A 72,089-nucleotide genomic window follows, 5' to 3' on the forward strand; every position below is an offset into this window, starting at 1 on the left:
TTTATCTTCACAATACACTTAGAAATGACCAGGACAAAAATTTACAGAGTTTAAATGTAAAAGAACAAATCGAATATTTTCCTAGTAGTCTTAAAGCTTTTATTTGTGAATTGATTCCTATAACGAAAGATGTCAAGCGTAATGAGTTAACAGCAATTCCTATTTGAATATTTATAACCTTGTAAACAAAAATTATAATACCTAAAAGCAAATAAATGATGTGTATGACAATTTATAAACTTGTTTACCTTTTAATTAATAAAACCATAAACAGCTTGGAATATGTAAAATGAAATATCTACAAAAAAACTGAACTCTGAGGGAAATTCAAAACGGAAAGTCCCTAATCAAATGTCACAATCAAAAGATAAAACACATAAAACGAATGGATTCCTGATTCGGTACAGGCATATTCTTACGTAGATAATGGTTGCTTAAACCTGGGTGTTTTTTATATCTAGCTTAACCTCTCAACAGTCGTATCAGATTCCTCGTGTAAGTTAACATTTTGACCATTACCTTGAGTATCTATGCAATGTTGTAAAAGTTGTTCATTAACAAAAGTAATAAAATATTAATATAATTTCTTTCATTAAAATCTGATGTCGAACTTATTTATGTCGGACCAGTGGGGTTTAAAAGTCTAATGCAGTTCTATTCACATAGATGCATTCTTTATTCACATGCAGGTTAATATCATTCGTATAACTAGAGTACATAAATATTGTCTACTGAACTTTTACTGAAATATAATAGAGGCACATTTAAACTCATAGATCGAAAACAAACTGACAACGTCATAGCTATAAAAAAAGAACTAATAGACAAGTAATAGTACACAAAACAAAAACATATAAAACTAAAAGCTAGGCGACACAAAACCCGCCAAAAACTTGTGGTGATCTTATGTGCATCGGAAGGGTAAACATATCCCGCTCCAAATTTGACACCCGTCCTGTTGCTAACGCTATTAGAAACCCGGTAAATAGTCTTATTCGGTAGGTCATATTTGTTAAAAGGGAACGCCTTATAGTTTTGATATAGGGAACATATTCAATATCTTCTATGAAATTTAAATTCCGTAACGGTCAACCAACTCGTGATGGCGTCCGTAAAATTTACGAAGGGATGATTTTTACTTCACATTTTGGAATTCTTTGTTTAATAACTTCCTTGTAAGCAGTAACCCTTTATCAAGGAAATAATTATAGGAAATACAGCTCCGAAACATAGTATTAAAATTTGGAGATATATACTCCATATGCAGGCGCTGCTGAAATGTTGCTACAAAGAAACTGAAATTGCACAAGTTTCAAGCTGAAATCATCTTTTTTAGTTCAGTTTTTAAATGACACTTATTGTCAATTTCTAGATGTAAGTAAAGGTATGAAGCAGACTTAACTGTATCTGTTGTATCATTGATTTCTAGTTTGATTGCATAGATGCGTTCAACAGTAACCAGACTTTAAATTATTTAGTGAGAGAACATCATGTATATAGCTGAAAGTAAAGTCTTCCTAAGAAGTTCCTGTATGAAGTCAATCTCATAAAAAAATGGAAAACAATATGTTTAATGATTCATAAGAATAAAAGAACAAGTCGACAAGAATAAGGGCACAAATAATTCCCATGGGAATGCCGATAGTTTGTTGAAAAACACATCCTCCAAACGTAACAAATATGTCGTTAATCAAGAAATCAAGCATCTTGATAATGTAAAAAAGAGTTTTTTGTTTGAATCAAAAAGTAGGATGTATCCCTTCCTAAGACAAGATACGTGTATCTACGTTGGCCATTCTTTTTTTTTAAATAACATACTATGGCAGTCGAAACAAGAAACACAAATGTAAAGGCACAGTTGATCTAAAATGCCACTTCTGCCAGTTTTATAGCCATAGGTTGTGTATTTTTTATTGTTTTTTTAACATCGTTAAATCGACGATGATGACAATGCAAAAACATGTTAGTGACCTATTTTACGACATATTCTCAATTGGTTATAATAAAATTTAAATATAATTCAAAAGAATGTTGTTGGAAAATTATAAACAAGATCTTTATCGTGGCATTTAAAACACGTGACAATACTACTTTTGTCAAAAATAAGACCTATCTTTACTAAAAAATCGGTCATGGCGGATTTCAGTAGTACATTTAGCTTCGAAAATGCAATTGTTTCTCAATTTATTTTTTATGCAACAATTGTTCTTCTAAAGATGATGCTTATGAGTGTATGGACAAGTAAAAATAGGATATCGAAAGAGGTAGGGATTAAATGTTATAGGTACAAAAAGTCGACACTATTATTCAATAGGTTCATTTCTTTTACATTTATACATTTTAATTCGTATCAATAAGTATATTAAGTTCAAATGCAGGGTTACCTTTTGCTTATCAATAGGGATCTTAGGGGCGTAAGCCTCCAATTGATGGTCAAAACAAATGTGCATATCTTGTTTTTTACGATTCATTAAAGTTTAATATCACAAAATCGTTCAAAATTTTATTATAATTACGCTCGGTTTTATGTAATACCATCCTCTTTGAAACACCCTTCATTGATACGAGTCCGTTTAAGGAAGCATTGGTGGTTGATTTTATAATTTTATAATTAACATTAATAGGATATAACATTTTGATAAATAACATATAAACAGAATTACAAATATGTGTGTAAGTCCTACTATTTATACTTGTTTATATACCGGTAGAATCACATAGGATAAAAGTTTAAACAAACAAAATCAAAAAGCAAGATTTGCTACAGTTATGTTAATGAGGAAATGTATTGACCGGTAGTATAACATAGGATAAACGTTTACACAAATTATAAGTCAATAGGAAGATTTTCTAAATAAGAGGATTTTTTTACAAATCGATAACAGCATATCAAATGTTTTAACGAGATGAAACTTTTGTAAAATATTTTTTTGTTTAACAAAAACAAAATTATATTTGTAAACTGATAATCTTTTGAATTTATAAAAGCACTATATCATGTGTTTGTCTTTCTGTACAATGAATGGTAACAGATGACTGGCCATGTGTAAGATGTGTCAGCAGGATGTATCATATTTGGTGTATGATTTAAAAATCCAACCATTTATGTATTTTTTTTTAACTTTATTAACTACTTTTATTATGAAAATTATTTATTTAAACTGATAGAGATTTATTTAAAAAGTCTTAGTTTACAAATACAGGAAATATTCCTCATTCAACTTGATCTTTATAATTTTCACATTCTAAAAATAAACATATTCCTCTTAATAAGTCTGATACGTAAATATTCTTTAAATACATGGGTTGAAATTAGTTTTAGCATGCAACAGAATAAGGTTCAATGATAAATGTCATTACGCACTTGTAATTCAAAATTATAGAAAACTATTTCGAAATTAAAAAAAAAAGTTTATTATCATATATAATGTATGATCTACTTAAATATGTGGCTAGCCATCGATACTTTGGGAATCTCTATTTTAGGTTGTGTTTACAATTATGGACACAGCTTTTGTTGAATATATCTTCCGCAATTAACATTACATTATTAACTATTGTGGACAGAAGAACATATAATACCAATTTAACTTACAGCTGACAGATAGACTACAGTAACAATGCAAACAAGGACAAAAAACAAACAATCTTATATAGTCGATACAACAACCATCCAAGTAACAATTTATAATAGAAGACCATTATAAGTCAAAGTACGGCCTTCAACACGGAGCAACATTGCCTATATATCATTTTTGTTCTTCAAAGGTGTATGCAAATGTAGAAGACCTGAAGCTAAGCCCAAATGACAAACTAAAAATTAACACGACTGACACAGATGTGGAAAGAATAAGAAGGTAGGTATAAAGTAGCTAACATTACAGTTCAGACACGATTGAAACTATTTGGTATTATCAAATAGTTCAATAGGAGACAACTCTTGATATTTTATGTATTTGACGAGGAATAAATGCTGGTGTATACATCTATGCTTCAGCTTAGTTCAAAATTGAAATCGTATTGTGAATTAAAACGATAAATTTCAAAACAATTTAAACATGTATGGCTGTATGTTTATTTGTAATATAAACTCTTGTTATGTTTAATTTTTTTCTTAAAATTATTATCTCATCGAATCTTATGAGGGTAATTCATAATCAATCGTAAAATCAGTTAAAGTATCTTGCGTTTTTTATATACTTTTTGTATATATGTTGATCATGAAGGTTTCAAAATTAGGTTGTTAACTAAAGGAGAACTAAACTAGCAAAACAGTTCATATTGCAAACGTTATTATTTTCACGCGCAAATGCAATAGTAGTGCACGCAAATATAATGCATATGGCACAAGTTCTGTAAAAGAGGGACGAAAGATAACAGAGGGACAGTCAAACTCATATATCAAAAATAAACTGACAACACCATAGCTAATAATGAAAAGGACAAACAGACAAACAATAGTACTCATGACACAACATAGCAAACAAGAAAATAAACAACACGAACCCCACCAACAAATAGGGGTAATCTCAGGTGATCCAGAAGAGTTAGCAAATCCTGCTCCTCATGTGGCACCCGTCGTGTTGCTAATGAGATAAAACATCCGGTAAATAGTTTAATTCGGTAGGTAACATTTATGAAAGGGAAAGGGATTGTAGTTACGACATAAGGAACAAATCCGATATCATTTGTGAAACGGCTATTCCATAACGGTCAACCAACTCGTGATGGCGTCCGTAAAATTTACGGAGAGATGATTTCAACTTCACCATTTGGAACTCTTGATTTAAAAGCTTCCTTGTGAGCAACCAACTCTCAAGAAAATCATGATAGAAAATGCAAGCACGGGAATATCGTATCAATTTGGAGATATATACACCAAATGCAGGTGCTGCTAAAATTTTGCTACTTAGAAATGGACAATTCACAATTGGAAACCTGAAATTTACATGAGTTGGTATCGTAGTCGTTATTGTAGTCGCCACATATTATTTCATACTTTCGTTTTGATTATGCACGTATACTGGAGATAGACAAACTGTATACATGTAATAAAGTTTATCTTAAATATAACTAATATGTCGATACTTAGGTAAATAAAATGAATCGAACATTTGTTGTATTGTAGATGCCATCAGAATGACATTGAGAACATCATTCCGTTTGTCCTAATTGGATGTTTTTATTGTATGACTGGACCATCTCCGTTCATTGCTGGTTTGCACTTCAGACTGTTTGCTGCTTGCAGAATCTTCCATACCATTGCATACCGTTTTGTCATACCACAACCGGCAAGATTTATTGCATTTCTTGGCGGATGGGGAATTACTGCTTCAATGGCTGTTGCTGTTCTTGGTTCGGCTACAATGTAAATGTGATAACGTTTCTGAGCTGTATTTGTAAAAATTAAACATATTTATCATATATTATGAACACACAAATACATTACACGTCACATCAATTTGTGAAACGTTTTAATTGAAAATTAATTAAAACTAAAATATAACAGTACATTTATAATTGAGTGTAAAATGTAATTGTTTGTCTGTAAATATTATCTCATTAAAACTCCAAATACTCATTAGGATTTGAAATAATAAAATTATTGAAATATAATTTGGATTTTTCATTTAATGATTTACATCAGTAGTAAACAAAAACTTATGTCGGAACAGAACAAACGTTAAAATACGATAAAACAATTCCCAATGAGATAATTTGTATCGCTGATATTATATTCAGCTTTGTATATATGTAGAGTGATAATAAAAAAAGCCAATGAAAACGAAATGGCAAGGAAGGTCTTTGCTTAACTTTTACCACATGCCAATAAAAACCAATATTTTGGCTGTGCAGGATGTTCAAATATAATAATCAGTGATATTCTGTCAAAATTTAATCGCATTTCAGAATTAAGAAAGTTTTGTATATTGGTACCTTGGTATATTTTGCCTGTTGCATTACTATTTCTCCTTCGCAGTGCTTTTCGACATATTAACTCTGGTTTGAAGTAGAAGTTCAATTTTTCGACCATTCACCTCGGTCAATTTCATACTAAAGGACAAGGTACGATAAGGCCCGTTTTTGCCTCCCCCCCCTTTTCCCCCTATTTTCTCATTTACAAATTCTGTTTTCGAAAGCTACTTATCATGTTGAGTTTGTTTGGCTGAACTTCAAAACCATTGATTTCAGACAATGGATGAGGTAAGCGGGTTTAACGGGCTCTTAAACGCAATAAATAGGGAAAATCACGATTTTTGGTCATTATTACTTACAATTTAATAGGGTGCGCCTACATGACCAAGAGAAAACTTCATCGATTTAGACAAAAAAAAAGTGCTAATGACATTCGAATAAAAAAAGTCTGAGTCACGTTGTCACAGGCACTTAAAAACCAAAACGTTCCCTCCCCCTAATTCTAGTTCCTAAAAAAGTGGTTTTGAAGTTTAACCTAGCAAACTTCAAGCATTATGGAATATTTTAACATAGGTGTCTAATAATGAATATGCATGAACGTTTTGCAACTGAACGCCTGCCACATAGAAGTAAATAAGGATCAATCAAGAACCGAGATTAAATGACAACTTAATTAAAGAATACGATTTATTTCCATTATTCTTTCTCTATCAAGATCTAGATGTTAACAAAAACATCATGGTGTAGGAAAATACCATGGCAGGCATATACCATACGGGCTGTAAATAAAGGCAACAGTAATAAAATTAACGGTACCAATTTTCTTGCACCAGATGCGCATTTTGACAATACATGTCTCTTTAGTGATGCTCGTGGCCAAAATATTTGAAATCCAAAGCTTATATAAAAGATAAAGAGCGATAATCCAAAAAGTTCAAAAAGTATAGCCAAATACGTATATACCTCTGCTCGAAATTCATAAACCGATAGAGAAAAAATGAATCTGGGTTACAAACTAAACTGAGTGAATCTGGAAGGATATTTCTGATGACAAAAACAAATATATGAAAAGACAAAACTTAAAGCATGAAATTATAGGTACCAGATGAAAACGGAATAACAGCTAAACACAACAACCTGAAGTATTGGATGAGTTAACACCCTTTATAGTTTAGGTTCTGAGTATAGCTTTTAGATATCTGAATGTCCTAATCCATCTTAATAAAGGCAACAGTAGTAAACCGATGTTCAAAACTCATAAATCGATAGACAAAAACAAATCCGGGTCACAAACCAAAACCGAGGGAAACGCATTAAATACAAGAAAATGACGACACAACATTAAAATGTAACACACAAAGAAACGAACAAAGCATTAGACAAAGTCCGATGCGAGTAACAAATATAACATCAAAACTAAATACCTGAATTTAGGATAGAAAAGTACCGTGACACGTCTTAAAATAATGTGAATTCACACTCAAATATAAGAGGAAACAAACGACACAAAAGAAACACAACGATAAAACTGGTATTCAAGCAACAATCCTCAAAACGGAAAAATATAAGACAAACCATGCTTGCTACAGCTAAAAAACTGTCACAAACACATTGGCCCCAATACTACAGAATACTCAAAACTAGAGTTAATACCATAATTATTTTTAAAAAAGTCCGCTAAAATGTAAAATCCCAAAACCACTAAACTCCGATGAAAAATTCAAAACGGAAAGTCCGCAGTCAAATGGCAAAATAAAATGATAAAACTCATCAAATGAACGGACAACAACTACGAGGATTTACGGAGGAAATATTTCCCTTATGTGCAACATTTCTAACATGAGATGCAAATTAAGAAAGAAAGAAACTGAATATACTGATTATGTTAATTACTATCCACGTAGAAAAAAGACTTTCAAAAAATGAACAATACAGTCCTATCCAATACTGTGTACATTAATTGAATAAAAGGGAAATTAAACTGTAAATGCATTGAACTTCGACGAAACATAAATCTAGACATGAGTATTTTAAAAATGAAATTGAAAGGACAATATACAGAAGTAGTTAGTATACTACTGGGGATACAAGGAGAAAAAAATGTCAACTACTCCTGACAAATGTTATAACAGTAATACTGGATATTAATGTAAAACATAGAATAGAAGCAAGTACTGGTGATTAAAAAGTCCCGGCACCTACATGTGCAGATGATAGCGCTATACTAGGAAATATTATTGATGACGCACAAAAAAAATCTGGATAAAGTACACAACCAAATGTAGCCTTATAAACTATTATGATTAAGAAAAAAATTATTGTTTTGTTATTATGTAATTATTTGTCGTTCAATTTTTTCACGAACGTATTAAAGGTTTTCTATATAAATAATTCAAATCAGTTTAATATTTCTACACAGACACATGAATCGTCTAACTTATAATTGAAATTTTAGTTTGATCAAACGGTAACTTTAGATAATGTTACAATATATATTTAAATTAACCGTTGTTCATCAAACCCCTCTAAATGCTTGTTGAACACTTTTTCACATTGAAATGAATCGTAATTAAATATTATTTAATAATACTACACATGGGATTTACAATGATGTACATGATGATAAATCGGTAAAAAGAACGATTTAAACAATAAAAAATAGCACAATAATCCTTGTTACATGTTTGTTTCTGATATCCATTGTATGTAGTACCATATGTTATTTATACATTAGAGGTCTAATTCATTGCTGTTTTGACCGATTTAGTGGAAGCATTCATTCTTTAACGCATACATTATATAATTTTTACTAACATCAAATATGTATATTATTTATTCGATTGAGCTTTCAGGTATTTTAAGAGCGTTTTACATTTTGAGTGGAGTCTATATGGTTTATTCCACTTTCAATACTGACATAGGGAGGTATGTATATTTAGATTTTTATCTTAGAACTACATGTATCTTCCATTACTTACCTTAAGTTGTCACTACAAGCATAAAGGCATATTTCATAGTCTGATTAAAGTTCATAATATTCCATTGCTTTCATACTACCAATTAAACTATTTACCCATTATGCCTATGAGATAAAAAAAAAAACAACAACAAAAAAACAAAAAAACAAACAAAAACAAAAACCTAGTGTATCCAGTTACTGGTGGTGGTCGTGTTGCTAAGTCTTTAGTTGTTTATGGTATGTGTTGTGATCTATTATTTGTCTGTTTGTCTTTTTCTTGTTTAGCCAAGGCGTTGTTAGTTTATTTATTTATCTTTGAGTTTGACTGTCCCTCCGGTATATTTCGACCCTGTTTTTGAATATTGTTATAATGTTATTTGAAGGACTGTTCACAATTTTTAAGAGAGCAGTCACATTTTTGTATTCTTTAACCTTTTAAATATTCCTCGGTTGGCATAAGATATATACTTGCCAAACAATAAAAATATATATTTTCAACTTCTGATTTGTAACATAAGTAGGTACATTTATTTAGTTTTTTCCTGATAGCTGTCTTTATTCCTTTCAATGGTTATACCAAAACTTATAGTCAGTTCAAAACAATTGACCCGCATCTTCAAGTAAAGTTTGCTAATTTGAAGTGTTAACTTCTTTTCCAAGATGTATTACAATCGATAACAAAAAGTTGTAATAGATATAGGAAGATGCGATGTGAGTGCCAATGAGACAACTCTCCATCCCAATAACAATTTAAAAAAAGGTAAACCATTATAGGTCAATGTACGGCCTTCAACACGGAGCCTTGGTGTGTAATTTAAAAGACTGACTTTTTTTAATATCTTTTCACGATTATTTTTTAACATTAAATGTCGCTTTACCAATTAAAAATTAGCTTCATTTCTAGAATTTCTTAGAAAAAAAAACATGAGTCCTCTTTTATACTGTTCTGTCTTGAATTTTCCTCTTCAGTGCTATAATTGTCTCATTGGCACTCACACCACATCTTCCTATATCTACTTGAGTGTTTTTATTTTCGTCAAACAATCCTTTTTAATGATCGATGTTTATTATTAAAAACTCAAAGTCTACTAGTGGTTGAAAGATGTTGGTGCTGACAGTGATGTTATAAAATGGATTTGTTATTTGACGAAAAAATAACTTTGTGACCATTACTGCTTATATTTAAGAGCTATTTCAAGACAATTAGCAGATTATTAGTTGACAAATTTCCATAAAGAGCTGCCACCGCAAAGAGATTTGAAACAAATCGAGTAATCTGGATTTTTAACAAAGAGTGAAATATCAAGTTGTGTATATCTTAATAACACTTCATCAAATATGATTCTAAAGAGTTTGAAAAAAAATTACTTTTCTAATCGAATTTATAAATATAATTTTATAGTACTATTTAAGTTCATTAGTATGTATATATATATAGGCTTGTGTGTTTAAGCCAAGGGAGATAAAATATACTACAACGACGAATGCCGTGGGACTTTGTTGTGAAAATAGAGACAATTGCTATATTGAAGTCTAATAATCAGTTTTGGTCAAATAATCTGACTTAAAATAACCGACATACTATCTGATTTCGTTGGATTCTTGAAACTTTATGCTCCCCGGAGTTCGTGTATCGATAAACCTTTGATATACATCATCTCTTTGGTATATTGCTGCAATCCATTAATAGTTGATGCAATGTGTTGGCTCTCTTTTGACACTTTGTTCATCTGGTAAAGACACAGACTTAATTTCCAGATGTTGCCATCAACTTCATATTCTCTGGACACTGGTTTCACAGAAACATGATTGCCCCTTTGTAATGATAGTAGACTCATTATGTATAAAAATTGCAAAGGTTTCAGCTAAGTGGTTTAAATGATTAAATAAGATGGATTCTTTTTTCAACTGACGTATTATTGATTGATTGCTCAGACTTTGACGCTTATGACTTGGTATTTTGAATAACATGCTTTTCACTTTTAACTGCATTGTCAGTCATTGTAAGTCTACGGTACTACACCATCACAAAATCATGTTGCGCTTATATATCACCATTCAGCAGATTAGCCGTCAACTTGATATCTCCTCGTATTGATAAGTAACCATTTCGACGTTTTGCCTAAATATATCAGCACATTTGACTGTTCTATCTTAACGGCCGTCAATAGGTTAACCACGAAATTGATCAGGTAATCTACCGGAGTATGCGGCTATATTGGCGGGCTTGATAAAGTTGTATATTTCAAGAAAAATTGGCCATAAAATATCGCCTCACCAAAAAAGAATGAGCTTCATTTTAACAATCACTTATAAAAAAATAATGAGTTCTCTTTTATATTGTTCCGTATTGAAGTTAACCTTCAGTGCTATAATCTTACCTGCATTAAGTGTTATTATTTCTTCGAACAATCTTTTTTAATGATTTTGATCAAAAACTAAAAGTCTAGTGAATGAGCGATTTTAGTGCTGATAGTGTTATTGTAAAATGTTTATGTAATTTGACGACAAAGTAACTTTGTGACCATAACTGCTTTTATTTAGGACCGATTTCAAGACAATTGCTAGATTATTGGATGACATTTTTCATATGAAACTGCCATATTTGAAAAAGAGATTATGAACCAGAACACAAATCTTGATTTAAACAAAGAGTAAAATCTCAAGAGGCTTATATCTTATTACACTTCAATATATATGATTCTAAAGAGTTTGAAAAAAGATTTACTTTTCTAATTGAATTTATAAACATAATTTTATAGTAAGCTTTAAGTTGGTTGGTTTATATATAGGCTTGTGTGTTTTAGCCAAGAGAATTGACATCTTGAAGGAAATGGTTATGTAAGAAAATGTGATGTGATAGGAATGCCAATGAGAACACTGCCCACAAGAGACCAAAATGACACAAAAAATAACAACTATTGGTCACTGTACGGCCTTCAACAATGAGCAAATGTCTTTTTTAACTGCATTGTCCGATATTCGCTTGACCACGGAACCTACACCATCACAAGGACCTTGCTTTTAACTTTTTGAAGTAGCAGGAATGTTGAACAGTGGTACATGTTAGGTTTCTACATTAAATATATATCTGTTTCGGTATTGGGTTGCAGGGCTGTCAGACATACAGTGTACAAATGACATATTTGGTACAAGATCATGTTACAGTGTAGTTTAGGAAACAATTATTGTATAATTGCTAACACTGTTGCTGCTGTATGTGATAGCTCATCTGACCATTGAAATTATAGCACATAATGTGTGCTCTAACAAGTCTTTTTTGCCGTTTTCAATATTTCGAAAGTAGGCAACAATAGGATTTAAAGTGACCATGGTTTAATTTCTGTATGCTGATTGTATTTAAGCGTGTTTTCTTCAAAATTAAATTGCACTAATGTATGGCCATTTCACAGATTTATCTTCAATTTGCGTATCTCATCGTATTCATTAGTAACCATTTCTATGTGCTAAAAGATATCAGCAGTCTCATCTGTTTTATATTGGACTCTTTTGATTTAAGCTCCTCTATCTATTTTCGTCCGTCACCAATATCAATTCCCAGGCAATTTCTAACGCTCTTTTCTCAACTCCCATATCATCAATTATCCTTACAAGATCTGCATTTTAATTTCTGTACACTTGTCTAGTGGTCTGTCACTTGTACTAAGACTTTCATTCAGTCCTTTGCTTTTAATCAATGACATATGATGATGTTTTATACATAAACACAATTTTTTTGTAGTGAACGAATTTAGCATAAATTTAGCTCTGTTCAAGCACTTATACTTCCTGGTTTGAATTTGCTGTCCTTTTCCGATTGCTGGTAATTTTCTTTCTCTTAGACATACTTAGATCTTTTGATGGAACATATTCCTTTCTTTCTCTTTCCCTCTGCGTATATTCATTTTCATGTTTGGCCTTTTTTCTTTCTCTGAACAACAGTTTTTGTCTTTAAGCATTGGTAAGTGCCATTGTAAAGTATAAATGAATAAGAAGATGGGATATGAGTGAACGTGAGACAAAGACACATTTTCGTGATAGTGAAAAACTTTCGGTTATACACCCGGCATATTTTTCTCTAAATGCTATCGTTTTCGGTGGTGGAAACTGCTGTCATTCAACCAACCCCGCGTGTAAAACATGTTTAAGCACGTGACACATTTTAACCTGTGTATAGTTGAAAATGTACCCTGTAGAAGAATGTCCCGTTACGGCAGAATTGTTATGGGTGAATTTCCAGGCAGTTTGTAGTTTTTTACAAGAATGCTGGTAAATTAAAATCATATTGAAAATTGGATATAACTGAATTTTATTTTGAGCTTGCCTTTGCTAAAACACAGATATAACTGTCGCAAAATTGACTTATCGACATAAAGACCAAGCTTTAAATACAATACAGTTATCTCCATTATAATGCTACATATCAACATGAATATCATCCATTTAATGAAATTCATTATAGTTTAATCTGTATTAAAAGCTGAATATACATAGCATGACATATATTTTCGACAGATGAGGATCATCGAAAAGTATACATTTTTAACAGTAGATCCATTAAAACTCATACACCATGTTTGCACGACTTATATATGAGGTGGGGCACTGATCAGCTTAATTGTTTATACTTTTATCAGACTTAACGTTTAGTAATTTTCAAAGATGTAGTATCAGTGGCTTTATTGAATATACAATGCAAAACAAATTTTAAAAAAACATGTCGAATAAATGATAAGCCAATGATGAATTTAAAAATCTTATGAACGACTTACTTCTAATAAATAGCAAACAATAATTATACGATAACCGACTTTCATCATTGGATAATTTTATTTGTCCAAATACAGAATTATACAAATCAATATTTTTCTTTTTGTGGGTAAACCGTTTTGAATTGATAAAAAACAAATATCATAAACTATATCTGCATAAACTATAACCTTTGACCACTGTTCGTACTTTTTTTTTGTTTTTTCTTGATGTTCAATGTATATGTTCAAGACCATATGAGTATTTGGACCGTACGCGTACGGTCCGGACCGTATACGTATACTCGTACGGTCCAGCTGATCATACATGTTTTGGATTCATATGGGTTAAATTCAAACAAACATTTATCAAAATCTTTATCTTTAGCTATGCAAATTGTTATTAATACAAAATAGATGGAAAAAGTGAATAAGCGATCAATTGACATTAAATATTTGTTTAATTGTATATCCGTGAATTCCATTGTGTTACTGTGGCCGAAGGTGACACTTGCTTCTAATAAGAAAGTCGTACTTTTTTTTTTAACATTTACATGTTTTGTTAGTGCATGTTCCTTTGCGTATGCATGTTATTTTTGTAAAGTTCATAAATATCCTAAAACAAATGTCCTCCCACATTATGTTTACTTCCGATAACTTCAATTTCAATGAGCAAACTGAGCTGCAATTAATGAATTACTGGCCTACAAAATACAGGAGATTAAGAGATTAAATAAGCGTGATCTTTTTAAATAGTTAGAATATTAAGTTTTTATGTCAAATGCTGTTGAACTTTTTATATCAATTGGAGATATAAGTTATGTTGATCTGTTATATACATTTGTATCTAATAAACTTGACCAACTTTTTAATATCAGTCAGACCGTACGCGTACGGTCCAAATACTCATACGGTCTGGAACATATATACTCTAAATAAAAACAAAAATAAAATGTTATAAAGATGCCGATATTCAGTGTACTGAGTAATATAGTTCTATTTCACAGAAATGTAACTGTAACTTAAATTGTTTAACCATTTTCAATATCGATCATCAGAGACAAAGTAAAAGTATTTGCAGTTGGCTTTCAGTTATTTCGATGCCTTTGAGTAGATATGTACCCAGTCTAGACCATCTGTAAATGAATTCAACGTTAACCACCAACGATCCTCCCACATTTTATCAAATCTTCGTGTTAGGGAAAAGCACACGAATGAAATATTGACGACTTAGATGGGCGTGTACGCCCTCTGCTCCCTCTTGCATATATCATGTGGTAGGTTCATGGCTATGTGGAAACATTTAAATACAAAATCTAAATTTTGTACAGTTTTAATTATTCTTATTTACTCTATTGATTAATTCATGCAATAACTCTATTGTTGTGTATATATGTACAATAATACCACGCTTTTATCACGCGATTGGTTTCATGTCGTAATTTTCTAGGAAATTTTGATATTTGAGTAACAATATAAATTATTAATATCTTTTAAAAAGTTTGTATGTTAAAGTTAATGCACATATTAGGTCATATGGGAGAAGATCTGTTCTACGAGTTCAAAGAAAGTGTATTGTTTATCAAGTATGATTATGTAAGAGTTGTAGGAGTAACACTTTGAGTTGTTTGATCATTTTCAATGTTTAGTCAAGGAGTATTGACGACGATGTTTCTTGCATTTGATGTTCAAAGTTTAAAAAAAAAAACACATTAAAAAATCTTAGCTAAATTATATTTCGTTAAAATACAAAATAAAATGTCAGACAACTTTTAAAAAAATGGTTGTTTCACATTATTAACTAAAAATATATATAAAAAAATGAAAAAAATCAAATGCGTTTAAATTTAATTAATGCGATTCATTTAGATAAAACAATTAGACATATTCATGGGAAATTGGAGCTAATATTGCCAGACAGACATGACAAACATGAATCATTTGATCATAAATCCAGAATTGTCATTTTAGGTTCTTAATGCTTTCAAAATGAGTATCTTTTCAAAACGGAAGTATGCCTCTCTTAATCTTGTCAATACCAGCCGTATGTCCTTTTACCTTTTTGATTTTTAACATCTAACACAAAGTGGCATGGATTAAGTTTATGTTCCCTATTTCAAAACTACAATCCTCTTTCCTTTTCACTACGAATGTGACCTACCAGTTTAGACTATTGACCGGGTAAGTAATAACATGATCAACACAACGAGTACCACATGTGGAGCAGGATCTGCTTATCCTTCCGAAGCACCTGAGACCATCCCCAGTTTTGTTGTTGGGTTCGTGTTCCTAAGTCTTTAGTTTTCTATGTTCTGCATTGTGTACTATTATTTGTCTGTTTGGCTAGAGATTTTTTTCAGCCATGTCGTTGTCAGATAATTTCCGATCTATGAGTTTGACTGTCCCTCTGGGATCATTTGCCCCTCTCTTTTAACTCATGTGTTGAAAACGTTTTCTATACGTTATTTATAACTTTCACCACTAACACTGTCTTGGCTTCTCGAGGGTAGATGCATATTTTAAAACAATTGTCCGTTATATTAAAACCTATACTATCGAAAACAATAGTGTTCGTGTAGATATATTGAATATACGTTGTAAATATACGATTTATCTCTTTCAAAATTTATTTTTAACGTTTCTATTCGAGAGTCACTAACAAATCTTTTATAGACACAGCGCGTCTGGTATACATTCGTTTATTCTGGTATTTATGATGAGTTTATTAACAAACTTATGTTTTCTGGCAATATTTTTTTTTTATCGCTACTCAGGTACACAAGAGTCACATAAAAGGATACGTAAGGTATACCACATTAATGAAACATTAACTTTGCAAGACAAAAATATTTGTAAAGGTAAACAAAGGGTCTTCAACAAGATACAACGGTCCAAACCAAAGGCCAAGCGTCAATAGCATGGAGCCCTGAAAGCAGCGAGTATATAAGACATTAAAGGTCAAAGATCTGCCATCACTACCGAATTTCCTAAATTAACAATAGCAAAAATCGGTAACGTATAAACAAAACAACAGCAAAAAACAACCATAGACTGACAGTGACATGCTTATTGAAAAGCTGCAAGAGTTATATGTCATCTTATTGAATAGAATATACCGTTTAATTATAAGGTTTTTCGAGTTTTCTGTGTAAACTTATTATTCTGATTATCATTTTTTTCTGGCGCAAAATTATGTTTGACAATATGTCGCTTTGATAGTTGTTATATCACCCCGTATAACCCCGATACAAATGAATCCGGACGTTGACGCGTTCGAAGCGATAACCAGGACAACATTTGGGATGACAACAATTTCGAATGCCTCTATGGAACTTATTTGAGTATATATAAATGTATCAATGTGCATGTTAGTTTATTTATTCAATTATACAGTTGTTGTAAGTTTTAGATATAGTATAAAACTTTTGATAAAACTGCTAGATGCAAAACGCACAGACAGGGTGCAATTTCTTACGGGTTATGATATAAACAATGCTGAATATCTTTTTGTGCATACACCTTTGCGTATTAATACCTTAAGCAATACCAAATAATTATACATTGAATTACTACGTACCTTCATATGTGCCCTAGAACTTAGAATAAACGCAATATCATACAAAATATTTTTTCTCTTACTGTATTGTTCGTTCCACCAAATGTGTCGCGTTCGTTGTGCGTTTTTAAATAGTCACTGTACAGTTCGTTGACAAAAACCGTCACAAATCACTTTCTTGTCAAGGTTTTCGAGATGGTGTCGACGACCCTTTTTCTGTATTTTATTGTAAATGTGTATCTGTTAACTTAGTCAAAGTAGTTGAACTTAAAATATCTGTCATACAAAGCCAAAATTAAAATATTTAACCAGCGTACATCTGCTTGAAATGTTTCTATTGAAAATTGAGACTTTCAATGTTATTCCAGATGAAATAAACAGATTAATATATTCCAGAGGAAGTTTCAAAAAGTATAGTACAGTCATTAAAACTTTAATGACTTCTTTTTCACAATTTGAGGTTCTTCCAAATGCCGATGTTGGTCCTAATTCGCCTAGACGAAAGCAGACATACATGTGGGAGCCGTTGAACTTAATTTGCCGAATGTCATAGATGGCAATCCAACTGCTCTAAAAAAATTTAATTATTTTTGTTTTTACATATAAAGCTTTGACCCCTCAGCTTTGTAGATTGATGTGATGGCCAGTGAGACAACTTTTCACCAAAGTTTAAATGAAGTGGGTGTATAAAGCAATTATTATAGTCCAATGTACAATATTTAACAATGAGGAAAACCTATACATTCAGTCGGCTAAAAAAGGCCCCGATATAAAAAAAATTATGAAAAATGAAAACGATAAAACTAACGGTTATTTATTTATAACTTATGAATTGTGTATTAAAGAAGGGAAACAAATGACAGATCTATATAACCAATGTACTGCAGGATCCTGACGTTTGACCGACAAAAAAATAAGTGCGTCGGGATTAAACATGTGAGCCCCCAATCTTCTCCTTAACATAGAACACTGGTGTAACAGCACAACATGATAAAAAAAGTTCAGTTGTAAATGGCTAAACTCAAAATGTCGGTACAATGCACAAAAATCATATAGCTATACATAATTGTAGTAACTGATAGTTATTTCAAAGCGAATTACAACTAAGAAGTAAATCATGTATCTAAATTGTTTATCAGTATATCCTACGCTTTTAGGAAAAGACGTAATAAAACGCATGAACTTGTACAATGCCAAATATAAACAGTATCGAGAGGATGTACGGTATTATGAGTTCTCATAAGTGTGCATATATTGTAATAATGTTAAGTGATGTTTTGATTTAACTGGAAAAGCAAAACGTTCTATATTGTGTCCATTTTTTTTTATTTATAAAAGAATTTGGTGAAGGGTGACTGGGAAATATACTATTAGAAATGATCACTTTGGTCTTTTTCTGACCGGCAGTAAAAACTGACCGAAGTTGTCCACCCGTTTAGTTGTGTAAGATGTAAAAGTACACAGTCACGTCCAGTCCGAATGGGAATATAAAATCCAATGTCTCGTGAAAAGAGAGTACCACGCTAACTACACTGTACGAACCCCTGCAAAAACTCTAAGAGAGGTCGATAAATAGCCTGTTGAAAGGCAACATTTGTGTCCTTATTCAATGTACATCATTTTATTCAGTGGCAGTTCAAACATCCCTGACGTAATTCCGGAAGGCCTCCTTCCAGGACTTACATGTAGTATGTGTTGCTACTTTGTGCTTATCCTGAACATGCATGACATATTTGCAAGTGAACGTTAAGCAACCAACAATCAGGGTCCATAAATTGCTCAGTACCAACATGAAAGAAGAAACACAGCAAATGTTTTAGGGTAGGTTGATGATTGATGCTTTTCTCAACTCATAATTTACCGATGACGCCAAGGGTAACTGGGGAATATAAATATGGTCCCTGTGGTCTTCTGTGTAATAAATCAAAATTTAAATGAAATGATTATGGGTGGGTATAGACTTTAAGGTGCTTATAATAACCAATCATTTAGATTTTTGCACCACAGTATAAAGACTGTAATGTTCGAGGAATTTAAGCATAATCTGTATACCTTAAAAATTAAACAAACACAAAAACATAATTGAAGAAAGCAAACCAGTTAATATTAAGAATTGTCTCTTCGTCTTTATATCTTCACATTAAAGTAACTGTATTACTATTAATGGCTATCAGTAATATGTTCATTGTATACACATATTCTTTGGCCTTAATGTAGCTTTATTGTAATTTATGACCCGCTAGGACCAGCATCTGAGATTCAGGCCAAAAAGACTTAACCTATAATCCATTGATTGTTTTTGATTGCTTTCTATATCAAAAAGAAGATGTGGTATTGAAACAGCTCTTCGCAAGAGAACAAACGAAACAAAAATGAACAACTATAGGTCACCGTACGGCCTTCAACAATGAACAAAGCCCACACCGCTATAAAACACACCGAAATGAGAAATGTAGTACAATTCATACGAAAAAAATAACGGCCCAAATTATGCACAAAATAGTGAACAAAAAAATATATATAACTACTCAATTACACGCTCCTGGCTTTGGACAGTAACATACATTATATGGCGGGATTAAACATGCTAGCGAGCACCCAACCCACCACCTAACCGTTCATTGACTGTCATATCGCAAACACTTTTAAAAGTGCTATCAAATTAGAAATCGGACGTGTGTATCTGTATGCTTAGCCATAGCTGAACCTGTCGAGTTATTGTATTTTCCTACCAATTCACACTTTCGTATACATGAGGACTTTTTTTTACATGTAAAAAATTCTTCCAAGAGTTTTTCGACACTACAACGGACATTATGGGTTGCTGTCTGCATGTAATGGTGGTAAATTATTATTTTTAAACATGCATATTGGTTATAATCATATCAAAGGATAATTTAATACATGCGAAAATCATTGACAAACGCAATATTGTGTCAACAAAGCGTACAGTATAAAAAGGTGTAATGACAACGAAGCGTACACACCATGAAAATAAAGACATTTCAAAACGTGTATTTTTTTTGTTTCTAGATACAACATAAACAAACGATCTTTATAAGTTTGTTAATTTATACTATGAAGTTTTCAAAAATGTATGTTTTAAAAACTATGAGGTACTAGAAACATTAAGTTGTGAATGTTTAAAAATACCAAGCACGTTTTATCATTGAAATCGTCGTGCGTTTTTTGATGTTTGTATATAAAAATGTCACATTTTTGAAAAACCTTTTAGAAACTGAAGAGAATTATGGCAAAGAATATAAATTGGAGCAAAATATCCGACGAATAGATATTTGATTGTCTTTAAAAGTATGAATTCCTCACTGTCTGATCTCAGTGTTACACGGTGTGTTCGATTCGAACGCGTCAACGTCCGGTTTCATCTGTATCGGGGTTATACGGGGTGTATATTAAGATATCGAATAGTTTATAGGCTTTTGAAACTGACTCTGTTTAACCAAACACTTATTTTGTAAGAATTATCTCCGAAACATTATTTTCTTGCGTACGCTGCTCCTTTTTAATCGTTGAAGAAAATGACATTTTGATTTTGATTGACGTTATCCGGAAACTCAATATAAAGTAATTTTTTTTTACCTATAAATTTGATATAAGTGATATGCATTTATAAGTGGGAAGTCATACGTATAGAGACATATGGTCAAGGTTAAAGTCCATGGTCATACATTTTGGCTCATTATCACATCTTTAAAACAAAACTTCAGAAATCGACAAATCGTTTTACTAATTTCTAAGTTGCTACCCGACTTTTCACATACATTTTACTTAAAAGGGTTAGGTGACATTAAATTGTTTTTTTTCCCTCTTTTAAAATTATGCATATGGATATTAATCATAAACCTTATATACTAAAAATCAAGGATCTTCTGACGTGTAATTTTTGGTTTATGACTTTGGCAAGGTCTTAATAGATATATCAAAAAGATAGATGTGGTTTAAGTTTCAATTAGACAAGTCTCGATCCAAGTCACAATTTGTAAATCATTAAAGTTCAAAGTACGGCCGTCAACACGGAGAAATGTACGTTAAAGAAAGAAAAACAGACTTGTTCTCTGAATAATTAGTTTATTATTTCTAGTTGTATTCTTGAAGTAAAATTATTGTGGGTATTTCGCAGTGTTGTGTTGCAGCTGAATTCATGATGCTCATGCATTCATATGTACAACAACTGTTTTTGCGTGAAAGCTGTAGAAGGAATGATAAATATAACAAAACAGAAAATATGTTAGATTAGTTTTTCAGTAATTTCGGACGTATTTCAGAATATTTATCCAATATAGATGATATGCTAATCAATAGAACAGCTGATCTACCGAGTAAGACTATTTATCGGATTTGTTGTTACATAAGCAAATCGACGGATGCCACATATGAAGCAGGATCTGCTTACCCTTCCTGAGCCCCGGAGATCACCCCTAGTTTTTGATGGGTTCGTGTTGTTTATATTTTAGTTTTCTATGTTTTGTCATGTGTGCTATTGTTTGTCTGTTTGTCTTTTTCCATTTTTAGCCATGGTATTTCGATTTATGAGTTTGACTGTCCCTCTGGTATATTTCGTCCCTCTTTCACATGGGATTGAATTGAAACCAATGCAAGGACCTTTAACCCACGGAAACAAAACCCAACTAGAGGTACTGTAAGTACATTCCCCATAATGAAATTATAAACCTTCCAAATGTTTGCTTTTGGTAATAGAAACCCAAAAAATCACATGTATTCCAACTCAGTCAGATATGTTATTTACCCAATATTTAAGTCTTCAATATGTTAGACAAAAATGTATTATAAAATACGTGGATATGGTATGGTTGCAAATGAGACAACTTATTAACAGAGTCACAATAATGCGGAGTCAAGCAACTATAATTTAGCTATATAGTTACGTGACAAAATGAGCGAAATATGATGTATAACAAAATGATACACGAACAAAAAATATGACACTCAATAACCAAAAACAACCACCACCGATAACAAGATTGAGACCTGTAACAAACACAATGTGGTTAAGCATGTTTGTGATAGGTCAACAACCTGGGATGTTGGTGTAACATAAACAAAATACGGATAAACTTATAAAATCAGTTGGATGATGGTAAACAAGTATACTTTTATGTAAATAAAATGTGTTTAACCAAAAATGTTATAATCTGCTTAATTTTATGCACGATGAAGCATTGTATTTTAAATTATCTGTTCGAATACACTGACAGTCAATAGTGCAACTGATATATTTCAACAGATATCGATATTGTCATTTGGAGATATAAGTGTCGAATCATTTGGATGTACGAATATTTCCTCTAGTTACTCATCTGATAAAGGTACGTTTAATTGATATTAATTTTATTATATATTAACTACTAACAATGTTCTAGTTATTTTAGAATTCGTAAAGCTTATACGTTATATCTTTGTTAAAGCTTTGTTTTGTACGAACATATCAAATGTACTTGTACGAGCTGACGAACCAGAAAGAAAAGCGATGCTTTTATCATAAAATTTAATTTTAACGTTTAGCATTTGAACAAACCGCTGACCGGACAGCGACAAGAACAACGAATTGAAATAATTTAAATGTATCCGTTCACTTCCAATAATAACATGATACAAGAGACTATATGCATAGACTATTTAACTATATAAACATAAGTATACCGCCGCGTGTTATCTGGACTCATGTATTAGTATAGTAAAACGTTTACTAATTCTTTGAATACTCTGTTGATCAAAATATTGTTTTCAACTCTTTTATGGAAATTGTATACTTTTCTATAAATAAAATCATGTAATCTAAAGTGTAACCATTTTAAATATTAACAACTATTAATGGATTCTGGTTTTGAATCTAATAATGATGATTTGTGTGATTTTAATACGTGTATAATAATTAATATATCGTCGTTCTAAGACATTCATTTATTTCTTCTTCCCATAAAATCAATAAAATGTAATTCACAAAGCGGATTTATAGATGTATGCTGTAGAGGTATGCAAAATTTAAGCAAAAAAATAAACACCAAACAAATTGCCTTTTATTTATTTACCATATTCGGTATTCAAAGCTTGAAGCTGTTTCTTAAAATTTGTTTACCGTCACCAGTGTCTGAGTATAAAGTTGATAAACCAGGTTTTTATCAGGGAACGTCTCGTCCTTTTTTTCTTAAAACAAACTTTAATCGGAAAGTACCATGACCGTGTTGATAAATATTCAGCTTCAAAAAAATTAAACGGTGAACTTTTAAGTAGAGATCTGGGTACTGAGTTTGTTTATCCTCTGAATAACGTGTTAAAGTATTCTTTTAGTTATCTTTGTTAACATTCCATTAACCGTTTAGTCCATTTTTGGTGATATCTATTTGACGTTTCTCTTTACTAAAACACCCCATCATTGTGTTATTATGCTATGGTAAAATTTTGTATTCTTGCCTGTTTTTTCGCCAATGTGCTTTGTCACTACGCTTTTTTCGGTGTCTTTGTTAAATATTTTTTTTTACACTGATTAAGAAAAAAGTAAAATCACAAAAATACTGAACTCAGAGGAAAATCAATACGGAAAGTCCATAATCACATGGCAAAATCAAATAACAAAACGCATCTAAACGAATAGACAAGAACTGTCATATTCCTGACTTGGTACAGGCATTTTCAAATGTAGAAAATGGTGGATAAAACCTGGTTCTATAGCGCTAACCCTCTTTCTTTAATAACAGTTTCATCAAATTCCGTTATATTGTACCAACTGTTATATTGTTTACATTGTTTAACTGTTGTATCCCTATTTTTGACATGTTTACCTTTTATAACAATATCTGTTTGTTTTGTTCACACATCGTCGTTAATATGATGGAATTTTATGCGACTGTCATAGGAGTGAGAGAATAAGCTAGCTATAAAACAAGATTTAAACAACCATTTCTATACAAGAAAATGCAAGCCCCAAATCAGTAAACATTTGTCATCCATTCGTTTGATGTGTTTGAGCTATTGCGTTTGACATTTGATTAGGGGATTTCAATTTAGTATTTCCATCGGGGTTCATCAATGTTTCAAGTTCACGTTTTATGTAATTTTATAAAATGCAATCAATTTTAGTATTAAATTCTATTTTTTTTTTTACAAGTCTTCTTAAGAAACACTTATTTTCAAAGATACAAAGTTTATAATTTGGTATGTCATAGATACTAGGTTTGGAATTTTAATTAGACGCGTATTATTTTTTAGTTTAGAATAGTCGCCATTGTGTTTCTGTACCAAGTCAGGTGTATATTGTTGTTGGAATATATTCGATGCTGTTCGGCAGTTTGCATGTTGAAATTGATTAGGGGATTTCAATTTAGTATTTCCATCGGGGTTCATCAATGTTTCAAGTTCACGTTTTATGTAATTTTATAAAATGCAATCAATTTTAGTATTAAATTCTATTTTTTTTTACAAGTCTTCTTAAGAAACACTTATTTTCAAAGATACAAAGTTTATAATTTGGTATGTCATAGATACTAGGTTTGGAATTTTAATTAGACGCGTATTATTTTTTAGTTTAGAATAGTCGCCATTGTGTTTCTGTACCAAGTCAGGTGTATATTGTTGTTGGAATATATTCGATGCTGTTCGGCAGTTTGCATGTTGAAATTGATTAGGGGATTTCAATTTAGTATTTCCATCGGGGTTCATCAATGTTTCAAGTTCACGTTTTATGTAATTTTATAAAATGCAATCAATTTTAGTATTAAATTCTATTTTTTTTTACAAGTCTTCTTAAGAAACACTTATTTTCAAAGATACAAAGTTTATAATTTGGTATGTCATAGATACTAGGTTTGGAATTTTAATTAGACGCGTGTTTTTTTTTAGTTTAGAATAGTCGCCATTGTGTTTCTGTACCAAGTCAGGTGTATATTGTTGTTGGAATATATTCGATGCTGTTCGGCAGTTTGCATGTTGAAATTGTAATTGTATTGTAATTGTGTGTGCGTTTCTTTCTGTTCAATCCACCATTTTTTCTTAAAACGTCCCATACCAAGTCAGGAATATAACAGTTGGTATCAAATAGTTCGCTTGATATGTGTTGGTTTTTGATGCACTTTGATGTTCATATTATTCCTTTGTTTTCCTATTATACTTGATGCGTTTTCCTTAGTTTTGGTTTGTAAACCTGATTTGTTTTTTCTTTCAATCGATTTATGATTTTTGGACAATGATAAACTACTGTTGTCTTTATATACATGTATGACAGTTGTTATCAAATAGTCCGTTTCTATATATACATATATATATATAAGTACGTCTGAGTCAGTGACAACCCTACAACAGATGTATCCATCGGATCGCCATCAATGATGGTGATACATGGCTGTGTACATAATGTATATACAACTCGTCTAAACATCAACCCAACAATGTTAGATCTGTAAATTTGCTTTCGCAAATTTTGGTTCTTCCCTCGCCGGGATTCGAACCCATGCTACTGTGATATCGTGACACCAAATCGCCTGCACTGCAGCCGTCCCGCTAGACCACACGACCACCTGGGCTCTCAATCTTCATGCCTTATATATCATGTACTGTAGTACGCCGCTAGATTAAAACTGACGTGGAAAGGTAACATATGGCCACCGAAAGCTCTTTTTTTGAGAGCCCAGGTGGTCGTGTGGTCTAGCGGGACGGCTGCAGTGCAGGCGATTTGGTGTCACGATATCACAGTAGCATGGGTTCGAATCCCGGCGAGGGAAGAACCAAAATTTGCGAAAGCAAATTTACAGATCTAACATTGTACATATATATATATATATACAACTCGTCGTTAGAAACATCAACCCAACAATGTTAGATCTGTAAATTTGCCTTCGCAAATTTTTGGTTCTTCCCTCGCCGGGATTCGAACCCATGCATATATATATATGTATATATGGCGGGTTATATTTTATTTTTTTTGGGGGGAAGGGGGGTGCTTCTGTTGTAGTTCAGTGTTTCTGCTGTTCTATTGTTTTCCGTGCAAAGTTGATGTGTTTCTTTCGTTTTACTTTAAACCCGGATTTTCTTTTCGCTTAATCGAATTATGCCTTTACTACAGTACTATTACTTTTATTCATGTGTATGACACATAGACATTTTGCCCAATTAATGATCAACTCAATTGACTTTTAAAAACAAAATTATGGTACCGTGTGTACAACATAGTTGTTTGACATTAACATTTAATAGTTCAATTAATTTATTAAAAATCGTGGATTTGATATATAAATATGTCAATAAGGCAAAATGTATGCTAAAATTTATTGACTTTTCGAATTTTGCACGGCGTCGTTTATATAATTAGAAAACCTATATTTTGCACAAATAAATAATATTCCGTTTATTTATTTAATCCAATTTTGTATATATAACATTTATTAGAAACCTCTCAATGCATTACAAAAAGGAATGCTACAGATATTTCACAATGTTCTATGTGTTAAAAAAGGGGACGAAAGATACTCATAAATGGAACAAAAACTGACAACGCCGTGGCTAAAACTGAAACGGTTAACCAACTCGTTATGGCGTCCGTAAAATTTACGAAGAGATGATTAAAAAGTCACACTGTCTAAAAATGATTGATAAAATATAAAACAGGTTTTTACTCTGCGTCACATGTATTTTTTTAAAAACTGTATGCTCTTTACAGCTTGATATTCATTTGTTATTATTTTTTTTAGTGAAGCCCATAATGCTCATGCGTAATATTAGTGACAACACGTTTATTCCATTTAGGTTGTCTGAATGAAACGCCTAGAAAAAGCCAAATATTTAAAAGTCTAAGTCTAATACTTTCGGAAATGGCTTAAACCTTTTCATTTGAGGTGTCACATGTTATATTCTGAAAAAGATACTAGATTAGTTTACCGCTGTTCAAATATCGTTAATATATAAAAAAATTATTTGACAAACGAAACCTGTAGAAAAGCATGAACTTCCAGCGAAACCGTTTGTTTACCGAAGTCTTTTGTTGCGCATCCATCACCTCTGATTTGAACCGACGCTAATTCAACATTTCATATTTACATTGTAGATGAATATTCTGACATAGTAAGGTCCTACTAGAGATTTCTAATAAATTACATGTATATACCTATGTAAACGTATCTTCACCTATAGTATTAAAACATGACGTAGGGGAGCATAGACCAAATGCAGAGTTCAGACATTGAATATACATATTTTGATGGAAATACATTCATTGCTGTCAATTGAAAGGGTTGATGTTTAACTCATACAACTACGCCTGAAAATAGGACATTTCTTGAGTCTTCCAATGCAGAGTTGTTAGGTATGATTCTTTTATTCTTAGTTCCTACATATACTTGGAACATAAGTTGATAATTTCTGGTTTCTGCATTCGTTTGTTCGTCTGTATGTTACCAAACCAACTAATACAGCGACCCGGATTAAGTTGTTCAACGAACAATAAGATGTCATACTATGTACACGATGTTAAAGCTTATGAAAAATAAATAGTCATCACATTTTTATTTTGTTCAGAAAACACTGTTACTTGTGTGTGAAAGTGTTTTAATGAATGATCATTGAAGGTCGTGTATAATATGCCCGTTCGTGAGGGCGTGACAAATTATCACTTATGTCATATCAGCTTGTCAGTTGTACGTGCCGTATTTTATTACCTTGTCTTAGAACACTAAAAGACTATACGACTATTCCATCCTGATTCACAACTAAACTGATTGAGAAAATGGTGTTTTGCAACCACAGTGAAAAGGTGTTTTTTTGTTTTAGATCTCTATAAGGATATAACAAACATGTCGCTCTTGTCTTGAGATGAATATACATTTAGATGGTCGTTAAAATATCTAAGTGACATTAAAATGGAGAAGCTTCTTATTGAGAAGTATTTTTTTTTTATTTTGAATTAATGTTTTGAGAGAGGTACACACTTTACATTCAACATGGTATCTAAACTTATGTGGATAAAGTACAAAGCAGAATACTGGTATGTATTTCTAATGTTGACATGTTATTGCTGTGCATATATGTTTGATAGTTTCCCACTAGAAATAAGCACCCACTAATCAATTGATGTTTATCTATCGCAATTAATCCACTAGTCTATCAGTTTCAATTTTCAAAAGTCATGCATATTAACTTCAGTCATTTATAAACTGTATAAACATTCTCTATTCCCTCGGAATATTATTAATTGACTTACATACAAATATTAATAAAAATTTTGACAAAGTACATTTGTAATTTCCTGCGGGAGATGTTTGTGAATTTTGAACGCATTTATCTAAATGGTACATAAAGGAAGCTGATAATATAAAAACGGCTTGTTGGTCAATACAATCGCTTCTGATTATATAAATACAATAAGTCATCAAAATGGGGGAAAAATATTAAAAAAATCAGCAGGGAATCATATTGCGATTAATCATATGTATATGAAGTAATATAGTAATGTTTTTATCGCACACTCGGTAAAGGTGACCGTTAGTCCTACGGGTGATCTACACTGTGATTACCAGTATGATGCAGTGCTACCAGTTAATGTTATGGGTCGTTAATTTTTCATCATTGTACATACTAAATGTGGTAATAGTATTCATTTTATTGATATTTAATGACAAAATATCAACATATGTTTAACGGGGCACTAGCTATCAAAATCATGTTCACCGATTTGACTCAAATTCTCCTATTTGATTATTATAACATACTAAAACACATTTCCAAATTACTATAAGTCTGAAATTAACAGTGCATATACTAGATAATCTGTATCAAAATTGTGTGATTTGTTTTTTTCTCATATACTTTTTGATGTGGCCTGTTCAATTATGATGGAAAAAATCCATACCCCGCTCGAGGTACTTTAAATTTGACTTTTAAGGTGCCATATTTTAATGTAAATTTTTTAACATCACAAAGGGTGAGGTTTCAGTTTGCTCTGCATAAGAGCAACAGACGAATCTTGGTTCAGTCACTGTGTAAGTTAACGATTTTAATAAATTTTATTGGTGGTCAGTATCCAAACCCTGAAGTATCTATTATGTTATGGGTACTTTGTAAACTGAATTGATTATACTCTGGCAAATATCAGTCTCAAACTTCAAAAAAAAAATCTTGCAATCCGAATATTTAGGTCTTTATGGGGAATTTCTGTCGTGTCCCTTTTTTTTAACCAAACTAATATGAAGTTGTCTCTTACATTTTCACGTCATTTATTGTTTTGGTTCCGAAGTTTTTGTTCTTATAATTGATCAGTTTCTTCATACTAGTTTCAAGGGTTAGATGAACGTACTCTTTGTTGTCTAAGGAATATTTTTAACCATGTCTGGATAGATTGCAGCATGACTTTATTTTTTCAATTATGATTTGGATCAACCATCTCACAATCTAATCACATTCAAAACGAAAATCTATGAATTCTTTGTCATGTCTAGCCATTATCTCCCTTCCTTGACTGAACTCATTAGTTTTGTAAAGGTGCACATCAAATATATATGGTCTAATAGTATGTAGATTATTTTGGTTATCAAGTTATGCTGAAAAGTGTTATTGGCGATATTCAGGTCACCACTTATAGTGTCGTCAATAGTGAGATCCTGCAAAACGTGTTTGTAGTTCAATCTTATATACAATAAGAATGCTATAGAATGAAAATTATACCTATTCAGTCTGTATGTTTTTCTCACACATTGTTATCAATACAATAAACATTTAAAGACCGTAGTGAGAGGATATGCTAGTTAAACAAGTGTTCCACTCGTTTAATGTGTTTGAACTTTGGATATTGCAAGTTGATAATGGACTTTCCTTTTAAAATTCATACGAAGCTCACTTTTTTTCAGATTTTACTCTTTTTTGTATACTTCATAAACAAATAGATTTAAAGCGGTAAGCTGTGTGATTTTGCAAAGTGTTTACCCATATCTGGATTAAATACCCTTTTTATCATCCCGCAATGATAAATGGTAGATTTTTACGAGAAAATATTTGATAATATGTATCTATGAAAATGATTGTTTTCTGTCAATTCACACCAAGTTTTAATTATATCAGAAATTAGATGTGCCATTCAATTATGAATATATAATGCTCAATTTGAATTTTGAATACTACATAATTTGAAAAATGATTGTGAATATTACAAAGACTGTCTATCTAACAGATAAAAAGCAAATACACTGGAGATGTTTTGTGTTATCAATGCACTCGTCTGTTGTCAAATTGTGTTTTTTCCTATAAAATATTTATAAAATAAATGGAACAATCATTGAAATACTGCATAAAATAATACAATGCATTTAATGTTACAAGGCATTTAGTTTAATGGTATCATTCGAACTACAATGTTTCGAAGTTTGGTTTGGTTGCACTTGAGAAAACTTATTACAAGCGAGATTGTACATTCTCATTTTCACGGCGATGTTAACTTGTTTACCGTACCCGGAAATTTAGGTAGACTGATCGATCACTTAAATAAACTTATTCAAAAAATGTTACCAATTCAACACTGTCATTAGATCTTTGAATATTGTTTTGTTGGTATAACTATTTATTTGTTATCAGTTGATTATAAGCAAACTATGTATTATTTGTATATACATATGCACTATCATGGATCTATAATCTGTCTATTCCTGTATGTTGCACAAGGTCATGTTTATAACGTCTTTCGATAAATCCGTTAAAAGTTGAATGTGTACTGATTGATATTTTAATCTAAGATATATGAATTGTTTAATATATAGATATGTACTAAGTGTCTATTTGTCGTTGGGATGTACAAGTAGCCGGCCACATCCTTTCTATATTTTTGTTATATGTATTAATTTTTATATTCATCTGATGAGATAAACCTTTTTAAACTTATTTTGATTGTTCATACTTATGTTGTACTGTTACACCATTGTGCCAGGCTAAGGGGAGCTTACATGTTCTGTTGTCGAATGCATAAATTAAATTTCATAACGTGGAACTATTGGTAGCTTACATAAAAACAGCAACCCTTTTTAAAGGAACTCACAATATTAAATTCAAACGGTGGAATATAGTTTCAACTAACTAACACAAAGGTTCCTGGTTCAATTCCTATTCCGGGATGAAAATTTAAGGACTGAATTTTCGGCTCTCTCTTGACAAAATTTGCGAGTATGGTCTTGAGGAAACGATGATATTCCATCGGAAGGAGACGATAAATTGGTGACCCGTGTTAAGACAGAGCCATATTTCCTGCACGGAAAAGACGCCCTTGTAGATTTCGCAAAAGCAGGCTGATGCAGCTACCAAGCAGCACTCGCACCCGAAATGATATAAATTGCAAAAACTTGTTTGCCAATCCTAAATGAATAAATATGTTTAAATTTAAATAGTCTTAAACGAGCAATTTCTACTACATGTGCAGGCGTACTAAAAAATGCTAAATAAGGGCATTAGTGATTGAGTGGTTTAAGTAGTCCACCTACTGTTACACTGGCCTGTCAACACTGAGGTTACGAACCCCGCAAATAATAGGTGTACTCCACTCCAATCTTTTTTGCCTAGGAATGTCGATTTTCTTATCGAAGGTCAGATTTTTTGTGGGTATTCTGGCTTCTTCTAAACAAAAAAAAAATAACCACCACGAAGAAACGCAATAGAATTGAAATTGGCGTATACCACCAATGAACCAATTCTAAACAATGCTATATAGAAATAGAAAATCTGCAATTGGGCAGCTGTGCAATTGATATTCATGAATAAAAACATAATACAAATAAATTCATGTTCGATTTTGTGCATTTTGAAGCTCTTCAACTTTATACTTGTTTGGCTTTTTACTTTTTTTATCTGAGCGTCACTGATGAGTCCTATGAAGACGAAAAGAGCATTTGGCGTAACAAATCATAAGCCTGGTATCTTTGATAGTTAATAACTAGTTATGAATAAATTCCAATATAGAATTGATAACTGGAAAAAAAAATAGCTATGACAATTACATCAAATATTTCTACATTAATCATTACATTTTAAATAAAGTGATGCTAACAACAAAATTAATTGTTATCCTAGTTTAATTTGGATATCAAAAATATACAATTTAGATTGTGAAGATATCAAATCTATAGAGAAAGCTTTTGAAGGCAACAATCACCATATGCCATGGGAAGGTAATTTCACACTAAAGTACAATTAATTTATATTTAATGTTGACATTCAAACATTTAAAAATGAGGTGTAGTATGATTACCAATGATACAAATCTCCATAATAGCCCAGATGATACAGACATTAAGATTTAGGTCAAATTTTGGGCTTCAACAATGAGCAAAACCCGAACCGCATAGTAAGCTAAAAAAAGGCGCCGAAATGACAATAACTGTAAAACACTTCAAACGAGAAATCTGACTGCTAAATGTATGTTTAAAATAATATGTTACACAGCAACAAAAGACAACCGCTTAATTAAAGACTCCTTCCGCTGACTTGTATATTGAATTTGTAGAAACAATTTTAGTAGGCACATTGGCGAAATTACGTCATATAGTGCGATCCGTAATGATGAATCATCATTTTCGCAGGAGAGGATGTATAAATATGCAATCACGTTTTTGTCATATATTTCGTTAATATTTAATTAACTGTGCATTTGTATTCAGATATCGCAGATCAAATTTATTCGTTCATTGTGTAATCATACGTTTTTTGATTGAGTTAAGTCTGCCAATTGATATTTTATCGTATGTTTTTCTATGTTGTGATGTTATGCTATTGTTTCAGAAAAAGGGAGAAGGTTTGGATTCATGAAAACGTTTAATCCCGCTGCAAATGTTTGCACCTGTCCTAAGTCAGGAATCTGATGTTCAGTAGTTGTCGTTTGTTTATGTAATATATACGTGTTTCTCGTTTTGTTTATATAGATTAGACCGTTGTTTTCCCGTTTGAATGGTTTTACACTAGTAATTTTGGGGCCCTTTCTAGCTTGTTGTTCGGTGTGAGCCAAGGCTCCGTGTTGAAGGCCGTACTTTAACTTATAATGGTTTACTTTTTAAATTGTTACTTGGATGAAGAGTTGTCTCATTGGCACTCACACCACATCTTCCTATATTTAATCACGTTTTCGTCAGATTATTTACAAAGCAAATATCTATCTTGACCTTAGCTCTCTCCTATTTTTGAGAAGCAGTCATAATGTTCCATTTATTGATGTGTTACCCAAACAAATAAAGTGTTAAAAGCAGATATTTTAAAGATTTTTTCTGTATATTGTTTGTACGGCGATTGCCAATCAATAAGCTGTAAGTTGGAAACAGTCGTTTAACATCTTACAAATATTTAATCAAACACAATGTTGGAACTAGTAGTTGGCAACACTCGATTACTATTCAGTGTAAAACATTCATCACACAAAGAAGTTTATATGGGTCGTTGAGATGTTCTGCATACGACCGTCCGTTTGTGGTTTTCTTTATTTTTCATTCCAGACCTATGTACACCCTACTTGGTGTATTTCGAATTTACCGCTGATAATGAGGAAGAAACTGAATTACATAGTTTAAGTAGTACACAAACCAGTATGTGTTCTTAGTTGGACTTTCGTTATCTAATTGTGCTATCTATCAATTAGCAATTAATATATGAGCTGTATCATTAAAGGTTATAAAGAAGCAACCGGTTTCGCTCATTTGGAATTCGTGCAATTGTTTCCGTTGTTTCATTCATTTTGTTTTAGTGTACTAAATTCTGGTTTGTGTACTACTTAAACTTTAGCATTTGAAATCGAGTTACGACAATCAAAACTAAAGATGTATTATTGAAAAGATTAGAGTACTGAAGGACTGACAATACGATGGCTATACTATCGACCACTGATAGTCTTCCAGCAATAATATTATTGATACATATTCAATTGTAGTAAAATATATTATAACCTGTTCCTAGCGACACCTCTTTCAATTATTTATGTATTATGTGTTATCAAAACCAAGAGTTATGTAAAACCTATGAAACTGTTGCAAAATGATGAACTTAAAAATCTTACTTTTACTAATAGGATAGTACATTTCAATTTTTGTGGGGATGTAGATTTGACAGCTGGTAATCATAGATTCCATCCATGTTATGAAAATGGCGCCAAAATAAAAAAAAAACAAACTTTAAGGTAAACATTGTAATTGGATCTTTGAATAATATCTGTGTCCGTACTAACATAATTATATTTAAATATCTAAAATCAAGTAATACCAAAACTTATATATATATTGTTATATTCTCCCTCACTACGTTCGTCCGAATATAAAGTAATTAATATTCTATGGCATTAACAAAGAACATACGACATAAAGTAGGTGTGCTACTCGCTATAACCTTTAATTCTATATATTACAACAATGTATGTATCACATACAAACATAATAACAATAATATCATAATTCCAATTACAAATTCAAATTAAATCAACCGTGAATACACGTGTCTACTGTAGGCTATAGCGAGAGTCGATGGTCAGAAAGGTGACCGCACGGGTTTTTAAGTGCGGACAAATGGTCACATGTCATGAATATTCATGAACTACTTACGTACGACGAACTTAATTTTATCTAACCTGTAATCTATAACATTGGCAATGCACCCAGTCGAATTATTTTCTGTTGTTTGAATGCACATATTCATATTATGTTGCCCACGTTCCTTAAAATGTCTTCAACAGATGACGTCGGATGTTTTCAAGTTGTGGTGACCACAATCCAGTCCTCTTTTCTTCAGAATAAATTTTCACCAAGTTTGTACATGCATAAGCATCAAGACGGTTTGTTTGCCCAGTCAGAAATATGACAGTTGTTTTCCATTTGTGTGAGCTTTTGATCTTTTTTGAATTTTCCTCGGAGTTTTTTTGTGATTTTACTTTATGCCACTTGCTCAATCAGATTTCTGTAGTAGATTTTACTATCATGGCTTTCTCTGTTTGTCAGCGACTTGTGAGTTTAAATATCCATTTAGTTTATCTCGCCTCATTTTTCTTCTTAAAATCTCGCTGAATGTCATAATTGATATTTTGTCTTGAAAAATGCATATTCAATTTATTAATTATAAATTGGCCCACCATATTCGCGTGTATACTTAGGGTATATTATTTGGGTCTTTCGGACGTTGTACCTATTTTTGTTTGGGGTGAGGGTGTTGATACTGGTCTGATTAATTATCCACACTTATAAATAAGGTTAAATTATGTAAACAGCTTGTACTAGTATCGATTAGAGTACAGTGTACATTTGATTTACATCTATCGAAGAGAAACACAATGAAGAATAAGTACACATATCAAGCTTTAAATCGACCCATTGAATTTAAAATAACAATCAAAGATCTACAATCAACACCCTAGTATCCTAGAAGTCTGGTTCCCGACCATATGCAAACGAATTTTGCGTTGAAATCGTGTCTCATTTCGTCACCATGAGGCCTTTTAAAGGCTTTTTTTATAATATGATAAAGGTTTTACTCGGTATTAAAGGTTGTAACTTATCACAAGCTTGTCCATTATCTTTGGTAGATATCGTCTTTATTGGGAATCCTACTGAAACTACTTATCATAACCATACTTTAATATCACAAAGAAGCAGTATTCGCTGATTGATATTTGTTAAAATATCCATAAGTCATATTCAAGCAGACAAACTTCAGAATAATTCTCAAAGTCTAGGCAAATCGTAAAGGTCAACATTGTCAGGTTTAATCCACCACAACTACTTGACTGTGCATAATTGAAAATTGACAGCAGTCTTTGTTTTTTTAATATATCTACTGTAGCGCTTTTTTTGGGTATTGTAGTACGTCGCTTGTTCAATATTAACGGTGGGTTTGGCATTTTTAGCAAGTCTATTCCTAGTAGGAATTTGTTTTGCATTACGCTCGCTCTGCATTTTTATTCCTTTATACCAGAATGGAAATCAATCGTGTTTAGTATCTCATTTAAAATCTGTTTATACCATTTAATTACGCACATTTAACTGCAGAACATTAATTTGAAAACTAGTCTGCTTTAATTGAAAACCTACGCGTGTCTAAAGACGGTCTAACATAAACGTAGTTGACGGGAAATTTACTCTACTGCATTGTCCTATTAATATTTAGAATTAAACTTTAGTCAAGCAAATAAATGTGTTATTACAGAAAATATAATTAACAAGCGCTAGCAGATACTACTGCAAACAATTCATGCCTACTCGAATCATGATGTCACATCAAATCTGATGTATTTCAAGATGTACCAGTAAAAGATGTAGGAAAATTTTGATTAAATATACTCAACATACCGAGAAAAAGAAGATACATAGTTTTTTAATTTTATAAAAAAAAATATGGTCCGATACAAATTAGGGATAAAGAGAATTAGATAACAGATTGTTTTTTTACTTACTTGAAATCTTCATAAAGCGTTTATGATATTTTAGAAGCTCAAATGTTACAACATAAAAAGGAGGATAAATTTTACTTTGTAAAGATTCCCTCTTATTCAAACAAACAAAAATCTGTGAAACTGACATTTTCAAATGCTTAATTTCTTGATTGACAACATGTGTGTTCCGTTTAAAGGACGTGTTTTGCAAAAGAGGGACGAAAGATACCAAAGGGACAGTCAAACTCGTAAATCTAAAACAAACTGACAACGCCATGGCTAAAAATGAAAAAAGACAAACAGAAAAACAATAGTACACATGACACAACATAGAAAACTAAAGAATAAACAACACGAACCCCACCAAAAACTAGGGGTGATCTCAGGTGCTCCGGAAGGGTAAGCAGATCCTGCAACAGGCTGTCGGATGTAAGCAGATCCTTGCAACAGACTGTCGGAATTCCAATGGGAATCAATTGTGCCCCTCTTCTTGTCGAGATGTTTCTTTATTGTTATGAGGCTGATTTCATAAAGGAATTTCTAAGGGAGAAGTTAGCAATATCCATTAACTTTACATTCCGCTATACAGATGATGTTCTCTCACTTAGTAATACAACATTTGGTTACTATGTAGAACGAATCTATTCCATCAAATTAGAAAAAAAAAGTATACTACAGATAACATAACACGCCTCATAACATGTCTCATAACACGCTTACAAGTTAAAATTGAAAATGAGGGTCGGTTGAAACAAAACTTTCCAACCAAAAAAATGGTTTCAGCTCTTCTCTATTGTGCAACTTATGTTGTACTGTTATACCACTGTCCCAGGATAACATTTTTAACCCCGCCACATTAATTATATATGTGCCTGTCCCAGGAGCCCGTAATTCAGTGGTTTTCGTTTGTTTTTGTGTTACACATTTGTTTTTGTTCATTTTTTAATTTAAATGAGGCCGTTAGTTTTCTCGTTTGAATTGTTTTACATTGTCATATCGGGGCATTTCATAGCTGACTATATGGTATGGGCTTTGCTCATTGTTGAAGGCCGTACGGTGACTAATAGTTGTTAATGTTTGTGTCGTTGTTATCTATTGTAAACAGTTGTCTCATCGGCAATCATACCACATCTTCTTTTTTATATTTCCACTTCTATGTAGCAACATTTCAGCAGCGCTTGGATACGGCGTATATATCTTCAACAGATAAGTTATTCCCGGGCTTGTATTTCCTATAATTATTTCCTTGATTGAGGATTGCTGCTCACAAGGAAGTTATAACACAAGAGTTCTAAATGGCGAAATTAAATTCATCCCTTCATAAATTTTACGGACACCATCACGAGTTGGTTGACCCTTATGAAATAAGTGTATCATCCTCTGGCCTTTGTTAGTCTTGTATTATTTTAATTTTGGTTTCTTTTGTACAATTTGGAAATAAGTATGGCGTTCATTATCACTGACCTAGTATATATTTATTTAGGGGCCAGCTGAAGGACGCCTCCGGGTGCGGGATTTTCTCGCTACATTGAAAACCTGTTGGTGACCTTCTACTAATGTTTTTTTTCTTTGGTCGGGTTGTTGTCTCTTTGACACATTCCCCATTTCCATTCTCAATTTTATGTTCACAAGAATTGTTTAGTATATTAACAGTAAAGTTAATTTTCCTATTATTTTTTTTATACTGATATAAGTTGTTGAGAAGAGCAAAAATATAACGAAAAAAAAATTGCACGACATCATTGACGTTGTCTTAGAATATCACAATTTAGGTATAAATCTCATATTTACCTCTGGTGATTTTTACCGCGGTGAATAAAACTACTTATCTAAGAGTTATTCTGTATCCAATGAGGAAACAGAAACTGATAGAAAAAGGTCACATGTAAAAAGAAATAGTGTTTCATAAAGCAACACAAAACAAGCAAGAACGAGTTATATCAAATCTTAATAATTATGTAATAGTAAAAGTTTATATTGATATTAAACGACCTTCGACAAATATGTTGAGATCTCCGAGTCTTTTAGAAGTAAAGTACAGACAGTGTGCATATTCTTGAATCTTGCTGTGCTAGTATTTAATGATAAAACATTTGAAATTGAAAAGAAAACCTTGAAATTCAGATAGTCGATTGTTGCAGCATTTTACTGTTAATATATATATTCAGGGCGAATTGAATTTCATAAGCCATATATCCGTGTTGGTTTTTCGAATAGACATAATTTTCATTTATAACAAATAAAAAAAGATAATAGAAATATTGCAAATTTGAAGCGTAATCCCTGTGGAAATATATTTAACACGATATAGAATAGTACATAACAAAATTATATGTCAAATTACACAAATTTAAAGAATGCTGATAAATGGGTTTATAAGTACTATTTAGTAAATCAAATCATGAGTTTCACTTGTAAAACATGCATCATTGCTCTAGTTTCCATTAGATATGTAATAAACGGTATTTGATATGTTGTTTGGTTTATAACCTAAGCTGTAATTGGCGAATTATTTTGGAATTTTGGTCCTTAATGTTCTTCAATTTCGTACTTTATTTGGCCTTTTTGACTTATTTGGATTTGAGCGTCACTGATTAGTCTTTTATAGACGAAACGTGCGTCAGACGTACAAACAGAATTTAATCTTGGTATATATGATGAGTTTATTAGTAATTATTCATAGAAGACAACTTTTCTATCATTAAATAAAGTAAATAAGGAAATACATACCAATTGTGTTATTCTTTACACATAGTCATTAACGCATATTGTAATTCAACCGTTTCCCTCGAATTAAATAATTGAATTAAAAATTAAACCATTTTGCAAATTTTTTTATACGTCCGAAGCGTTTTTCTGGACTTACATTTATACGGAACATTCAAAACGGAGTATTTGCAAGCCAAAGATGTTAAGAACGGAAGAAGTTGAAGAACTAATAACCAAAAGGGACATTGAAAAATTATACAAATTCATCTGTGAGCTATTTTAAATGTACAATTTGAATATGACTTTGATCTTCTACAGGAATATTTACCTTTTTTACGTATCCTCTTTGAAATCTGTAAAAAATAATGTATAAAACTTCAAGTATAATAAACATTATCAAGTAGGATTTAATTGCTTACATGCACGGTTATTTGTACTACGACGAAATATTGTATCATTTTACAATCATACCAATTCCTTACATTTATATTGTCCTTATGCTTAAAAATGCATCAGCAGAGTTATGATGAAGAACAACTGAATAAACACTGTATAAGGCTTTACAGGTATTTTCGCAAATTGTCTGGTTGGTGTTGATTAAATCTACATGTGTCTCAAATTTTAAGCAAATAGGTTTATGGTCTTCAATCTTCATGCACCGTCTTATTTGTACATTGGTCCTTCTGTCATATCAAACTGTAACTTTTGACTGAACTTGAATTTCCATGCAGGGGATGAATGTATCGAATGAGATACTTGAACTGCCATGTGATTATGGACTTTCCGATTAGATTTTCCTCTAAGTTTAGTATTTTTGTGATTTTACTTTTACATGGTCGACGAAACATCCGCGTCGTTTCGTAATTCATATTACTTTCTCAAAGATTTTTTTTACTCATAGTATAATGATATTAACTGACATGTTTTCGTCATCAGTTATTATGCTGCCTCTTTCTAAACTCTGGGAGCCAAAGAATAACGGTGCATTGCAGAATTAAAATTGCAATGAAATATGGTCAATCGAAATATATAGTTTAAGATATACTTTATATTGGCATGATAGGAATAAGGTTCGTTTATTAGCAATCATAGACAGAAAGTGTATCGATACTTATTTTTCCATTAGAAACACTGAACAGACCTCATTTCCCAACTGAAACTAAATTAAATAAATTGTGTTTATTTTGTGGAGATAAAAAGTGCATTGTTGTTACGAAGAAAACAATTAAGAGAAGGATGAAAATCTCACAAATCATTCCCTTGTTACATGATGTTTTTACAGAAAGCCAGGTTTTTAATTGAATTGCATTTACAATCGAACTGGTACCTACTGATTATTCAGAATGACATTTAGAATAAACTATCTCTATACAAAATGGTAGCAATGATTGCAATCTAAATCTTTAGAGGGTTACCCATATAAAAAAGACTATATCTAATCAGATTTGGCTGTAAAACCATAGGCCTGGGAAAGGATGGCATCATACTATATCATTCCATAACTTACGTGTTTGACCTCTTTTATAAACTTTTTTTTGTAATTTGTTTATGTTTGGCATAAGGACAGAAATCAATCAAGCAGAATTACGCACATGCACAGTTTCAAGTATGGTTTGAAAGATATTATTATTATGTAACAACTCTAAATAGCAAGACAAAAACTATAATGTACGTACCAGTTATAGAAAATTTAAATCAACTAGAACAGATTGTAATGGCAACCAGTTTTTTATCTATATACTAGTATTCCTTTGTGTGGGCGATAGGAAATTTACTGTATGTTGTTCTATTCCTATACAGTATTTCAAATATACAATACGTCCTTTCACAGAAGGTTTTCTCCTGAATTTTTATGAACTTTTATTTACTGTATAATATACACTTTCGGCTGTTGTCTGCTCTATGGTTGGGTTTCTGTCGCTTTGACACATTCCCCATTTCCTTTCTCAATTTTACTTTTGCTGTATTCCTATCATTGGAATCCTTTCATTTGTTGTCTTTTTACATAGAGACACTAATTATGCGTTTTATGTTTAAATTATCGTACTATTTTGATCCATATCCATTAGGCCTGACATTGAGATATTCCACTTTTTAAACACAAAAAATAACCCTCAATCTACGACAAAATAGATGAATTCATGATACCTTCTTCTTTTGAAAAGAAATTGTTTTTGAGTTTAAATCGTCTGCAATAAGAATGTTTCGTTGCTCGTTATTTTTGCATCCCGCCATTGTGTTAATATGCTATTGTTATTTTGCGTATTCTTGTCTTCCATTTTTGCTATTGTGCTTTGTCTATAGAGTATCTACACATTATTTTAAGACAGTGTTGTTGTTTTTTCAACGTGATTAAGATTATACCACAATGTTGACTGTTGTGCCATAATATTTATCTTTTCAACCTACTGTCTGTTGGTTTTGCTCACACTAGTTTTCAATATAATGAAATTGTATGCGACTGTCATACAGGAAAAAGGTTATGCTAGCTATAAAACCAAGTTTTATCCACAAGTTTATATAAACGGAAATGCCTATGAAAAGTGAAAAACATGGCAGCTGTTTTCCGTTCGTTTTATATGTACGAGCTTTTGATTTTGTAATTTGTTTTAGGGATATTATGTTTTGAATTTTACTTTGAGTTCGGCATTTTTGTTATTTTACTTTTCAGCATTTTTATAGTTTTGTAACACAATAGGCCACATGACGGTAACATATGATATGCATTTTTACAGTTTGTTCCCCACGTTCCGTTAGTTGATCACCTCATACTCTGTCAATGATATTGACCTCCTTTTATGGAAAATACATTAGAGTTCGTTATTTTGGTTATACTTTTCATTCAATGCGCACAAGGGTTTCTGACATTGTTGATAAAAATTCCGTAGCAACTTCATAAATAATACACGATGGTCTTGTAGTATAGATGGTTATTTCCTTTTTCTTGAATGAACTTCGTCAGGTGTACTTCATACTAAATGTTTGAGGATATAAAATATTGAAGTACATAAAGAGATCATAATAAAATGCAATAAGACCAAAGTAAAAGTATTGAACATAGTAATTATGTACAATGTATAGCTCAAATTAACATACGTGTGATTCAATGAGCTTGGAAGAAGTATAAAGGAATTTAGAGATTCAGTTTCTACATCGTACATCATATCATATAATAATGTTCCCATTTTGCAAGCTCCAAGATGTACTTAAAATCATTACTTTGTTTTCTTCATTTGTTTTGGAGTCATGAATCGATGGAGATATAGAGTTACAACAACAAGACAATAACCAAACAATGCCAACGCAATTCTGATATTTAATGTTTATTGTATTTTTTAATCTGCAGATATTAAACGATATGTCAAGCCTGAATTTCCAAGAAAATAAAAGCCACTATGAGTCTAATATAATATCAAATACCTGTTGTACAACTACAGACTTGGATACTGGAATTCACTATCATAACGTCTCTATTCCATTCCCAGTAAGTAGAATATTTCTCGATGCCACCCAATATGTTCTCGTTTCTCCAAGTCGATGTCAACGTTTGATTTTATGTATCAAAAACAATTCTTTATGAAAATGTTTTGAAATAAAATGGAATATTTTTAAAATTAAACGTATGATTTCCAATATAACCAGCTCTCTGATATTGAATGTTCAGTATATAAAATATAAAACGGAAACATGAAAACTACAGAATTTACAATGATAATGACACTTCATGTCAGAACAGAAGTGCCTAGCGTTAACAAAAATGTTTTAACCCCCGGAGACTTGTATGCATAGAAGCGCATAAGAAGTAGGTCCGGTAAGGGCCGATTTTGGCCTCAAATTTCAGGTTCATCTAACGAAAGATTTTGAGCACTTTTTAACCACTTAAGTGTCTATTTCAGTTGATTCAATTAGTTCATATGAAAGAAATCTAGATTCATTAAAACCGCTTCGATTCAAGCTTAAATATGAAAAATCTATCAAATATGCAAAAAAAAGGTTACTTTACAGATGGTTTTTGACACAAATGAAAGAGGCCGCATCCGTTTTCATCCACAACCTTTATATATGTTATTATCATCAAATACAACTTACATTTCAATATTAAGAATGAACACGAATGCGGCCACTTTCATTTAAGACGGAAACCGTCTAAAATTTAACTAAAATGCTAAAATTGTGAAGATTTCAGTAATTTAGCATGACTTAATGAATCTAGTACCCGGTATATGTATATTGTAGTGTCAAAAACAGCCAATATTTATGTAGCAGAAGCATTTTACTTTCTAATAAATAACTAAAAGTTTACATTTTAACAAATTTGTAAAACTGCTATATTTTGGGGCCAAAAAGGGGTGTTACTGAACCTACCTGGGGAATATATTATTGCCATAAATTTCGATACTTATGACAAAGTTTAGTATAACATTTGTGAAAAACAAACAGTTTAAAATGTAGCTGCAATGCATTATCCTTGTAACCTACTATCATACCCTGCTGTATGTTTTCCTCGATACGTCAAATTTGATTAAGATTGTGCATTTACATTTGTCATCTAAATTTTTGTAGTTAATGGCAAAAAGAAGAAGTAGAAACTATTAATGCACTTCAAAATATTCTTGTTTATATAGGATTCGAATTTGACAAGTTAAAACAAAAGTATGCACAGTCCGGGGTAATGCACAAGCACCACTCTAGATTACATGAAGAACAATGTTTTATATGGATTGTTATGCGTACAAGCGTTACTTGAATAACCTACAATGGATACATTCGAGACAAAATGTATTTAAGCCAAAAATATAACAACAACTTGAGGTCAATCATATAGAACTTGAAGGAATTAGGTAAACAGCAGAATTAGACACAGAACAAAAGTATGAGACATGGTTATGACTTGCTTGAAAACTTAACAATTTACTCAATTAATTAAATTGAGAACACCACTGTCTGCACAGATAAACATAATGCATCATATTATAAATAGTGTCCCTTTATGCTAGATACAAGCTGTACTTAAAATAATTGTGATGATAACTGATTTTTAATTTTCATTTTTTTTTTCTTCATTTTTTGGAAATGAATCGCGGAGGGAGATACAGGATTACGTCAACAGACAATAACAAAACAAAAAAAACATGATAACACGAACGTCAATTGTAAGATATTTTGTTCATTCCTGGCATATACTATGACAATTTATTGACGTATTTCCGTAACAACTTTTTTTTCTGTTTCAGGTTATTGATAACCTTACAAAATGGTTATCAGTAGCAATTCTCGCAGGTATAATAGTTTTCAACACTTTAGTAATAATGTTGTTGTTTCGCACAAAGAAGAAAAGCAGAATGGGATTTTTTGTTCAGAATCTAGCAATAGCAGGTATGCTTTAATTCAATTTGAAACTATACACTTGTTAGAATTTTCGATAATAAGAATAATAAGAACATCTATTTGAGAATTCTTGATATATCAAGTTAAATAAGGTTGGCATATTTTTTATAAAAAAAAAATTGTATGTCTCAGCTTATGCATACAATATACAATACTATCATAAAAGATACCTTGTTCGTACACACAAATGTATGATAAACTATTAATAAAGGAACATATACAATAAAAGATGAAACATGAATGGTTAAAAATGTATATACAATAGTGTCATGTAATAATTTACAATACAAAACTTCTAGACGTCTTTTCAGAATAATATTTTGTTTTTGTCAAATACTCTATATACTGATTCGCAAATAAAAGTCTGTATTTTTTTTCTTCAAATCTTCATAAATTTTAAGAGATTGTTACAAATAATGGTTACAAATGTATGTAATTTGAGTTACAGATATATTATTAGTGCATATCATATCTGAATAACAGAAGATGCTACAAGAGTTTTCCACCGTTATATGTTTAGCAGATACGTAAAAGCTATCTTCGTTTTTCCAGTCGTTTCTTTTTTCTCTAGTATTTAGTGATTTCAAATATTCGGCTTTGAGCGTTATAGGTAAAGGTAAGTCAATTTATATTATAAAGTGATGTTTTTATTTCTTCTAATTTCAGATTTATGCGTTGGCTTAATATATTCTTTACCAGAAGTATTAGCGGTGAGATTTGACGTTGGATGGGAAGAACATATATGTTATATTTTTAAGGGAATTAACATGTTTCCAATATATGTATCAACATTTGCAATAGTGACCTTGTCATTAGATCGTTTATATGTTATTATAAGGCCTGTCTCGTCAATAGCACGTGGAAGGACATACAGATTTTGTTTAGTAATATTATGTTGGATTGCTGCACTATTTCTTTCCATACCAGGCATTATTTATGTAAAATACGACAAAGAACAGTCTGTTGAGTGCTTTTACGATGCTGGACAACTAACAAAGGTAAATATAATCAAAGTACTGAAGTACTGAACATCGGATGACAGCATGTTCTTGTTGATATCAATATCATGAAAAATGTAACTAAAGGGCTTGTTGAAATGACCAAACAATTTATTAAAAAAGATAAATGAATAAGTCTCATAGTGCAATGAGTGTCTGCCCTTATTCCTTTTTGACTCTTGAGACTATTATGTATCATAGTTATCAAACATGTCAAAGCTGTTATATAGACGAGATATAATCCTGCATATTTAATGTGCGTTTACTTTTCTACATTGGCTAGAGGTATAGGGGGAGGGTTGAGATCTCACAAACATGTTCTACCCCGCTGCATTTTTGCGCCTGTCCCAAGTCAGGAGCCTCTGGCCTTTGTTAGTCTTGTATAATTTTAATTTTGGTTTCTTGTGTACAATTTGGAAATTAGTATAGCGTTCATTATCACTGAACTAGTATATATTTGTTCAGGGGCCAGCTGAAGCACGCCTACGGGTGCGGGAATTTCTCGCTACATTGAAGACCTGTTGTTGACCTTCTGCTGTTGTTGGGTTTTTTTTATTTTTTTTTTCTTTGGTCGGGTTGTTGTCTCTTTGACACATTCCCAATTTCCATTCTCAATTTTATTATAGATAAAGATTAAACAACAAAAAGAGTGTTACAAATAGTGTATCAAAAGGTCAAGTTAAAGTCATAAGAAACCTCAAACTAAAAAAAAATGCATATGTTTTTTTATAACTAAATGGATAGTTTTCATTTTACAACTCATGCACATTTACTTTTTTTCAGAGGAAAATTCTTTAATTTGTCCACATTTAGAAGAAGTTTGCTTATTTTTAATTGCTTGCTTCCAGGAGGCAATTCGCCGACATATTTTCCGTATGCATAGTGACCCGAGCGTAATCCTCCTCGTAAAAATGCAGTGATCGCAATACGCATGAATCTGTCATCGAAATAAACAAATATCTGATTATAAATGATAAGCACGTGCTCAATACGCATGCTTTTTGTGATTTGTTAACTATAAGGTGACATTCTGTAAAACTCGGCTTCAAAACACGGCATTTAATGAGCAGCCATATTTGTTAAATCATAACAAACAGAGAAAAAAAATGACGATTATATGATATATTTGCGAAAATAATGATAAAATCGTGCACATGATATACACATGCATTGGTTCAAGAATTGGATAAACATTATTTTTCACAACTCACTTGTTTCATATGATTTAACAAGAAAGTAACATGATTGCCAATGACACAACTATCCACCAAATTTCGAATGAAGTGAATGTCTTCAAAAGGCATTCAAAAATGAGGACAAAAAACAATACCGTACGGTCGGCTATAAAAGGGCCCGACATGAAAATATGAAACAATTCAATTGAGAAAATTAATTTAAAACCATTTAATTTTTCAAATTTTGCTTTTCATTACAGCTTCAACTTATGATTGATATAAATTTTAACCTCACAATACCAGCCTTAATAATTGGTACGTGCTATACCTGTATTGTTATAACAATATGGAAACGAGAAAGAAGTACATATCTGGAAGAGGGCACGGTAACTTCTCGACGTAAGCAATCTTATGATGAGTAATAATCCTGCATAATCACATGCCGTAGGTGTTGCATTTTGATTGGCAGACAAATATGATGTAGCGTATAAGAGTTTTTGCCTCCCAATAAATCGATAGGTTCATAACTGCATGTTCTCTCTTAATCTTAACGTTTACATTGAATCTGTCACCCAAAACATAAGTATGACGGAATGCATGTACTAGAAGGGGTCCAATCTTAACGTTCTCTCTTAATCTTAACGTTTACGTTGAATCTGTCACCCAAAACAAACCGAAAAGCTTGATTAGTTTAATGATTTTTGAAGCATCCCACTTGTGAAAGCGTTTAACGTGCATATTTATAAGTTAAGCATATTTTTAGTAGGCGAAGTTTTTACACCCATTTAAAGTATTATTAATAAGTATGACGGAATGCATGTACTAGAAGGAGTCCAATACATTTAATGAATAAACACAGTTTTAAAAACTGATTGTTTTCTCTGTAACTATTTCGATATTTACAAATATATAATTTACGTTCGAATTTCAACCGAGGATAGCAAAACAGTTAAGGAATCTGATGTACAGTAGTTGTCGTTTGTTTATGTAATATATACGTGTTTCTCGTTTCTCGTTTTGTTTATATAGATTAGACCGTTGGTTTTCCCGTTTGAATGGTTTTACACTAGTAATTTTGGGGCCCTTTATAGCTTGTTGTTCGGTGTGAGCCAAGGCTCCGTGTTGAAGGCCGTACTTTAACCTATAATGGTTTAATTTTAAATTGTTATTTGGATGGAGAGTTGTCTCATTGGCACTCACACCACATCTTCCTATATCTAAGTATAAAATTTATTGAGTATATTGCTGGAGTTTATATGAAGTAAATGACAATTTATGGGGGGAAAATCCGGACGAACTAATAAAAACTAAAAAGTCAAGACCAAATAGACTAAAAATAAAAAAGACAGGACAGAGAATACAACTTAGAAAAAAGAACTAACTGTTTCATCAAAGCCCTCCTCCCATCAAAATGAATTGGTAGATCTCTTAATCCAGAAACAATTTAGAAGAGATAGTTGAATTAAATATTTCGATGTGAAACCTTAAGGTTTGAAGATTTAAAATTTTACTATTGCACAAAATTATGAATTCAATGATTTTTACATGCACATAAATGATATACATGGATCATTGAAAAGCTAGAATTGCTATGGGATAATCAAGGCAAGAACACAATCATGTAGTGTGAATACGACGATGGAGGTTATAACAACCTTGACCGGCTACGTGAATACTGATCAGTACATTCTACTTATAGTGAGCGTGTTCTATTTTCGCAGGTGTGAGGTCGAAGGTTTGAATTGGCCAATGAAAACGTTTGTTCCTTTACGAGTTGTTCTAATAAAATGTGTTTTACTGATTACGTCGCACTACCTTTCGCTAAGCTTGGTCGTATATAAGTGTTTAAGATTGAGAATGGAAATGGGGAAATTATACCTGCACAACATAGCGTCAATGTCTTCAGTTGTGGAGTGTTCACTCAATAGACAGAATCCAAACGATACACAAATAAAAAAAAATCATTAAGAAAACGTTTATATCTGTATTTACTGTCGTATATATTAGGATATACATGTAGTAAGAACCGTCAATGAATCAAAGTAGCTATTAAAAACTTATTTAAGCCTGGAGTTTTTGTTTTTGAATTGCCTTCTGATAAATCCATACTGGTTATAAGGTGAACAGTGTTATCTGCTCAAAAAATTCTTTGGTCTGAACCAGTATTGGCTTTCTTATAACATCCTGAAACTACATGTGACACTGATTAAATTCAGTAGTGCCAATCCTAGTATTATGAAGAAATTCATGTGTGATTACATGTATGACTCATGTATATGGGGCAAATCCCAAAATACGTTTGGCGCTGCGCCGCACAGAGGCGGAACGTACAGATAAGGTAACAGGTGACGTACATATGATACACTAGTACTATGACTAGCGGTATCGGATTGTACCCAAAACTTGTCACGTATTAGAAATATTGATTATGAGCGGTAAAAGGGCATGTTATGGTGACATATATACACTAGTACTATTGGTATTCGTATCGAATTCGACCCGAAACTTGTTACGTATTGGTAATATTGATTATGGGGAAAACAAAGGGGCTCTAATGGTGCAATTGTTAATCAACATCATCGCCTTTTATTATTTATACACAAAGTCGAATTCTTTGATTCGTCGTATTTACGTCCAGCCGTCTAACAAATTGGACTTTGGTTTTAGTAGTATAGATAGTATATATTTTCCAGTTATTACGATATTCCAGGTCGTGCATTTCGTAACATGATTTCCATGTAAGGTTAATTGATTGGTTGGTGGTCCCTTAACGTCCAATGGTCCTTGTAATAGGGGTGTTGCTTACAAGGGAGCTCTTACTCCTAGGGTTTCTAAGTCTTTTATTTTATATTATTTTATTTTATGAACGCCAACACGAATTTGTTGACCATAATGATTACTCTATTTCACAGACAGTTTTTTTTTCTAATTGTCGTACCAACTACAATTCCTTCCACTTTTCCCCGAATGTGACATCACCAAATCAGACGTATTACTGAGTTTCTACTTATAAGAGCAATACGTAGGGCGATACATGTGGTGCTTGATCGGCTAATTCTCACAGGGAACTTGAAATAACCCCGGTTTCTTGTTTGTTTGTATAAGAGGGACGAAAGGTATCAGAGGAAAGGTCAAACTCATAAATCGAAAATAAACTGACAACGCCATGACCAAAAATGAAAAAGACAAACAGACAAACAATCATAGTACACATGACACAACATAGAAAACTAAAGAATAAGCAACACGAACCCCACCAAAAACAAGGGGTGATCTCAGGTGCTCAGGAAGGATAAGCAGATTTTGCCCCACATGTGGCACCCGTCGTGTTGCTTATGTGGTAACAAATCCGGTAAATAGTCTAATTCAGTGGGTAACATTTCTGAAAGGGAGGGGATTGTAGTAAGGAACATATCCTATATCATTTGTGAAACGTTTTTTCCATAACGGTCAACCAACTCATGATGGCGTCCATAAAATTTACGAAGGGATAATTTCAACTTTACCATTTGGAACTCTTGTTTTAATAGGTTCCTTGTGAGCAGCAACCCTTTATCAAGAAATCATGATAAGAAATGCAAGCACGGGAATATCGTATCAATTGGGAGAATGCTGTGTCGTGCTACTGGTGGTGACTTATGTTACTATAGAGAATGACGCATGGTCCAAATACATTCTGTGTAGTTTCTTCTTCTTCTTTTACAATAATGTGCATGATGGGAAATCTTGAATTGTGCAATATCTTATTTGATTAGAATGATATTTTATAATGTATGTATGGGCAGTGTAGATCGGTATACATGGGATAATTGGGAATGGTGTTATGAGAAATGTACAAATATCTAGTTTTTACGAATCAATATATATCAAAGTTTATAAAACCATATACCCGATTATTTTTCCTTACCAAACATTACAATGGTAAACGATTTCCGACCATATACCTAAGTTGAAATAGTCACCCGCTTATTTCATATATAATCGTAATACTCACTGTGTATTCTCTCATTTTAACTTCTCTTCCAGGCGCTACAAATATCAAAAGTGATCGTTCCAAAAAGTTACGATGTTCAAATGTTATAGCAAAAGCAAAGATTAAGACTATAAAACTGTTGTTCGTGGTTGTAACAGGTAAGTTGTTTTGTCTTTTTCATTGTAAAATTGAGAATGGAAATGGGGAATGTGTCAAAGAGACAACAACCCGACCAAAATAAAAAAACACAACAGCAGAAGGTCACCAACAGGTCTTCAATGTAGCGAGAAATTCCCGCACCCGGAGGCGTCCTTCAGCTGGCCCCTAAACAAATATATACTAGTTCAGTGATAATGAACGCCATACTAATTTCCAAATTGTACACAAGAAACTAAAATTTAAATAATACAAGACTAACAAAGGCCAGAGGCTCCTGACTTGGGACAGGCGCAAAAAATGCGGCGGGGTTAAACATGTTTTTCGAGATCTCAACCCTCCCCCTATACCTCTAACCAGTGTAGAAAAGTAAAAGCATAACAATACGCACATTAAAATTCAGTTCAAGAGAAGTCCGAGTCTGATGTCAGAAGATGTAACCAAAGAAAATAAACAAAATGACAATAATACATAAATAACAACAGACTACTAGCAGTTAACTGACATGCCAGCTCCAGACTTCAATTAAACTGACTGAAAGATTATGATTTCATCATATGAACATCAGGCACAATCCTTCCCGTAAGGGGTTTAGTTGCATAAGTCCAGTAGTAGTAAGTCCAGAATAACTATATGGCATAATTGATTCTGTCATTTAATTAGTTATCAAAGGTACCAGGATTATAATTTAGTACGCCAGACGCGTTAAAAGTGATATATGATATCAAAATACACTATAAAAGAACAATAAATATACTTTAAGGAACGATACTTAGCTGAAGGACGCCTCCGGGTGCGGGAGTTTCTCGCTACATTGAAGACTCATTGGTGGCCTTCGGCTGTTGTCTGCTCTTTGGTCGGGTTGTTGTCGCTTTGACACATTCCCCATTTTATTGCTCAATTATATTTACTAAAGTAAGATGACGCAAAATGTGTACATGTCCACAGTTTGAAGTCGTTTTAATGATGACAACAGATTGCCTTCATAGACGCATTTGATGGCGTATTAACAAACATACTAATGCCATCATCAAACTATATACTTCTATGTACAAAGCTTGAAATAAAACAGACATAATAAAACAGACATAATATTCGATAATCATATTTATCAAATCAACGTACACTTCATAAACTCTGCAAATTACAAGTTATGATATATGCTTAGCAAATTGAGCAGTGGTAAGAAACATATAACATATGGTGTGTAAATTAGCTGCAAAAAAATGTAAGAGTAATAATTTTTCAAATGATATAACATGCAATTAATGTTTATGTAGCCTTTTTTTACTGATCTAATAGGATTCTATATTTCAGCATATATTGTGTGTTGGACACCTGTATGTGTTGGTACCTCATTGCTTGTTTGGGGCAAAATTGAGTACGGCACAACATACAAACTCTTGTATGTTCTGGCACCATTAAATAGCTTGGTGAACCCTTTGGTGTTTTTATTATTTAATCGCAAGATGTTTAAGGAAAATGTAAAAACTCTTAAGAAAATATATATCATAGGTACATTTACAGCTTCGTTTTATACACATCTTTCATCTAAGAGTTCAACAAGATTGTCCGGAAATTGAGATACATTGGACCAATATTTAAAATAGTGTATGCAACAAATTATTTGAGTGATTGAGCCAACAATAGTTTATAAATTGTGTACTTGGAGAATTAACCATACAATACAAATCAAAACTGGCTATTGAATACAAATGCTTATTAATACATTGTAATTGCATTTCAATGCGAATGACTATATTTGATACAATTTTTTAACTTGCAATTATTTTGTTTTTGTACAATACTTTTACTGAAGTATATCATATTTATATTTTACTCACAAAAGAACAATAACATTTCGAATTTGATAAAAAAAAAATGTAGTATTATTACAATTGAATTTTAAATGGCATTATTGGTTTGAATTAATTTATGCATATGTTATTACTATTTAGATATTAGATATATAAGCTTTCACTTTTTATTATGTATATTTCAAATATAAATGTGTATCTTAATGTTCTGAAATAAAATGTTTTCATCCTTATAGGGCTTCCTACAAATTTTTGCAGTGTTGTAAAAAATTATCTGTATTAAACGATTGTATTATTAGTTGTCTTTATTCTACTTCAAATCATTGTATTTTTTAAAACAATTGATAGTTACAAAAAAAAATCATGTTGTTCAACGTATGTCTCACAACCATAACCCCTGTTTATTGGTACATATGTAACCTGTTAAAATATATATCAAAAGTTGTTTGAAAAAAGTAAAATCACAAACATTCTGAAGGAGGAAAAATTCAAACGGAAAGTTCCTAATCAAATGACAAAATCAAATGATAAAACACATCAAATGAATTGACAACAACTGTCATAACTTTGACTTGGTACAGGCATTTTCAAAATTGTAGACAATGGTGGGTTGAGTCTGGTTTTAAAGCGCTAAACCTCTCACGTGTATTACTGTCGCATCGAATTCCATCATATTAATAACGATGCGTGAACAAAACAGACATAATAGGTAACATTGTCAAAATAGGGGTACAGCAGTCATCACTATGTCACAACCTCAATCAGAACAAAAACAGTAGTATGCAAAATATTAATTTGAAGTCATCACATAAAATATCATATGGCCGCAAGCATGATCCCTCTTTCCCTCGATGATAACATCAACGAACGAGGCTTTTAATCGATTTTTTTTTAATTTTCATATGCGATTGAATCATTCTGTTTATCCTTCCAGAGCACATGCGACCACCTTTGGTTTTTGTGAAGATTTAATTGTTTAGTTTTAAGCTACAGGTGAAGTGTTATTACGAACATTGTTTGCTTTTTGGTTTGTGTTTTTCCTCGTGATATTATTTTTCTGGGGTGTTTTTTTCGACGTTGTGATTTAGGTTTATTCGATATGTGATGTATTATCCATTAAATTTTTACTCTTTCTTTTTAACGTCAATAATGCAAATAAAAGTTTCAAAGAACTGTATGAATTTTGATGCCTGAATGTCTTATTCAAAATGCCAGTTGATACACGATATGCTGAAAAGACAGTATTTTCAATATAATGAGTATACACATAGTTGTGAACAGTTCATTTCATATCAAAGAGATTTTTTTTAATCGAACAATCCGGAACTTAAATCAAAATAATTCTTTTGACATTCACATACTCATGGACATATGTTTTACACTCTGAATTAAGTCATGAAAATAAACGACCGCAGTCATGTATATGTTGTGTACAAGATATAAGTTTGTACAAACTATAATTTGTACAGGGTTTTTGTACAAGTTATAAGTTTTTTGACACCTTCCTTCTTGCAACAGGTGATACAGGTTTATCTTATAAAATGTACTAGTGTAATGTTTTAATTTAAAAACAAAATACATATCAACCTAACATTTAATCCTATTCTCCTAGTCTTCAATCTGGAAATGAGAATACCTGAATTGTTTAAATTCTAATTTTATTTTTTCTTTATACCTTATTCATATCCAAACAAAATCTTTGTGTGGTCTTATAATGTTTTTGTTTTAATGCTCAGTATTAGACTGTATTATGAAGTTGTGAAAATATGACAGAAATATGCAAAGCAAAAGACTGTGTGCTTGCATCATCCATTTTTGTTCAGCAGATCATAAAACACTGATAACTTGTACAAAAAATCTGTACAAATTATAATTTGTACAACATTACAACTTGTACACAACATATACCTAACATATTCTTTTTTCACAGTGTAATTTGAATTCGACATCTAAACAATTGAGGTATCATATTTTCAAATATTATATATGTAAATATGAAGCTGTTAAGATAAGGTCTGAGTGCCAATGCAACAACAGTCAATCCAATTCAAACTATTTTATTAAAAGTTAAAAACTATATGTAAAAGTACGGCCATAATTACGGAGACTTGGTTCACACCGAACATCCAGATATACTAGTAAATGACCCGAAATGACTGGTGTAAAACTATTAAAACAAGAAAACCAATGGTTTAATTTATCCCAAAAGAACGGGAAACGAGAAAGGAAAAACACTCACGAACCACATCATCTGACGACAACCACTAAACAACAGGGCCCAGTTTCACGAAGCTGTCTTAGGACTAAGACATGTCTTAGGATGGTCTTACGACATATCTTAGTCCTAAGTGGGTTTCACAAAGTGGTCCTAAATTAGGACATCTCTTAAAATTGGTCATAAAGTTAGGACAACGCGAGAGGTGTCTTATGATGGTCTTAGTATAGTCATACATTTATTTATATAAATTACACTAATTTTTTTACATTAATATTGAAAAAAAATACCTGATTTATCATCTAATTATCTATTTTCCTGTTCCTGTTTATAACGTTATCATTCTAGATTGACGGATTATCATGATTTGTCAACAATGAAAATTCGATGTATTGATATCGAGATTGCACGATTTTATCCCTTAGCCTTTTATAACCAATAAAGTCGAAATTGAATTCAACTCACTTGTACCCAAACAATGTCATCATTTTATATTCTGTTTTCTTAATTTTGAATTAAAAATTTCATATTTATATTGATGTATTGTTTAAAGATAATTTATATATAAATTACTTTTATTTTTTTATATTTATTTTGCAAATTATGTCATTGAATTAATTAGTACATTAAAAATAATTTACGGTAAGAAATACTACATTTACTTGATTTTTTTCATTTAAATTATATTTATATTTGAAAATTTAAAGAATTTGTGACAGGTTTAGGATGTCTTAGCTAAGATCATCCTAAGACAGCTTCGAGACGAGGTCTGAGATATGTCGTAGGATAGTCCTAAGAGGATCCTAAGACATGTCCTAAGATATATCTTATGACATGTCTTATGATAGCTTTGTGAAACCGGCCCCAGGCTTATATAATCAATAACTTGGATTTGATTGACGTACAACCATAATATTAACTGCTCTGTTGATATTATGTTTTAGACTTTTTGTACAAACGAAAGGCGTTGTACGTGCTTATAACAACTGAATGGTAAAAACATGCTAGAGTCCAAAACTAATTTGAGTTGAATTTGCTAGATTTTACTTTTTAGTTCATTGGGCGTGTTAGTTCACAATTTACGGTACTATAAATACGAGAAGATATGAAGCATATCTTCTAGTATATCGTTTTAATAAAATCAATGGCCATGGACAGATAGAAAATAAAATCTGTGCAAATAGAATGTTATTGCTTCAACTCCTTGTTACTATGAATAATGCTGACTACAGAAAAGATTTGATAGAAATGATTTATTTTTATTTTCTAAAACAATGCTAAAGCTCGAGATACACCTCCCTCCCCTTTCGTCTCACCTAGAACCTATATTACATTGTGATCACATCAAAAGTTCAATTTTTTTCACAGTCTTCTTTTAAAAAATATAAAGACATTATATAAACTTTAACCTAATTGTTTATAAACGAATAATAGTCTTCAATGTTTTTTCTTCATGTGACAATTATATTGTCGTCTTAGACTAAATTCCATTTCACAGATATGACACTTGTATGGTGTCTCTCCTGTGTGGATTCGAATATGTCTGGTTAAATCACATTTTGAAGTAAACGCCTTTGAACACACATCGCATATGAAAGGTTTACTTGCAGTATGTAGGCGTGTATGAACTTTCAAATGCCCTGACTTCTTAAAACCTTTCCCACATGTATCACATTCATGATTTCTGTCTGTATCTATGTACTGATGTTTTGGTTTATTAGGAAAATCATAAACTTCATGTTTTTTCTGTATATGCAAACCGAACATTTTTCTACTCTTGAAAACTTTTCCACAAATCTCACAAATATGTACGTATATTCCGTTTGCCGCATGTTCTTTCATATGGGAACTTGCAATGTCTTGTTTATAAAATTCTTGACCGCAAATTTCACAAATAATATTCAAATCTACATTGATTTTCTTTGCATGCCTTCTTTTATGTTTATTCAATGAACTCCTGAAGCGAAAAGTCATATTGCAAATTGAACATTCGTAAGGCTTTTCACTCGTATGGGTTATCATGTGATCATCACGTGTTCTTTTGGCACTGAAACTTTTACCACACACGTGACATTCGAACGGCCGATCACCTGAGTGAATTCTCATATGAGTGATTAAGCATTGTTTTGATGCAAAATCTTTATTGCATATGCTGCAGTTGATCGTAGAACCTGTGTGGATTTTACTGTGTAAATAAAATAGTTTTAAACTTCTGAATATTTTTCCGCATAAGATACATTTTACTTGTTTGTCTTGTACATCGGTTTTTACACCAGATTTCGATTTTTTTTCTGTACAAATGGAATTCTTATTGGAGGAACAATTTGTTTCCTCACTATACATAAGATTTATAAAAAGAGGGACATAATTGGAATCATTAATCTCTGAAGAATTTACGAAGTTGTTGAGTTCAACATCTTTGTGATTGAGGAATTCTTCACTTGATATAGTTTGGTATAAATCAGCGTCACAGACATTTACGCTTGTTTCAACATTATTTGAATTTTTAATTGTATGCTTTACTATGTGTTTCCTAAAGCAATCAGAATTTGAAAATTTCGATAAACAAAATTTACATTGGTAAGTGTGATTTCCGTTGTGTGTTTTCATGTGTGTTTCCAATATTGTCTTTCTTATAAAATTACGACCACACACATCGCAATGGAATGGTTTAATACCAGTATGGAGTTTCAAATGTTCAACTAACGCAGTACGGTGTCGAAATTTCTTTCCACAATTCTGACAGCTATGTCGTTTGAATCCAGAATGTCTATCCATATGCAGTGATAAAGCATATTTGCTACCGAGAGTTTTTCCACAAGTCGTGCAAAGAAATTTTGCTTTATTAGATTGCATCTGAGTACTCATAATTTGACTTTGAAAAATGAGTTTCGGGTGATACGTGTAATTAAGTATTCGCCAATTTTTGTGTTTGTTTTTTGGCCAAATTTGTTGTCTAGACGTAGTTGTCTTTGAGGTACTTTCAAATGATTTAATTGGAACCGTGATCCACTGTCCTGTTTCCTACGATTAAGGATTTACAAATATCTTGTTTGAACTAAATACCAGGTTAAAACTTTGTTTGACCATTCCAATTTCAATAACTTTTCCTGAAACAGAAGAACACCTGTAAATTAGTATCAGAGAAATACATACTAAATTTATCATCGGTATAAGGAAATGATTTGGAAATATAACTCAACACGCAGACATCTTATACATTTAGGTATTAAACATCCAATCTTTTATGGTAATAGTATTCTTTACAAAGCACAAACATGTCTGTTTTCACCTCAACACTAACAAAACCTTTAAACTGACTTATTAAGAAGGGATATAGTTACGATTATGTTGTCAGGTCATTAAAGATTGCATATTTTGGCTATAATATTGATTCACTTATAGGGTCTTCGCAACGGAATTAAACACAAATATTCTAAAACCAGTTGTTGGCATGACACGGGTTTTGTTCTTCTCATATATTTCATGGTGGTATAATACCAAACCCCTAACAGGAGGGATTGTGCCTGATATTCATATAATGAAGACATCATCTTTCAATCAGTGTAATTGAGGTCTGGTGCTGGCATGTCAGTAACTGCTAGTAGTCTGTTGTTATTTATGTATTATTGTCATTTGATGGTTTTCTTTTGTTTCATTTTCTTGCATCGGACTCGGACTTCTGAGTTTTACTGATGCGTATTGTTGCGCGTTTGATTTTTTACATTGGCTAGAGGTATAGGGGAGGGTTAAGATCTCAAAAAACAAGTTTAACCCCGCTGCAAATTTGCGCCTTTCCCAAATCAGGAGCCTCTGGCCTTTGTTAGTCTGTTATGATTTTGAATTTTAGTTTCTTGTATATGATTCGGAGTTTAGTATGACGTCCATTATCACTGAACTTGTATGCATATTTGTTTTGTTTCCAGCTGAAAGACGCCTTCGGGTGCAGGAGTTTCTAGCTACATTGAAGACCCATTGGTGGCCTTTGGCTGTTGTCTACTCTATGGTCGGGTTGTTGTCGCTTTGACACATTCCCTATTGCCATTCTCAATTTTATATACATTTTAAGTACTTATAATATTGTAGCTTATAACCACAGACATTTTTTCACCAATGCTCACATGACTTTTGAAGAGAGCGGGAGTGGATCGCAACCCTTGGCTAGCGAAGATGTACTAGGCTATTATTATACTATAACATTGTACACATAATATATAACACGTGGTTGTGTTTGTTTTCTTTAACAATTTTTGTTTTTTTATAGCCGACTATACAGCATGGGTTTTTCTTATTTTTGAAGGCAGTTACTAAGTAATCTGTGATTGATTATGTCCACTTTGTTTTAACTTTGGTGGCGAACAGTTGTCTTCTTGGCAATCATATGCCATCTCCTTTTTACATTTGTGGGTCAAATTTGATAACTTTGAAATATTTTGTATATCATAGTGACATTCAAAGAAGAAAAAAAACATATCGACATGTATCTGAGCGAATAATGAAGACATCTCAATATCTGTATACGGTATTTTATTGAACTGTAAATACGATCTTCGTATCACATGCAAATAACGAACCTTGTATTCATGACGTATGAACAAACAAGAATAAAGCTCTGCTTTATGTGTATTCCTTTCTTAACTCTCGCATATTTAGTATGGCTAATACATTTATTTAGTAGAGTTGAATTGTAAGAGAAAAAAGTAAAATCACAAAAATACTGAACTCAGAGGAAAATCAATTTGGAAAGTCCATAATCACATGGCAAAATCAAAAAACAAAACGCATCAAAAACGAATGGACAAGAACTGTTATATTCCTGACTTGGTACAGGCATTTTCAAATGTAGAAAATGGTGGATTAAACCTGGTTCTATAGCGCTAACCCTCTCACTTTAATAACAGTCTCATCAAATTCCGTTACATTTACATGATGCGTTAAATAAACAGTCACAATCAATAAAATAGTCAAAATATGGGAACATCAGTCATCATCGTATAACAATTTAACAGGACACAACAACATCTACTATCTACGAACACATGGATTGATTTGAGTGTCTGACGTCAGAAAAATTATATACGTCACATAAATTTGTCGTTCAATGTGCATACAATAGTTATCCAAAGTACCTGGATTATAAACAATTTTAAATTTTACATAGGCAATGAGCGCAGACAGGGTTAAAAAATCAAAAGTATGTAAGAATAAATTACAGAAATCAAACTAGTCCAAAAGTTATACATAGAATTTATGAGAATCCAAAACTTTTAAAAGGAACAATTTTACAGGACACAAAAACCTATCCACGAACACATGGATCTACTTGAGTGTCCGACGTCAGAAAAATTATATACGTCACATAAATTTGTCGTTCAATGTGCATACAATAGTTATCCAAAGTACCTGTAAGAGTGCACAACTAGAATATAGATATGTATAGTACCGTTAAATGTTGTTTACGCACCAACGTCCTCCGCCAATTAAAACTGCCCACCATGAAATATTTTTGCTGTTTAACGCCACATCAATCTAATTAAAATATTGATCTCTGATTACATTATACTTCATATGTAGTATAATGTAATCAAAGATCAATATTTTAACTAGATTGACGCCACATTCAACGGTATGACGCGACTATTGTTGAATGTGTTGTTAATCAAAATAAAGCCACTAATGTTGAATGTAGCGTTAATCAAAATACAACGCTTGAATGTGTCGTTAAACAACAATCAATAATAAGCAATATAAAATTTCCCACAGAAAGTAAATAAAAGTTAGCGTGCAATAAATCTTCAAAACTCATGGCGTCATCAACGTCAAAATCTTAGTTTAAACCAATGTTTTACTTTCAAATATTATATTGCTATACAATGAAAATTCTACTCGGAACAATATTCCCCAATATTCATGCAAAAACCCTATATTATTGAACAAGTATATTCGTACTTATTTCTGCTATAAATATGTTGCTGTCTTATTTATATACCTCATAGCTTAGTAAAAGTGTAAGCAAACCATGTGAAATTTTAAATTGCGGTATTATAAAGAGTTGCTCTAATGGTATAACATAGCCAGTATATTTTCATAAACAGGATACTTGAATTATCATTCATCTTACCTTTTCTGGTATATTAAGTGTGAATATCCATAAGAATATCGTAGACGCATGCACAGCACTGCCGTTCAGAAAGAATACAATATGAAGTTAGGGTACTTGTTATGTACAAAACAGTCATGTACTTTCAGTTTATTATGCCTGTAGCCAATTTATTTTGTAAACAACTATTAACTACCGAAACTTTGCCGACGGAAAAACTAAATATAAAGGAAAAATGAATAAATTGACATGTAAAAATCAAATCAAATCAATTAAAGACGATAATGGTTGAAAGCTAGTGACACGTTGCTCATTATTAATACTTTAAGTTATAATAATTGATATAGTTTTACTCTTAACTTAATATATAGTAAATGCTAAAGGGTTTTATATTCTGTTCTTTTCTTTGTAATCTGGTTTTGAAGTGCTGTTAGGGTGTGGTGCACATTTTGTGTAACCCAAAAAGAGCACTTATCATATTTAAAAACTGTATTTGTTTGTTTATATCGATAAAGAGACAAATTGGTATTTTCAAATGCTATGAATTGTACATTATAATGAAACAAATACATATCGGCGGAACTATTTTATTTCAAAATATATTGAAAATTCCAAATTACATTCCATTAAATATAAAGGAAAACAGCCTGAGCAAATCTCCATAATGACCGGACTTGAAGATCATACGTCGACAAATAAAACATCTGTCATCATGATAAATTCTATATCCCTATTTGTTGTTGGGTATGTAACACCAACCATCAAATTCGTCAATTACGTTACGAATGTCTTTTTTTTAAATTCATCAGTCAACCATCGAAATGACATAAAAAACAACAGTTTCCTAGTAGTAAACTTTTGAGGAATGCGGGTACGATGTATTTAATTATTTCAAACATATTAAACGATTACATATGGTATCGGGGGGAGGGGGGCTGCTAGGATGAAATTTGAAAAAAATAGGCAGGACAGGAGTTTTGAGTAAAGAAAAAAGGCAGGATGAGACACTTGCAAAAAAAAAAAGTCAGGATGACAATTTATGTAAAAAAAGTCAGTATAAACTAAATAAAAAAGCAGGACCGGATAGAGTGAGAAATAAAAAGGCAGGACAGAGATTACAACTAAAAAAAAATGCAGGACAAACATTTTCATCCTAGCCCCCCACCCCACCCCCATAAAAATCAAATGGTAGCTCCCTAACATCGATATGATTTTAAGAAAGTGCGTTTGCCTTTTATATTTTTTTCGTGCATTTTTAAATGTTTTATTATATTAAATTCCATAATAAAAATTAAAAACAACGTTGATTTTTTGGGGGAAATCTGTTTATCGAAGTTAACAAAAAAAACTATATCCCCCTTCTACACAAACACAGTCCACAAATTTGGAATGTTTGATGCCTCATCTTAAATATTGAATTATTTTCCGGTGATAGTAACTATAAGGACGTATCCAGCTTTTGAAATGATCGCTGTGGTATGTGCAGTTGACCAACATAGATGATCGTATAGTGAGTTACCTTTGAATGTATTTTTTTTTTGTCACTATGTTGTTGAATTTCTGTCTAATATTAGTTGACCAAGATTTTCAAGCATGCGTAAGAAAAAAACTCAGAATCTCAAACAGACATACAAAGCACAACAGTTAGCTTTTATGGAACTCGTAGTGGACGGCATTTAACTTGATTCGTGCAGAGAGTGGAGATCGATTTCCACTTACGGAATTGTTTAACTTGACTATAGTAAATACTTTGACTTTGAAAAATATTGACTTATATTGTATGAATGAGATAACAGAAATCTATTAGACCGTTGATTTTTTTTCGTTTGAATGGTTTTACACTAATAATTTTGGGGCCCTTTATAGCTTATTGTTCGGTGTGAGCCAAGGCTCCGTGTTGTAGGCTGTAAATTGACCTATAATGGTTTACTTTTATAAATTGTTATTTGGATGGAGAGTTGCCTCATCGGCACTCATACCACCTCTTCCTATATCTATAAACAACACTTCAATGACTTCGACATTATTATACTATCGTAACCTTTGTGTACGTGCTGAATGCACGTAATACAGTTTGTATATATGATATAAGATCGAGATTTAGATTGACAATATCATGAATAATACGCATTTATATAATAAGATATGTGTGACTACACGTGTATAATCGTTGCCAGTTTTGTTACATGAGCACTTGCGATGCAGTGAATTTCAAAATAAGCAGAAATTTTCGAAACATGATTTCCCTCTATATGTAACGGGTCAGTGGCATTAAAGGATATTTAGTTATCAACATATTGCACGTAAGTTTAGATATCATGTATTTCTAGTACATCAATTCCACATCTTGTAACTACATTGTATGCAATCGACAGAGGAGGGAGGTCTTAAAAAACATTTTTTTAGAGTTTTTTTGGCATCCTTAGAAAAACTGATTGTTTTGCATCAAGAGTTCAAGTTGAATCTTTGAAGATGCTACTATATACTGTATTATGTGAATTTATTTCAAAAGTTTAATAAAAATAATGATAAGTTGAGGCGGTTACTTAACTCGCAACGTGAATACATTTAATGACCCATTTGTAAAAGTTCGATATTGAGTAAATTAAATGTTGATGTTTCTATCAAAAGAGTAAATAATAATAAAAAAGATGACAATATTCTCAACATTTTTCCAATCTCTAATTGAAATGGGAATTATCAAGCAATTGTGTTTAAAAAAACTGAGAATTACAACTTTTTCACTTTTTTTTACTTTAAATCTGAACACGGTAGTGGTTCATCCAATTTCCATCTGAGTTGCAAAAAAAACGAACTTAAAATAACGGAAAGTAAAGGCATTGTGCATTTCTTCATGACATAAAGCTTAAGTTACTAAGCTCAAATGAAAATAAAATGAAAGCAAATGAACAGCGCTTTAGGTGTAGTTATTATTCTCAAAGTTACAAAAAGCCTTAAAAATGGAATTATACTTTTCTGCACTTATTTTCAGTGAAGCTTTGTTATAGACGTCGATAGCGTAATGTCTGTGGGTAATTGCAGATTATAGCTTGCACAGAAATACCATAATAAATTAACCGACAATGTCACTGTAACATATAGCAACGATACGAACATGTTTATAACATGTATTTATATGTTCCCAAAATAAATGTTTATCTTTGCTACTGTGTATATTGATAAAAACTGGTAATATCTTATGATCAATCAATCTTTTCTATCTCCACAAATGCATTATTTTCCCACTTAGTTGCACTGAAAAAAAACCAAGTTTGTAACTTTGAGTATTTTTTTTAAAGCTTACGTGAAACATGAAATAAAGTTGTTTTTTAGAATCAATACCTTAGGTAAAATGTCAATTGATAGGACAAACAAAATATCTTCTGAATAAAGTGTGTAAAACATCACCAATGCCATTACAACTAAAGACAGGTGGTTAACTTGAGTGAGACGTGAAATAAAGCAGTACTTATTATCAAATAATTGGACGACAACTAACAAACGAAACATCTTCTCCCTAACGAATCTGAGTCGCATACAGCAGTTGGAAACAGATACAGATTCTCCAAACTAAGCTTAGGTAGATTTATGGTATGCCAACATCTTGGATTGCAGAATCCCATTACAAATCGGTCTTATTCTTTGCACAAATCTGCAAATTTGGAGACTTCTTTGCACAAATCTGCAAATTTGGAGACATTTTTGCAATTTATTGGTAAGAATGTTTATTATATTAAGAAGTATCATTTAATGTGAATGTTAGATATCAATCCTGGTCAAACTCATGTATGCAAAAGTTGAAATGTCCCTTCTTTAGCTGATTTGTGGGCTGCCACATGTTCGGCAAGCTATTACAAATTGTACTCAAGTGCATTAACTAATACAATATTTTATTTGTTTGATTCCATTTTTATTAAAGGAAAACATTCAAACATGGGGAACCAAATGAGGAAACATATACCGGAAAAAGACTTTGAATATCTAGAAAAACATACAGATTTCCAGAAACCAGATATTATGGAGTTTTATAAAGAATTCATGGTGAATATATTCACACTAATGTTATGTAGCATATATATGACAAACACAAACAAAATTAATGGTATTTATATTTTTGCCTCGATAAATAGAAGATTAAATTATTTTTTTTAAATCATGACCAGCTATTTTACAGTATTAATTTTATTTGAACTTTCTTTCATTTGATAAATACAAATATGTGATTCTGAAAATTGAAATGACTATTACAATGTCCGAAAAAATTGATTACTAAACATAATTATCATTTACACATTTAGTTTAGTTATACATTGGTCAGCATTGAGACTCTTTAGGGTGGAGAAATGGGATGTAATTATTTTAATCTAATATTCAATTTTATAAGCATTACGCATGCTGATAGAAAAGTCGGGCTATGGATGACAGTTTTTGTAAAATTTATGTAACTAGTTGTAAAATATCATAGTCGATATAGTGTTCTTAATGATCGAGAGAGACTTTTTGGATTAAACCAGCGATCAGAAAATAATAATCAACCTACAACAAAATCTTAGTAATCGTTTAGGCAATTGACAAGTGAAATATAGCTGGATGAAAATAAGCGACTTCTTTTGCCAGCTGTCCTTTCTGAAATTATGTGTATCTTTTACATGATTTGTACCCATTTCAGAAAATCAATCCGGATGGTAACATGAAGCTTGAAGCTTTTAAAGAATTTTTGAAAGGTTGTTACAAAGAAAATAGTTCCGACTTCGCGGAAAATTATTTTCGTGCTGCAGATAGAGATAAAAGTGGGAAAATAGATTTTAAAGAATTTTTATTATTCTTGAACCATGAATGTACTGCTGATCCAGTGGAAAAACTCAATTGGGTGTTCGATTTATTTGACATTGATGGCAACGGTACCATTGAAAGACCAGAAATGATAAAAATGTATAAGGTAATATGTATATTGGATGGCTGAGAATAATCTCATTGGCACTCACACCACATCTTCACTATATCTATATTCTATATATGTATTCAGCTTTATACATTTTGAATTGAAACCAAACAAATAAAGACATTCATGTTCACAGGCACAGCACACTACATCATATTTAAGATACAATATAATTTTTACTTGCATGCATGACAAAAATATAATGATGGTTCATCAAAAATATGCTTACGCTACATTATACCAGACGTAAACGGTCTACTAAAAATTCTCCCATCTTGCTAGTGGTCTCTTTGTAAACGCTAACCCTAGATATCAAGGAAATAATGACAGGAAACGTAAGCTCTGGAATATCGTATCACTTAAGAGATAGATATATACTATATAGTACTCTATATTTGGAAATTAAAAAAACTGGAAGACTATCGAAGGCAACCTACAACATTTAACTTGGTTCGATTTACCAAGTCAGTTGTAATAGGGACAGGAAATATATAAATTAATTCAGAATCACATTTGTTTTTAATTTCTAACCTATATGGTCCGAGAACACAATTAATTCGTAGTGCATTTCTTTCAGAACATAAATGAAAATAAAAAAAATCCCACCTGCGCTTTCTCAAGGAAACTTTTACAGTGTGTTGTACTACTTTTGGAACAAATTATATCAAAATTATAGAAAACTTCATCGGCTCTAACTCAAAATATGGACAATTTTATGTTTAGGGCGTCTTGAAATCTTTTGACAGCTTCCGAAGTGCTCATTTTGAACCTTTTTCAGCTGGACCAAATCACTAATTTCCTTTAAAATTCTGGACCCAAATTTTTTTACAGTGTAATTTCATCCCTCTACTTGCAATTTGAGGCATTAAACATGGAGAAAAAAATTTGGAAGGGGTATAAAAATTAATGGCAAGTAACCCACTGTCAACACTAGGGACTATATTTGTGAACAACGAAAATCGAACAACGAAAAACAAGGGACGACAATGATGGTATCGGACCATATTGGATTTTGCTGTAGTTTGTATTGTTGCAAATCTAAAAGTCTTTCTGAGCTAGCATACTTAAATTTATTTCAACTTCATTAACTATTTTCTGTGATGAATAGATATAGGAAGATGTGGTGTGAGTGCCAATGAGACAACTCTCCATCCAAATAACAATTTAAAAATTAAACCATTATAGGTTAAAGTACGGCCTTCAACACAGAGCCTTGGCTCACACCGAACAACAAGCTATAAAGGGCCCCAAAATTACTAGTGTAAAACCATTCAAACGGGAAAACCAACGGTCTAATCTATATAAACAAAACGAGAAACGAGAAACACGTATATATTACATAAATAAACGACAACTACTGTACATCAGATTCCTGACTTAGGACAGGTGCAAACATTTGCAGCGGGATTAAACGTTTTAATGGGCCCAAGTTTATATCTATGGTTTGAAAACAATTACATGATTTGAAGTTAAAAATCTTAACCTATTAAAAGAAAACAATGATTCCTTGAATTATTTTCTTTCCTATTTCGAAATTTATTTTTGAGATTTTACATTGTATTTGCAGACAGTTTTAGATTTACGGAAGAAACGATCAAAATACGACACAACTCCAGAACAAATAGCGGAGAAAATGTTTGAGATATGCGATAAAAATGTTGACGATAAACTAACAAAAGTAGAATTTATAACAACATTCATGGAAGATCCTGTTTTATATGCAATATTCTGTGGAACTATGACAGAAGAAGACGAAGAGGACACGTGACATCCTAAGTTTTCTGTATATAATGAAAATGACAAAAAAGATTGCTTTTACATTAAAATTTATTTTTGTTATAAAATTTGTAATTTCGGTGTTTATAAGTTAAAGGTTTGTACGTAGTCATATATATTTTAACAGTAACTGGAGTGTCTGGTATATTTTTTTAACAGAATTTTAGACTCTGCGTATATATAGAGTTATAGGACGATGTGGTAAAGGTGTAAAAGAGACAACTTTCCATCCAAGTCACAATTTATAAAAGTAAACCATTATAGGTAAAGGTACGGTCTTCAACCCGGAGCTGCTGCTTTGGTTCACACCGCACAGCAGGCTCTAACGAGCACAAACAAAAATATTAGTGTAAAACCATTCAAACGAGAAAACCAACGGTCTAATCTATATAAAAAAAACGAGAAACGAGAAACAGTTAAGCCTTAGGAACCAAATCAACAAACGACAACTTCTTAACATCAAATTCCTGAATTAGGACAGGTACAAACAATTGTAGCGGGATTAAACGGATTATGTACATGAAGTGAAAAAACTGAGCACGTCTGCTTCTGTCTGTTGGAAATACAAATATATATAAATTATTGTTCGATTCCTTCCGCGTGCAAAACATTATTTGGTGATACATTTTTCATTGTTATTTATTTAGGTTAAGTAAACTACCCTCCTTTAAGAGTCATACAGATAACCAATCTTCTAGCTGTCTGTAGGTCAAGGCTACTTGGAAAGGAGGTATTATACCTTACCTTATAATGACTTCACAGTTCAGCTAGCAAGCAATTTACCGAAAGATACTGATTACGTTTAACAACACCAAATGCAATCGGCTGTATAAACGGTACTAGTTGAACTGCTCAAGACGAGCTTTTCCACATTTAATGTCTATTCCGTTTGAAAACCAAGCTTGAGCGGGGGCATTCGTGTCCTCAGACGCATTCTTCTTTAATGTTTTGTATTTCATGTTGTGTGTTATTTGACAAAAAAATAAAATTTACGCGCGTTATTCAATGCGCACTAAATTGTTTATGTTATTTTTCATAGACATAAAAAAATATTAGTCATTCCTTAAATATTAAATGTATGGATTTTCATAATAATAATGTCTGGAGATTTTGCAAGACACAGATAAAGAGAGAGATGCTTTGTGATTATTTATTTTTGAATCTTGATAACAGTGTATTGCTAACCATGGATTATATAGGACTAATATAGTATTAAGTGTGCATCTACTTAAATAAATAAATAAACAAAGATTTAGTTACAGAGTCATATCCAAACATAGCAGTGAACAACGCAGATATTTTAAAATATAAGAGATACTAAACCTGTCTAAGCGACAACATGTCTTTCATCGTCTAATTTGGTGGTACAAGAGCTATGGAAATATTCCTTGGATGTGTATTGCTTAGTTTCAATGGATATCATAGTGTGATCGGCACGGATGATTTTTATTATGAAACCTTTCCGAATGACTTTCTATGGGGTGTGGCAACTTCATCCTACCAGATAGAAGGCGCGTGGAATGAAGGAGGTATCTTTATCATTTATATTGCCCTAACAAAATCAGTGTGTCGTAGAAAAATCTTGAAGTTTTGGGATTGATACAAGTCATAATCTAATAATGAAAAGATTCCTATCATAATAGTTTAACTAAACTAGAGGCTCTAACAAGTTTGTGTCGTGTGAATTTTCAACAGAGGCCTATCTAACATTGTAGATGAGAATAGAATTCATGGTAAAAATCATTGTTATTCCCCTTGTAATGTTGATCATTTAATATCTACTAGTTAGATTGTGATCAAAACACAAAAGAGTGTAAAAGAAATATATAAAGAGTGACCGTTTACTAACTGTATTGACAAAATCTGACTTGTTATAGGATCTTGCCTTGCTGATCATTTTTGTGATTAAAATTTTGTCTATTTTTATAATATGTTTTTACGATATTAAGTAAAAACGCAAAAAAATGTTAAAAAAATCGTCATCAAAGGGAAATTCTAGAGCCTCTAGTTTATAAAAAAAAAATAGTGATATTATCAGTTTCTAAAAAAACAAATATTGTTCCTGTATGTTATTGGAAAAAAGTTGTTCCTAGAATAAAAGCCTAAAGTGCCTAGGGGCCACTTGAGGCCTAATTCCAGGTGCGGGGTGGCTTTCGGCTGTCATCTGCCGTTTTGTCGGGTTCTTGTCTCTTAAACATATAGAACCATATTCAAAACAGTGTGGTCCTGGCCATTGATTGACGACCTAAATTATCCCATTGACTGGGGCAGATTAGGTGAACGTTTGTCGGTAACAATCACTGCTCACTATGTACTTGTTAAAGACACTGATTCTGTGGGGTCACCAAAGGTTCTCAACACCTAAATAAAGCAATTCGAAAAACGAATCCGGAATAATACGATGTGTTGATTTATATTAATAATATAAATCAAAACATAAAGGTTATACCTGAATAATTTTTCGAATTATCTTTATTATTAAAGGCGTTAAGAACCTTTGATGACCCCACAGTTTAAATTCTATAATAAGTAAGAAGTGAGCAATGGTCGTTACAGACAAACGTTCACCTAATCTGTCCCAGTCAATGGGATAATTTAGGTCGTCAATCAATGGCCAGGACCACACTGTTTTGAATATGATTCTATTCCCAATTACCATTCTCAATTTTATTTTATTTCTATAAACAAAACACAAATTTAAGCAAAAATCGTCATTCAAAAGCAACATTCGTGCTAAGTGCACCAATAATTTCGGCTTTTAAGAAGTTTTTTGCTTATAATAAATTGATGCTGTTTGTATACATATTCTCAAGTTTCTTTTGTAATTATCATGACAGGGGAGCGAAGAAGTAAAACAATTGCGGAATCCTGATGAAGGAGTATTATTTCGTCAGTTGCTTTTTTAGGACATTTATCATGGAATACCTATTAAATATAATAATATAAATCTCGTCATTAACAAAATTATGCCTTTTCTTCTTTCTTTTTTTTATCAACAAGAGAAATTGTGTAAATGTAATGCAACAAACAATTACAATTTGATTTGATCTTAAAAATTATTAAACAAACTTTGACATTTGAGAAATCAAAATCAAATAACAGACAAAGAAAAAAACATCGAAAAAGTAACATATCGCACTTGATACATCAACTTTCCAAAAGTAGGCACGTATTTAAACCATGTTAGGGGAGGGTTCAGCAGAGGCAGATTCAGGGAGTGATCCCCTTATAGAGCTTCATATAAGATAAATAAAAGTTTCAGTCCAAAAGTTGTTAACCACGCCTCATTGTGTATGTGTCTGTTCTAAATCCGAAACTAATTCACTGTTTTTTTTTTAAAGTTCCACCAGCAACACTTTAAAACATTACAAAACATATGTACAACACAAGTATCATGATAAAACAAAGCAATGTGACATTTTGAACCGTACTGTAGACAATTCAATAACACAACATTAATCAGGTTAAACTAAATACAGACATACCATATTTAGTTAACCTTAATGCCCGCGTCACACTGTCCCGATTTTTATATACGATGGACACCCGAATGCGAAAATTGTAAGTTCGCACGAAGTTGGTCCCGATTTCTTTAAAATACCAAAGAGTTACCGAAGCAAGTACGATGAATAACGAAGTCTATACGATGGTGCCGAAATTACATACGATAGGAAAAGATGGACATACGAAGGTTAACCAAAGACTGGTATTTAAGCTTCCTATCTCAGCCGAAGCCTACACGATGGATCACACAGGCTACACGATGGATTACGATGGTGGCGCGATGGCCATACGATGTCTAAAAGACGTCATGTACAGCTCACGATGCATTTAAATTATATGCAATATAATACAAGTATACAAACGATCTAAAATGCGTTCTACCTGTTTTGAACTTTTTTATGATACGAACAGAATTTCGAGAACATATCGTTTCTGTACAAGTCTGACATTGACATGCATGGCGGGAAATCGATCTTTTCGTCTAATTCTTATAAAACTTAGTTTAGTATCCCCTCGCCTACTACATGCAAGTTGCGTGTAGATAAAATTGTTATGGACACTCTAGAACCAAAATGCTCAAAACTTGGTATGGTGTTATTTGTTAAGAATATCTTAAGCGCTATTGACTTTAAAGTTCAAAGGTCAAGATCACAGTGGCAGTTGTAATACAAGGCAATATCACCCTTGTGGACACTCTAAAACCAATATGCTTCAAAAGATTTTAACCATATTTGGTATAATGTTATTCCTTGTAATTA

General features: G+C 32.0%; 4 protein-coding genes across 5 annotated transcripts; 3 read left to right on the forward strand and 1 right to left on the reverse strand.

Moving 5' to 3' along the window:
• Window positions 1-2,093: 2,093 nt before the first annotated feature.
• On the forward strand, window positions 2,094-5,542 carry LOC134714216 (microsomal glutathione S-transferase 1-like). Its single transcript, XM_063575457.1, has 3 exons — window positions 2,094-2,264; window positions 3,769-3,857; window positions 5,129-5,542. Exons 1-3 carry the CDS (start codon window positions 2,133-2,135, stop codon window positions 5,370-5,372), a joined length of 465 nt encoding a protein of 154 aa, XP_063431527.1. The 5' UTR covers window positions 2,094-2,132; the 3' UTR covers window positions 5,373-5,542.
• Window positions 5,543-22,414: 16,872 nt separating this feature from the next.
• On the forward strand, window positions 22,415-52,822 carry LOC134714217 (cardioacceleratory peptide receptor-like). Its single transcript, XM_063575458.1, has 7 exons — window positions 22,415-22,527; window positions 42,634-42,771; window positions 44,522-44,663; window positions 45,342-45,673; window positions 47,109-47,247; window positions 50,875-50,979; window positions 52,295-52,822. The coding sequence occupies exons 2-7, from the start codon at window positions 42,646-42,648 to the stop codon at window positions 52,558-52,560; spliced, it is 1,110 nt and encodes a 369-aa protein (XP_063431528.1). The 5' UTR covers window positions 22,415-22,527; window positions 42,634-42,645; the 3' UTR covers window positions 52,561-52,822.
• Window positions 52,823-55,936: 3,114 nt separating this feature from the next.
• LOC134714218 (zinc finger protein 728-like) lies at window positions 55,937-61,252 on the reverse strand. Of its 2 annotated transcripts, none has more exons than XM_063575459.1 (2): window positions 61,131-61,252; window positions 55,937-58,119 (listed from the first exon to the last, which is right to left on the reverse strand). In XM_063575459.1, the coding sequence occupies exon 2, from the start codon at window positions 57,875-57,877 to the stop codon at window positions 56,447-56,449; it is 1,431 nt and encodes a 476-aa protein (XP_063431529.1). In that variant the 5' UTR covers window positions 57,878-58,119; window positions 61,131-61,252; the 3' UTR covers window positions 55,937-56,446. The 2 variants fall into 2 exon arrangements, with proteins under 2 accessions (XP_063431529.1, XP_063431530.1); XM_063575460.1 differs by having other exon boundaries at window positions 55,937-58,136; window positions 61,131-61,250.
• A 1,949-nt stretch (window positions 61,253-63,201) lies between these two features.
• On the forward strand, window positions 63,202-67,864 carry LOC134716045 (neuronal calcium sensor 2-like). Its single transcript, XM_063578731.1, has 4 exons — window positions 63,202-63,412; window positions 65,029-65,150; window positions 65,779-66,048; window positions 67,619-67,864. Exons 2-4 carry the CDS (start codon window positions 65,043-65,045, stop codon window positions 67,817-67,819), a joined length of 579 nt encoding a protein of 192 aa, XP_063434801.1. The 5' UTR covers window positions 63,202-63,412; window positions 65,029-65,042; the 3' UTR covers window positions 67,820-67,864.
• Window positions 67,865-72,089: the final 4,225 nt, after the last annotated feature.

The sequence above is a fragment of the Mytilus trossulus genome, chromosome 4, assembly GCF_036588685.1.
Source record: "Mytilus trossulus isolate FHL-02 chromosome 4, PNRI_Mtr1.1.1.hap1, whole genome shotgun sequence".
Classification (NCBI taxonomy): domain Eukaryota; kingdom Metazoa; phylum Mollusca; class Bivalvia; order Mytilida; family Mytilidae; genus Mytilus; species Mytilus trossulus.

Excerpts from the sequence above, each read along its gene's own strand:
- LOC134714217 (XM_063575458.1), top strand. The coding sequence starts at position 42,646 with ATGTCAAGCCTGAATTTCCAAGAAAATAAAAGCCACTATGAGTCTAAT. Across the intron at positions 44,664-45,341 it reads TCAGAATCTAGCAATAGCAG|ATTTATGCGTTGGCTTAATA; the intron begins GTATGCTTTAAT and ends TTCTAATTTCAG. Across the intron at positions 50,980-52,294 it reads GTTGTTCGTGGTTGTAACAG|CATATATTGTGTGTTGGACA; the intron begins GTAAGTTGTTTT and ends TCTATATTTCAG.
- LOC134714216 (XM_063575457.1), top strand. The coding sequence starts at position 2,133 with ATGGCGGATTTCAGTAGTACATTTAGCTTCGAAAATGCAATTGTTTCT. Across the intron at positions 2,265-3,768 it reads AAAATAGGATATCGAAAGAG|GTGTATGCAAATGTAGAAGA; the intron begins GTAGGGATTAAA and ends TGTTCTTCAAAG. Across the intron at positions 3,858-5,128 it reads GATGTGGAAAGAATAAGAAG|ATGCCATCAGAATGACATTG; the intron begins GTAGGTATAAAG and ends GTTGTATTGTAG.
- LOC134714218 (XM_063575459.1), bottom strand. The coding sequence starts at position 57,877 with ATGAGTACTCAGATGCAATCTAATAAAGCAAAATTTCTTTGCACGACT.
- LOC134716045 (XM_063578731.1), top strand. The coding sequence starts at position 65,043 with ATGGGGAACCAAATGAGGAAACATATACCGGAAAAAGACTTTGAATAT. Across the intron at positions 65,151-65,778 it reads AGTTTTATAAAGAATTCATG|AAAATCAATCCGGATGGTAA; the intron begins GTGAATATATTC and ends TACCCATTTCAG. Across the intron at positions 66,049-67,618 it reads AAATGATAAAAATGTATAAG|ACAGTTTTAGATTTACGGAA; the intron begins GTAATATGTATA and ends TTGTATTTGCAG.